At 41.8% G+C, this 60,358-nt stretch overlaps 8 protein-coding genes across 8 annotated transcripts in view; all 8 read right to left on the minus strand.

Annotated features, from left to right (window-relative positions):
• Positions 1 to 1,762: 1,762 nt before the first annotated feature.
• On the minus strand, positions 1,763 to 4,632 carry LOC146702943 (uncharacterized). Its single transcript, XM_085466011.1, has 2 exons — positions 4,495 to 4,632; positions 1,763 to 3,281 (listed from the first exon to the last, which is right to left on the minus strand). Exon 2 carries the CDS (start codon positions 3,173 to 3,175, stop codon positions 2,399 to 2,401), a length of 777 nt encoding a protein of 258 aa, XP_085322137.1. The 5' UTR covers positions 3,176 to 3,281; positions 4,495 to 4,632; the 3' UTR covers positions 1,763 to 2,398.
• Positions 4,633 to 10,116: 5,484 nt separating this feature from the next.
• On the minus strand, positions 10,117 to 12,974 carry LOC146702944 (uncharacterized). Its single transcript, XM_085466012.1, has 2 exons — positions 12,858 to 12,974; positions 10,117 to 11,644 (listed from the first exon to the last, which is right to left on the minus strand). The coding sequence occupies exon 2, from the start codon at positions 11,536 to 11,538 to the stop codon at positions 10,753 to 10,755; it is 786 nt and encodes a 261-aa protein (XP_085322138.1). The 5' UTR covers positions 11,539 to 11,644; positions 12,858 to 12,974; the 3' UTR covers positions 10,117 to 10,752.
• A 5,517-nt stretch (positions 12,975 to 18,491) lies between these two features.
• On the minus strand, positions 18,492 to 21,717 carry LOC146702945 (uncharacterized). The gene is made up of 2 exons (XM_085466013.1): positions 21,230 to 21,717; positions 18,492 to 20,016 (listed from the first exon to the last, which is right to left on the minus strand). Exon 2 carries the CDS (start codon positions 19,908 to 19,910, stop codon positions 19,128 to 19,130), a length of 783 nt encoding a protein of 260 aa, XP_085322139.1. The 5' UTR covers positions 19,911 to 20,016; positions 21,230 to 21,717; the 3' UTR covers positions 18,492 to 19,127.
• Positions 21,718 to 26,856: 5,139 nt separating this feature from the next.
• On the minus strand, positions 26,857 to 29,720 carry LOC146702946 (uncharacterized). The gene is made up of 2 exons (XM_085466015.1): positions 29,583 to 29,720; positions 26,857 to 28,369 (listed from the first exon to the last, which is right to left on the minus strand). Exon 2 carries the CDS (start codon positions 28,261 to 28,263, stop codon positions 27,493 to 27,495), a length of 771 nt encoding a protein of 256 aa, XP_085322141.1. The 5' UTR covers positions 28,264 to 28,369; positions 29,583 to 29,720; the 3' UTR covers positions 26,857 to 27,492.
• A 5,459-nt stretch (positions 29,721 to 35,179) lies between these two features.
• LOC146702947 (uncharacterized) lies at positions 35,180 to 38,055 on the minus strand. Its single transcript, XM_085466014.1, has 2 exons — positions 37,918 to 38,055; positions 35,180 to 36,704 (listed from the first exon to the last, which is right to left on the minus strand). Exon 2 carries the CDS (start codon positions 36,596 to 36,598, stop codon positions 35,816 to 35,818), a length of 783 nt encoding a protein of 260 aa, XP_085322140.1. The 5' UTR covers positions 36,599 to 36,704; positions 37,918 to 38,055; the 3' UTR covers positions 35,180 to 35,815.
• Positions 38,056 to 43,515: 5,460 nt separating this feature from the next.
• On the minus strand, positions 43,516 to 46,727 carry LOC146702948 (uncharacterized). Its single transcript, XM_085466016.1, has 2 exons — positions 46,248 to 46,727; positions 43,516 to 45,034 (listed from the first exon to the last, which is right to left on the minus strand). Exon 2 carries the CDS (start codon positions 44,926 to 44,928, stop codon positions 44,152 to 44,154), a length of 777 nt encoding a protein of 258 aa, XP_085322142.1. The 5' UTR covers positions 44,929 to 45,034; positions 46,248 to 46,727; the 3' UTR covers positions 43,516 to 44,151.
• A 5,143-nt stretch (positions 46,728 to 51,870) lies between these two features.
• LOC146702949 (uncharacterized) lies at positions 51,871 to 54,886 on the minus strand. Its single transcript, XM_085466017.1, has 2 exons — positions 54,612 to 54,886; positions 51,871 to 53,398 (listed from the first exon to the last, which is right to left on the minus strand). Exon 2 carries the CDS (start codon positions 53,290 to 53,292, stop codon positions 52,507 to 52,509), a length of 786 nt encoding a protein of 261 aa, XP_085322143.1. The 5' UTR covers positions 53,293 to 53,398; positions 54,612 to 54,886; the 3' UTR covers positions 51,871 to 52,506.
• Positions 54,887 to 60,248: 5,362 nt separating this feature from the next.
• LOC146702950 (uncharacterized) overlaps positions 60,249 to 60,358 on the minus strand; it is a 3,151-nt gene continuing 3,041 nt past the window's right edge. The window contains exon 3 of the mRNA XM_085466018.1: positions 60,249 to 60,358. This exon is cut by the window's right edge and continues 1,209 nt beyond it. The gene's annotated coding sequence lies outside the window, so the exon portion shown is untranslated.

Below are 60,358 nucleotides of genomic sequence, written 5' to 3' on the forward strand. Positions count from 1 at the left end.
TGGATTTATACATTACTTTGAATTTAAAGATGTCAAATAGCTCTTTCACACTACATATGACTATTTCACATTTGTACATGTATATTTTGGTGATCTCTTTCTCAGTATGTTTTTCTTCTTATGGAAATAAGCTAATTTTAAACCAGTTAATGTTAGGCTCCAGTGTCCTAAGAAATCACACCTTTCCCCTGATAAACAAATTGATTGGATTCTCACATTGTGTGGGAATTGATTATCAATTACAACTTCAATGAGCCACTTCAAAGAAAGTTTCACCCGCGTGGGCAGCAACAGAAAGTCCAGATGTGGAAACAGAAGGTTTCCACATTAAAATATCGATATTTGAATCATTTTGGGGTAAATTGTAGTTTTTCATTAACAGGAACACAGTGGAAAGAAACTATCATTCAGATTGTCTACATTGGAAAGAACTACTCCCTCTTCCGCCTTTTATAGTCATGTGTGAAATACGGCTGTATAAATGTGTGGCAGCCTGTGGCGTGCGCACTCACAACAATGGCTGAGCGTAACTGGAGTCATGTGCGCACGTATTTTACATCCACAAACAGCCCAGACGTGGTTTGCGATACATGTGGCAAGAAAGTGAGGTGTTGTGGCAACACCACTAACCTTGTCAAACACCTCAAAGTAAATCATATCACAGAATATGACGAGCTTATGTTGAGGCAAACTGAAGAGGAGGAGAAGGACGGGTGCTGCTAGGGTGAGACAGACGTCTCTCAGGGAGTCCTTTAGTGCTGCAGGCAGGCAAGGTGTTCACATAGTGCACAACTTCAGGTTTTTGATTTCTATATGATGAATTCTGCATTATTAAGTGATAAGAACAAGTAATCTGATGTCCTGTAATGATTATGACGCTATAATTTGAGATACAATAAAAGAGTAAAGTTTTTGTACAAAGTATCGGAGCAGTATCGTCGATACCACCCTGAATTTTACTTGGTATGGGATCGGAAAGGAAATCAGTGGTATCACACATCACTAGTGATCAAATGTCAGGCCAAGCTGGAACTGATTCCTGTCTTCTGTAACTTCTACAACACTGTCCAATAGAGACACATAAATGAACTGCAGCGTCATTAAAAACACTGATGATCTTTATTTAAAAATGTAATACATTTACATCTGAATAAACTTTTAGGCATTACGCTGACGGAGGGATGGATGGACCATGAATGCTTTCTCATCCTTCTTGTCATGCACCATGGAAGTGTCTGAGGGGCTTTTCCACTTGGAATGGGGATACTGTGTCCACACTTCAGAGGTGGAGTTTCCAGCATCTCACCTGGGCCTCATCTGCAAACAATCAGCAGGAGGGCTTCTTAAACCAGCGCTGCCTGCTACTCCTCGCCAGTTTGTTCTGCCATCTCCAGTGGTAACTAGGCTTCCCCTCTGCTCCAGTTCTGGCGTGCTCCTTCCCTGTGTTTAACCTTGTTTTCCCTGTGTTTAGGTCTCCTCTGCTAACGTACTCATCCTACCCTCAAACTCCCTTACCCGTCCAGCAACTTCTTCTCCCTCTGTTGCAGAATTCCCGTTGGATTGTTCCCATCAGGAGCCAGGTGTTCAGTCTCTCGATAGCTTTTCCTCTGGTTCCTGCTGTCTGCTGACACTCCTAGCTCGAGCCACGTTCTCCATTCCCTCTCTTTAAACAAAGTCTTATAAATAGTTTAACCATGTGCATTGAATCTGCATTTGGGTCTAAGCTTTCTATGCAGGGAAGAAATCATCACAGTGACATCTATTTAATTTTCAATTCAATTTTATTTAAAGAGCGCCAAATGACAGCAACAGTCACCTGAAGGCGCTTTATATTGTAAGATATACTTACAAAGAAAACCCCAACAATCATATGACCCCCTATGAGCAAGCACTTTGGCGACAGTGGGAAGGAAAAACTCCCTTTTAACAGGAAGAAACCTCCAGCAGAACCAGGCTCAGGGAGGGGCGGCCATCTGCTGCGACCGGTTGGGGAGGGGCAAGGAAAATAGTATAAAGACATGGAACAGAGACAGAGGTTAATAACAAGTACCATTCAGTGCAGAGAGGTCTATTAAACATAGTGGGTGAAGAAGAAACACCCAGTGCATCATGGGAATCCCCCGGCAGCCTAATGCTGGGCATACACTGTGCGATTTTTGGCCCATTTTGAGCCGATTTTTCAGTCGTGCGATCGTTTTGGGGATCGTCCCGAGTTTGGCCTTGATCAAACTTCTCACCCCTGCGAGTCAATCCTACAGTTTGATCAGGAGCCGAATAACGCGACTGAAAAATCGCAGCACAGTGTATGCCCAGCTTATTGCAGCATAGAGGATTCAGGATCACCTGAGTAGGCCATCAGATTACTGAAAGGATACTGAAAAAACCCGTCGAAGTAGTCTTAGTCTTCATTGCTGCTGGTCGACTCAATTGAACACCTCTGAAGTTTGCACACAGGCAAGTATTCCTCTTCTTGCTCAAAATCCTCTCGGGAACGCTTCCTCGAGCCTCCAGTTTCGTGTTCAAGCTCTTCGTGCGCATCTTCAAATACTTCAGAGTCATCATCGCTCCATCTCATTCTTTTGTTTGCTCCTAAATCTTCTTCATCCCTCTCTCTAGACCTCTTCCTGGAAACACCTGGCTGAGGGTCCTCTTCTGGGATGTACTGGCGAACATCCATGCGGCCTTCAAATGCCTCCTCATTTTCAATGCCACCAACATTGAAAATGATCACAACCACAGCATCCCCGTGCTGTTCATCGTTGTCACCATTGGCATTATTGTCCCTCACATGAATATTTTGAACATCGTCGTCGTCATCGTCATCGTCATCGTTGCCGTCGCCGTCGCCGCCGTCATTGTCGTCATCGTTGTCGTCATCGTCGTTGTCGTTGTCGTCGTCGTCGTCATCGTCGTTGTCGTCGTCGTCGTCGTCATCGTCGTCATCGTCGTCGTCGTCATCGTCGTCATCGTCATCGTCATCGTCTTCGTCCCCGTAAAGGTAATTGTCATATTGTGCCAGTACTGAAGCTATTAGCTCATCTAGATAGCAACAATATTCATGGAGAGCGCGATACAGTCTGTTCAGGAAGCCATTAGCAGGTTCCTGATCTCCATTTGCCAACATTCGTGGGTTAACCTGTTGGCCTGCAAGATCATTAAATCTTTTAATTAACATCCATAACTATCTGCTGAAAATCTGTTTTTCATCAATTTCAAGACTGAGTACATGTGCTTACCGTTTTGGTTATTTTGTGGTCCGTCTCCACTTGCACTCATTTTGACTACAAGGAACACAAAACAACAATGATCACTAAACCTCAACCCAGAATGTTCAGAGAATTTGCTTTTTTTGTGATGACTTTAGGCTGCGTCCAAACGTACACGGCTATGTTTGAAAACGGACAATTTTCCTTTTTCGTTTAAAAAAAAATTATCCAGTCCACATGTGCAGTTTTGAAAAAATATCTCCTTCCACATCTAAACACTAAAAACAAAGTGAAACGCTGTCAAGAACACGCCAAATCTTAACCGTGTAGAAATGTTGGCCAATCAGAAGTCTAGAAGCCTGGGTGGGAAAACCTCATAAAACCTTACGTACTTCTGAGAAGTTTTTGTCTTTTTCTGGAAAAGCAGCTAATTTTGTGTTACTTTCACGTGCCTTCATCGTTTCAAATGTTAATAACTAAAGACAGACTCACAACTTTGGAATGGACTAAATGCATACAGCATACATAAATGTCATTTTTTTAAATTACATTTCTTCCAAACCGACGTCAGGATTTGGGTTGGGAGAGCGTCTGTGTTGAATGTAGAATCCACGTCTGATGTAAGCGTGTAAAAACTGCAGATACTAAGATTAACAGACACAGTATGTTGTCTACATCTGCCATTGTAGAAATTGATCTCACGTAAACAATAACGTGGCCACAGCGTGACTTCAACAGCGGCGCACACTTTTGACATTGCCTGAGTAAATGTCCGTTTTCCTCGTCCACACCTGAACACAAAAACGTGCTTTTTAAAAATCTCACCTTTCAGTGACTCAATCTGCTGTTTAGGTGTGGACGAAAGGCCCAAATGCAGAGACAAAGCTGCGCTTTCAAAAATAGCCGTGTACATGTGCACGTAGGCTCAGTTTCTCAGAAATTCTAATAGTTTGTTTGAGAACAAAACTTACGTCTTCTCTATTTTCCTAAATGAACAAAATAATCTGAGAAATAATCGTGTTAAAAAGAGCTTCTGTCACTCTAAGATATGATTAAGAACATTTTCTAATTTATGTATCATTTGTCAAATATTACATCAGCTGACAAATAGTTAAGTCTTCATTTGTTTTCCTGAATAATAGATCCACATCATCCTCTCTATGATGGAAAATATAGTCTAGTCTTGCACAATGTAAAGTACATAAATACTGTCCTGGCAAGCAGGGAAATCAGGCTTTATATATTTAAGTAAATGATCTTGAGTTTATAAACTGAAATTTGAGCTTACTTTAGTTCTTGGTAGATTACACAGCAGTTAATCCTCAGGGAAACGTCCAAATGTCACTAAATAGTGGTCTGCTTTCATTCGGTTGCAGTGTCTCTTCAGTTTTGTGTTCATATGCTGATGTTTTCATTCAAACATGTTTAAATGCTGTGATGTCACTTTAGCAGCAAAGACTGCGGAATGTGCAGAGATTCTTTTGACATCAAGTTGTTTGCTCAGATTTTGATATCTTTTAAATGGAGACAAAACAAAACGCTATGGCAACAAAACAACAAGCTGTTTCCAGTGCTTAATATTTAACATGTCTTTGTTATAAATTTTATTTGTACAAATCTGTGATGTTGATGTGCACAACGTGGGATTTAGACCTCGGAGGGTTAATCAACAAATCACGAAAAATTAGGTTTAAATTTCTGTTCATGACGGTGCAGATTTCTGACATTTTGTGTACTTGAAGCATTTAACAATTTGATTGTTTTCTAATAAAAACTGTGTGAAACTCAAGTTAGAACTGTGTTTGTAAATGAACCGCCCCATGTTGTGTAGCTTTCTGGATTTTATACTTATTGGGCTACATATCAATTTACTATACAGGCTATACAGTAGATAAAATCTAACCTCACATGTTTTATGTAACTAAAGTGTTTAATCATGTGGGCTACAGACAGTAATCAAGTTATGGACTATATTGATATGAAAAACATGCATACTTAGTGCATTTGAATCATTTTAACCATATGTAACCACCTGCATGTCATGGTCCTGGGACTTCTACCTGGTTTTTTGTGTGTCTTGTATTGTTGTTGTTTGATGTCAGCTTTAGGGTCCCTCGGTTGTTCTGTTAAGATGTTGCTTATTTGATTTCCCCTCGTGACTTTACCCCCTGTGTGCCCCCTCTGTGTACCTGCCAGCCCCCATGCCTCGTTTCTCCTCCTTGTGTTTTATTCCATGTTTTCCCAGCCCGCTATGTCTGTGTTCTCTTCCAATCTGGTCTGCGTCTCTGTGTGCTTCCTGTTTTACTTTGATAGTCTCCCGTCAGTGTTGTGTTACTCCTGCCGTGTCTCGTTATGATTATCAGTGTCGCCTGTGTTCCCCGTGTGCTCCCACTTCCCTCGTTAACCCTCTGTGTATTTGTCTCCACGTCTCCTACATTACCTACATAATAGAGCTATAATAAATGTTTGTTTGGGGTTTTTTTAAGTACAGAAATCAGCTGCTAAAATAATTGTTTTGACTTTTTGGGAATGCTTTACGGTCTGTTCTGTAGGAACGCTGAATTAATATATTGACTGTCTGGCCCCTTCTGGCTATTTAATAGTTGCTGAAGGAGATTTTGTTCATCCCCAGCTAATCTCATCCATATTTATATAAAATCTAGCATACTCCACACCACACAAAGTCAGAAGCCAGTTAAAATCTGTATGTGGTACCTGAGGCGGTGCTGCACTGACCAGTTGTTTCTGGCTATTTGCTGGTTCAGCCTGCCTATCACTGCAACTCTTGGCTCTTATTGGTCAGGCTGGTGTGTGTGTGTGTGTGTGTGTGTGTGTGTGTGTGTGTGTGTGTGTGTGTGTGTGTGTGTGTGCGTATTGTAAAGACTTGATTCCCACAGTCCAAGTCAGGGTTTTAAAATGCGTTGCTGTCTCCATCCAGCATCAAAGCTGCATTGAAATTTCCTTCAATGAAATTTTGGCTCAAAGAAAAACAGTGTTGTTACTGTCAATCTCCAGTTAAAATAAAAGTGTAATTAAACCAAACGAAAGTAATGTACTAATGCTGGTCAAGACATTACCTGTAGCTGAGTGACATTTCCTCCAATTTCTGTTGGTGTCTGCAGTTTCCACTGGGGCTTAGTGTCTACTGCTACCCGACTGCACCACCATCCTCCACATTGCTATGCGTCCATTGGTGGTGCCAGCTGCTAGGATTTCTGAGTGTTGCAGAATTTTTAAAAAAGCAACGAGTTTTGTTTTTTTTAACCTATGCATTTGGAAACATTCAGGAATATGGTGATGGGAAAGAAAAAGGTGGTTTCCATGAAGTCTCCCTCTCGCATCCACCTTCCATACTGCCAAAGCTCCAGACTGTCAATAACAATAATAACAGTAATAGTTAACAGTTAATTTGCCTAGCACTTTCAAAACAGTTACAAAGTGTGTTAAAGAACACAATAAAATCTTAGTTAAAAACTCAAAAGAAAAGTTCAAAGAGTTAAAACATGAAACGGTTTGTTTTCTTTTTGCATTGAGCCAGGCTGCACGGACAGCTAAGAGTGTCTGATGTGCAGAATGCAGGCAGTGACTTGGTTCATAAAAAGTGACCAAATCTGAAACAAGGCTTGTACCCATGTATCGTATACCCAAAAGGTTGTGAGGAGGAGAATGATGATTTATTTCTTTGAATTTGTTATAAGTCTGGCAGCTGAGATTTAAATGAGCTGGAGGTGAAAGATGGACTTCTGGCTGAGATCCCAGTAGAAGGAATTACAATTATTCAAACACAATGAGATAAAAGGATTTAATGGGTGTGATAAATGTGGTTGCACTCACCTGTTCACGGCACCTGATGTTAATGAGCAGAAAGGTAGGGTGAGCATGAGGCGAAACCTTCTGTTGACTGCAGCTTGAGCGCAGCTTGAATCATTTTGATGCATCTTTTGGTTTATGTATACTTCTGCACTAAGTTATGCAATAGGCCAATGTTGAAATTTGGCATAGTAAATGGTGCAGTTATTTGTGCAGTCTGTGCATTTGTTTAATGGTTTGAGGCCGTGTGCCGATTTGTACAGTGGACAGTTGTATGTGGAATAAAAGTAGCAAATAGTACAGAGGTGTATCTCATGGGGCGATCGTGGCTCAAGAGTTGGGAGTTCGCCTTGTAATCGGAAGGTTGCCGGTTCGAGCCCCGGCTTGGACAGTCTCGGTCGTTGTGTCCTTGGGCAAGACACTTCACCCGTTGCCGCCTGGTGGTGGTCAGAGGGCCCGGTGGTGCCAGTGTCCGGCAGCCTCGCCTCTGTCAGTGCGCCCCAGGGTGGCTGTGGCTACATTGTAGCTTGCCATCACCAGTGTGTGAATGTGTGTGTGAATGGGTGGATGACAGGTTGTGTAAAGCGCTTTGGGGTCCTTAGGGACTAGAAAAGCGCTATACAAATACAGGCCATTTACCATTTACTGTTGCACGTCATCTGTGTCCTCATGTTTAGCCTGCCGCGGCCGTTGGTTGGAGGAGCCGCAATAGTTTGGAAAGGAAGGAAGCAGTAAGGTCAGTTTCCATTCTGGGTTTTCAGCATTAATAAAGAAACCTGCAACAAGGTGAGTAATGTTTGAGGTCCAAAAGAAATCAACACAGAGAAATTTTTACAGTGCTTTTCTACTCTACCTGAACATTCAAAGCGCTCTATACAGGTTGCCTCATTCACACCTGTTCATAGAAGCCCTTTTTCTGTGCTTTCTACCTAACATTCACACACATTCATACTCTGATGAATGCATCAGAGAGTGACTTGGGGTTAATGTCTTGCCCAAGGACAGTTAGCATGCACTCTGGAGCAGCCAGGGATCGACCCAAAAACCATCTGATTAGTAGATGACCTGCTCCACCTCCTGAGCCACAGCCACCCCTTTCAGAGGTAAAGAATGATTTAGAAAGTAAGTACAGTAATTTTTTGAGGTGATTTGATTAAAAAAAAATCATTTTTGCTTCTAATTACATAATTAAGGTGTAATTACATCTTCCAACAAATTGATACATAAACGTATCATTTATCTACTAAAAATACATAGGAGCTGGCGTCATGTTGTGGAAGCTGCCATCTTGCCCCACCATCATACACTGGCTGAGATGGGCATCGCTGCGCCGCCTTTTCATGTTTTATGTAAGTGGATTTATACATTACTTTGAATTTAAAGATGTCAAATAGCTCTTTCACACTACATATGACTATTTCACATTTGTACATGTATATTTTGGTGATCTCTTTCTCAGTATGTTTTTCTTCTTATGGAAATAAGCTAATTTTAAACCAGTTAATGTTAGGCTCCAGTGTCCTAAGAAATCACACCTTTCCCCTGATAAACAAATTGATTGGATTCTCTCATTGTGTGGGAATTGATTATCAATTACAACTTCAATGAGCCACTTCAAAGAAAGTTTCACCCGCGTGGGCAGCAACAGAAAGTCCAGATGTGGAAACAGAAGGTTTCCACATTAAAATATCGATATTTGAATCATTTTGGGGTAAATTGTAGTTTTTCATTAACAGGAACACAGTGGAAAGAAACTATCATTCAGATTGTCTACATTGGAAAGAACTACTCCCTCTTCCGCCTTTTATAGTCATGTGTGAAATACGGCTGTATAAATGTGTGGCAGCCTGTGGCGTGCGCACTCACAACAATGGCTGAGCGTAACTGGAGTCATGTTTTACATCCACAAACAGCCCAGACGTGGTTTGCGATACATGTGGCAAGAAAGTGAGGTGTTGTGGCAACACCACTAACCTTGTCAAACACCTCAAAGTAAATCATATCACAGAATATGACGAGCTTATGTTGAGGCAAACTGAAGAGGAGGAGAAGGACGGGTGCTGCTAGGGTGAGACAGACGTCTCTCAGGGAGTCCTTTAGTGCTGCAGGCAGGCAAGGTGTTCACATAGTGCACAACTTCAGGTTTTTGATTTCTATATGATGAATTCTGCATTATTAAGTGATAAGAACAAGTAATCTGATGTCCTGTAATGATTATGACGCTATAATTTGAGATACAATAAAAGAGTAAAGTTTTTGTACAAAGTATCGGAGCAGTATCGTCGATACCACCCTGAATTTTACGTGGTATGGGATCGGAAAGGAAATCAGTGGTATCACACATCACTAGTGATCAAATGTCAGGCCAAGCTGGAACTGATTCCTGTCTTCTGTAACTTCTACAACACTGTCCAATAGAGACACGTGAATGAAATGCAGCGTCATTAAAAACACTGATGATCTTTATTTAAAAATGTAATACATTTACATCTGAATAAACTTTTAGGCATTACGCTGACGGAGGGATGGATGGACCATGAATGCTTTCTCATCCTTCTTGTCATGCACCATGGAAGTGTCTGAGGGGCTTTTCCACTTGGAATGGGGATACTGTGTCCACACTTCAGAGGTGGAGTTTCCAGCATCTCACCTGGGCCTCATCTGCAAACAATCAGCAGGAGGGCTTCTTAAACCAGCGCTGCCTGCTACTCCTCGCCAGTTTGTTCTGCCATCTCCAGTGGTAACTAGGCTTCCCCTCTGCTCCAGTTCTGGCGTGCTCCTTCCCTGTGTTTAACCTTGTTTTCCCTGTGTTTAGGTCTCCTCTGCCAACGTACTCATCCTACCCTCAAACTCCCTTACCCGTCCAGCAACTTCTTCTCCCTCTGTTGCAGAATTCCCGTTGGATTGTTCCCATCAGGAGCCAGGTGTTCAGTCTCTCGATAGCTTTTCCTCTGGTTCCTGCTGTCTGCTGACACTCCTAGCTCGAGCCACGTTCTCCATTCCCTCTCTAAAGTCTCATAAATAGTTTAACCATGTGCATTGAATCTGCATTTGGGTCTAAGCTTTCTATGCAGGGAAGAAATCATCACAGTGACATCTATTTAATTTTCAATTCAATTTTATTTAAAGAGCGCCAAATGACAGCAACAGTCACCTGAAGGCGCTTTATATTGTAAGATATACTTACAAAGAAAACCCCAACAATCATATGACCCCCTATGAGCAAGCACTTTGGCGACAGTGGGAAGGAAAAACTCCCTTTTAACAGGAAGAAACCTCCAGCAGAACCAGGCTCAGGGAGGGGCGGCCATCTGCTGCGACCGGTTGGGGAGGGGCAAGGAAAATAGTATAAAGACATGGAACAGAGACAGAGGTTAATAACAAGTACCATTCAGTGCAGAGAGGTCTATTAAACATAGTGGGTGAAGAAGAAACACCCAGTGCATCATGGGAATCCCCCGGCAGCCTAATGCTGGGCATACACTGTGCGATTTTTGGCCCATTTTGAGCCGATTTTTCAGTCGTGCGATCGTTTTGGGGATCGTCCCGAGTTTGGCCTTGATCAAACTTCTCACCCCTGCGAGTCAATCCTACAGTTTGATCAGGAGCCGAATAACGCGACTGAAAAATCGCAGCACAGTGTATGCCCAGCTTATTGCAGCATAGAGGATTCAGGATCACCTGAGTAGGCCATCAGATTACTGAAAGGATACTGAAAAAACCCGTCGAAGTAGTCTTAGTCTTCATTGCTGCTGGTCGACTCAATTGAACACCTCTGAAGTTTGCACACAGGCAAGTATTCCTCTTCTTGCTCAAAATCCTCTCGGGAACGCTTCCTCGAGCCTCCAGTTTCGTGTTCAAGCTCTTCGTGCGCATCTTCAAATACTTCAGAGTCATCATCGCTCCATCTCATTCTTTTGTTTGCTCCTAAATCTTCTTCATCCCTCTCTCTAGACCTCTTCCTGGAAACACCTGGCTGAGGGTCCTCTTCTGGGATGTACTGGCGAACATCCATGCGGCCTTCAAATGCCTCCTCATTTTCAATGCCACCAACATTGAAAATGATCACAACCACAGCATCCCCGTGCTGTTCATCGTTGTCACCATTGGCATTATTGTCCCTCACATGAATATTTTGAACATCGTCGTCGTCGTCATCGTCATCGTCATCGTTGCCGTCGCCGTCGCCGCCGTCATTGTCGTCATCGTTGTCGTCATCGTCGTTGTCGTTGTCGTCGTCGTCGTCATCGTCGTTGTCGTCGTCGTCGTCGTCATCGTCGTCATCGTCGTCGTCGTTATCGTCGTCATCGTCATCGTCATCGTCATCGTCTTCGTCCCCGTAAAGGTAATTGTCATATTGTGCCAGTACTGAAGCTATTAGCTCATCTAGATAGCAACAATATTCATGGAGAGCGCGATACAGTCTGTTCAGGAAGCCATTAGCAGGTTCCTGATCTCCATTTGCCAACATTCGTGGGTTAACCTGTTGGCCTGCAAGATCATTAAATCTTTTAATTAACATCCATAACTATCTGCTGAAAATCTGTTTTTCATCAATTTCAAGACTGAGTACATGTGCTTACCGTTTTGGTTATTTTGTGGTCCGTCTCCACTTGCACTCATTTTGACTACAAGGAACACAAAACAACAATGATCACTAAACCTCAACCCAGAATGTTCAGAGAATTTGCTTTTTTTGTGATGACTTTAGGCTGCGTCCAAACGTACACGGCTATGTTTGAAAACGGACAATTTTCCTTTTTCGTTTAAAAAAAAATAATCCAGTCCACATGTGCAGTTTTGAAAAAATATCTCCTTCCACATCTAAACACTAAAAACAAAGTGAAACGCTGTCAAGAACACGCCAAATCTTAACCGTGTAGAAATGTTGGCCAATCAGAAGTCTAGAAGCCTGGGTGGGAAAACCTCATAAAACCTTACGTACTTCTGAGAAGTTTTTGTCTTTTTCTGGAAAAGCAGCTAATTTTGTGTTACTTTCACGTGCCTTCATCGTTTCAAATGTTAATAACTAAAGACAGACTCACAACTTTGGAATGGACTAAATGCATACAGCATACATAAATGTCATTTTTTTAAATTACATTTCTTCCAAACCGACGTCAGGATTTGGGTTGGGAGAGCGTCTGTGTTGAATGTAGAATCCACGTCTGATGTAAGCGTGTAAAAACTGCAGATACTAAGATTAACAGACACAGTATGTTGTCTACATCTGCCATTGTAGAAATTGATCTCACGTAAACAATAACGTGGCCACAGCGTGACTTCAACAGCGGCGCACACTTTTGACATTGCCTGAGTAAATGTCCGTTTTCCTCGTCCACACCTGAACACAAAAACGTCCTTTTTAAAAATCTCACCTTTCAGTGACTCAATCTGCTGTTTAGGTGTGGACGAAAGGCCCAAATGCAGAGACAAAGCTGCGCTTTCAAAAATAGCCGTGTACATGTGCACGTAGGCTCAGTTTCTCAGAAATTCTAATAGTTTGTTTGAGAACAAAACTTACGTCTTCTCTATTTTCCTAAATGAACAAAATAATCTGAGAAATAATCGTGTTAAAAAGAGCTTCTGTCACTCTAAGATATGATTAAGAACATTTTCTAATTTATGTATCATTTGTCAAATATTACATCAGCTGACAAATAGTTAAGTCTTCATTTGTTTTCCTGAATAATAGATCCACATCATCCTCTCTATGATGGAAAATATAGTCTAGTCTTGCACAATGTAAAGTACATAAATACTGTCCTGGCAAGCAGGGAAATCAGGCTTTATATATTTAAGTAAATGATCTTGAGTTTATAAACTGAAATTTGAGCTTACTTTAGTTCTTGGTAGATTACACAGCAGTTAATCCTCAGGGAAACGTCCAAATGTCACTAAATAGTGGTCTGCTTTCATTCGGTTGCAGTGTCTCTTCCGTTTTGTGTTCATATGCTGATGTTTTCATTCAAACATGTTTAAATGCTGTGATGTCACTTTAGCAGCAAAGACTGCGGAATGTGCAGAGATTCTTTTGACATCAAGTTGTTTGCTCAGATTTTGATATCTTTTAAATGGAGACAAAACAAAACGCTATGGCAACAAAACAACAAGCTGTTTCCAGTGCTTAATATTTAACATGTCTTTGTTATAAATTTTATTTGTACAAATCTGTGATGTTGATGTGCACAACGTGGGATTTAGACCTCGGAGGGTTAATCAACAAATCACGAAAAATTAGGTTTAAATTTCTGTTCATGACGGTGCAGATTTCTGACATTTTGTGTACTTGAAGCATTTAACAATTTGATTGTTTTCTAATAAAAACTGTGTGAAACTCAAGTTAGAACTGTGTTTGTAAATGAACCGCCCCATGTTGTGTAGCTTTCTGGATTTTATACTTATTGGGCTACATATCAATTTACTATACAGGCTATACAGTAGATAAAATCTAACCTCACATGTTTTATGTAACTAAAGTGTTTAATCATGTGGGCTACAGACAGTAATCAAGTTATGGACTATATTGATATGAAAAACATGCATACTTAGTGCATTTGAATCATTTTAACCATATGTAACCACCTGCATGTCATGGTCCTGGGACTTCTACCTGGTTTTTTGTGTGTCTTGTATTGTTGTTGTTTGATGTCAGCTTTAGGGTCCCTCGGTTGTTCTGTTAAGATGTTGCTTATTTGATTTCCCCTCGTGACTTTACCCCCTGTGTGCCCCCTCTGTGTACCTGCCAGCCCCCATGCCTCGTTTCTCCTCCTTGTGTTTTATTCCATGTTTTCCCAGCCCGCTATGTCTGTGTTCTCTTCCAATCTGGTCTGCGTCTCTGTGTGCTTCCTGTTTTACTTTGATAGTCTCCCGTCAGTGTTGTGTTACTCCTGCCGTGTCTCGTTATGATTATCAGTGTCGCCTGTGTTCCCCGTGTGCTCCCACTTCCCTCGTTAACCCTCTGTGTATTTGTGTCCACGTCTCCTACATTACCTACATAATAGAGCTATAATAAATGTTTGTTTGGGGTTTTTTTAAGTACAGAAATCAGCTGCTAAAATAATTGTTTTGACTTTTTGGGAATGCTTTACGGTCTGTTCTGTAGGAACGCTGAATTAATATATTGACTGTCTGGCCCCTTCTGGCTATTTAATAGTTGCTGAAGGAGATTTTGTTCATCCCCAGCTAATCTCATCCATATTTATATAAAATCTAGCATACTCCACACCACACAAAGTCAGAAGCCAGTTAAAATCTGTATGTGGTACCTGAGGCGGTGCTGCACTGACCAGTTGTTTCTGGCTATTTGCTGGTTCAGCCTGCCTATCACTGCAACTCTTGGCTCTTATTGGTCAGGCTGGTGTGTGTGTGTGTGTGTGTGTGTGTGTGTGTGTGTGTGTGTGTGTGTGTGTGTGTGTGCGTATTGTAAAGACTTGATTCCCACAGTCCAAGTCAGGGTTTTAAAATGCGTTGCTGTCTCCATCCAGCATCAAAGCTGCATTGAAATTTCCTTCAATGAAATTTTGGCTCAAAGAAAAACAGTGTTGTTACTGTCAATCTCCAGTTAAAATAAAAGTGTAATTAAACCAAACGAAAGTAATGTACTAATGCTGGTCAAGACATTACCTGTAGCTGAGTGACATTTCCTCCAATTTCTGTTGGTGTCTGCAGTTTCCACTGGGGCTTAGTGTCTACTGCTACCCGACTGCACCACCATCCTCCACATTGCTATGCGTCCATTGGTGGTGCCAGCTGCTAGGATTTCTGAGTGTTGCAGAATTTTTAAAAAAGCAACGAGTTTTGTTTTTTTTAACCTATGCATTTGGAAACATTCAGGAATATGGTGATGGGAAAGAAAAAGGTGGTTTCCATGAAGTCTCCCTCTCGCATCCACCTTCCATACTGCCAAAGCTCCAGACTGTCAATAACAATAATAACAGTAATAGTTAACAGTTAATTTGCCTAGCACTTTCAAAACAGTTACAAAGTGTGTTAAAGAACACAATAAAATCTTAGTTAAAAACTCAAAAGAAAAGTTCAAAGAGTTAAAACATGAAACGGTTTGTTTTCTTTTTGCATTGAGCCAGGCTGCACGGACAGCTAAGAGTGTCTGATGTGCAGAATGCAGGCAGTGACTTGGTTCATAAAAAGTGACCAAATCTGTAACAAGGCTTGTACCCATGTATCGTATACCCAAAAGGTTGTGAGGAGGAGAATGATGATTTATTTCTTTGAATTTGTTATAAGTCTGGCAGCTGAGATTTAAATGAGCTGGAGGTGAAAGATGGACTTCTGGCTGAGATCCCAGTAGAAGGAATTACAATTATTCAAACACAATGAGATAAAAGGATTTAATGGGTGTGATAAATGTGGTTGCACTCACCTGTTCACGGCACCTGATGTTAATGAGCAGAAAGGTAGGGTGAGCATGAGGCGAAACCTTCTGTTGACTGCAGCTTGAGCGCAGCTTGAATCATTTTGATGCATCTTTTGGTTTATGTATACTTCTGCACTAAGTTATGCAATAGGCCAATGTTGAAATTTGGCATAGTAAATGGTGCAGTTATTTGTGCAGTCTGTGCATTTGTTTAATGGTTTGAGGCCGTGTGCCGATTTGTACAGTGGACAGTTGTATGTGGAATAAAAGTAGCAAATAGTACAGAGGTGTATCTCATGGGGCGATCGTGGCTCAAGAGTTGGGAGTTCGCCTTGTAATCGGAAGGTTGCCGGTTCGAGCCCCGGCTTGGACAGTCTCGGTCGTTGTGTCCTTGGGCAAGACACTTCACCCGTTGCCGCCTGGTGGTGGTCAGAGGGCCCGGTGGTGCCAGTGTCCGGCAGCCTCGCCTCTGTCAGTGCGCCCCAGGGTGGCTGTGGCTACATTGTAGCTTGCCATCACCAGTGTGTGAATGTGTGTGTGAATGGGTGGATGACAGGTTGTGTAAAGCGCTTTGGGGTCCTTAGGGACTAGAAAAGCGCTATACAAATACAGGCCATTTACCATTTACTGTTGCACGTCATCTGTGTCCTCATGTTTAGCCTGCCGCGGCCGTTGGTTGGAGGAGCCGCAATAGTTTGGAAAGGAAGGAAGCAGTAAGGTCAGTTTCCATTCTGGGTTTTCAGCATTAATAAAGAAACCTGCAACAAGGTGAGTAATGTTTGAGGTCCAAAAGAAATCAACACAGAGAAATTTTTACAGTGCTTTTCTACTCTACCTGAACATTCAAAGCGCTCTATACAGGTTGCCTCATTCACACCTGTTCATAGAAGCCCTTTTTCTGTGCTTTCTACCTAACATTCACACACATTCATACTCTGATGAATGCATCAGAGAGTGACTTGGGGTTAATGTCTTGCCCAAGGACAGTTAGCATGCACTCTGGAGCAGCCAGGGATCGACCCAAAAACCATCTGATTAGTAGATGACCTGCTCCACCTCCTGAGCCACAGCCACCCCTTTCAGAGGTAAAGAATGATTTAGAAAGTAAGTACAGTAATTTTTTGAGGTGATTTGATTAAAAAAAAATCATTTTTGCTTCTAATTACATAATTAAGGTGTAATTACATCTTCCAACAAATTGATACATAAACGTATCATTTATCTACTAAAAATACATAGGAGCTGGCGTCATGTTGTGGAAGCTGCCATCTTGCCCCACCATCATACACTGGCTGAGATGGGCATCGCTGCGCCGCCTTTTCATGTTTTATGTAAGTGGATTTATACATTACTTTGAATTTAAAGATGTCAAATAGCTCTTTCACACTACATATGACTATTTCACATTTGTACATGTATATTTTGGTGATCTCTTTCTCAGTATGTTTTTCTTCTTATGGAAATAAGCTAATTTTAAACCAGTTAATGTTAGGCTCCAGTGTCCTAAGAAATCACACCTTTCCCCTGATAAACAAATTGATTGGATTCTCTCATTGTGTGGGAATTGATTATCAATTACAACTTCAATGAGCCACTTCAAAGAAAGTTTCACCCGCGTGGGCAGCAACAGAAAGTCCAGATGTGGAAACAGAAGGTTTCCACATTAAAATATCGATATTTGAATCATTTTGGGGTAAATTGTAGTTTTTCATTAACAGGAACACAGTGGAAAGAAACTATCATTCAGATTGTCTACATTGGAAAGAACTACTCCCTCTTCCGCCTTTTATAGTCATGTGTGAAATACGGCTGTATAAATGTGTGGCAGCCTGTGGCGTGCGCACTCACAACAATGGCTGAGCGTAACTGGAGTCATGTGCGCACGTATTTTACATCCACAAACAGCCCAGACGTGGTTTGCGATACATGTGGCAAGAAAGTGAGGTGTTGTGGCAACACCACTAACCTTGTCAAACACCTCAAAGTAAATCATATCACAGAATATGACGAGCTTATGTTGAGGCAAACTGAAGAGGAGGAGAAGGACGGGTGCTGCTAGGGTGAGACAGACGTCTCTCAGGGAGTCCTTTAGTGCTGCAGGCAGGCAAGGTGTTCACATAGTGCACAACTTCAGGTTTTTGATTTCTATATGATGAATTCTGCATTATTAAGTGATAAGAACAAGTAATCTGATGTCCTGTAATGATTATGACGCTATAATTTGAGATACAATAAAAGAGTAAAGTTTTTGTACAAAGTATCGGAGCAGTATCGTCGATACCACCCTGAATTTTACTTGGTATGGGATCGGAAAGGAAATCAGTGGTATCACACATCACTAGTGATCAAATGTCAGGCCAAGCTGGAACTGATTCCTGTCTTCTGTAACTTCTACAACACTGTCCAATAGAGACACATGAATGAACTGCAGCGTCATTAAAAACACTGATGATCTTTATTTAAAAATGTAATACATTTACATCTGAATAAACTTTTAGGCATTACGCTGACGGAGGGATGGATGGACCATGAATGCTTTCTCATCCTTCTTGTCATGCACCATGGAAGTGTCTGAGGGGCTTTTCCACTTGGAATGGGGATACTGTGTCCACACTTCAGAGGTGGAGTTTCCAGCATCTCACCTGGGCCTCATCTGCAAACAATCAGCAGGAGGGCTTCTTAAACCAGCGCTGCCTGCTACTCCTCGCCAGTTTGTTCTGCCATCTCCAGTGGTAACTAGGCTTCCCCTCTGCTCCAGTTCTGGCGTGCTCCTTCCCTGTGTTTAACCTTGTTTTCCCTGTGTTTAGGTCTCCTCTGCCAACGTACTCATCCTACCCTCAAACTCCCTTACCCGTCCAGCAACTTCTTCTCCCTCTGTTGCAGAATTCCCGTTGGATTGTTCCCATCAGGAGCCAGGTGTTCAGTCTCTCGATAGCTTTTCCTCTGGTTCCTGCTGTCTGCTGACACTCCTAGCTCGAGCCACGTTCTCCATTCCCTCTCTTTAAACAAAGTCTTATAAATAGTTTAACCATGTGCATTGAATCTGCATTTGGGTCTAAGCTTTCTATGCAGGGAAGAAATCATCACAGTGACATCTATTTAATTTTCAATTCAATTTTATTTAAAGAGCGCCAAATGACAGCAACAGTCACCTGAAGGCGCTTTATATTGTAAGATATACTTACAAAGAAAACCCCAACAATCATATGACCCCCTATGAGCAAGCACTTTGGCGACAGTGGGAAGGAAAAACTCCCTTTTAACAGGAAGAAACCTCCAGCAGAACCAGGCTCAGGGAGGGGCGGCCATCTGCTGCGACCGGTTGGGGAGGGGCAAGGAAAATAGTATAAAGACATGGAACAGAGACAGAGGTTAATAACAAGTACCATTCAGTGCAGAGAGGTCTATTAAACATAGTGGGTGAAGAAGAAACACCCAGTGCATCATGGGAATCCCCCGGCAGCCTAATGCTGGGCATACACTGTGCGATTTTTGGCCCATTTTGAGCCGATTTTTCAGTCGTGCGATCGTTTTGGGGATCGTCCCGAGTTTGGCCTTGATCAAACTTCTCACCCCTGCGAGTCAATCCTACAGTTTGATCAGGAGCCGAATAACGCGACTGAAAAATCGCAGCACAGTGTATGCCCAGCTTATTGCAGCATAGAGGATTCAGGATCACCTGAGTAGGCCATCAGATTACTGAAAGGATACTGAAAAAACCCGTCGAAGTAGTCTTAGTCTTCATTGCTGCTGGTCGACTCAACTGAACACCTCTGAAGTTTGCACACAGGCAAGTATTCCTCTTCTTGCTCAAAATCCTCTCGGGAACGCTTCCTCGAGCCTCCAGTTTCGTGTTCAAGCTCTTCGTGCGCATCTTCAAATACTTCAGAGTCATCATCGCTCCATCTCATTCTTTTGTTTGCTCCTAAATCTTCTTCATCCCTCTCTCTAGACCTCTTCCTGGAAACACCTGGCTGAGGGTCCTCTTCTGGGATGTACTGGCGAACATCCATGCGGCCTTCAAATGCCTCCTCATTTTCAATGCCACCAACATTGAAAATGATCACAACCACAGCATCCCCGTGCTGTTCATCGTTGTCACCATTGGCATTATTGTCCCTCACATGAATATTTTGAACATCGTCGTCGTCGTCATCGTCATCGTCATCGTTGCCGTCGCCGTCGCCGTCGCCGTCGCCGCCGTCATTGTCGTCATCGTTGTCGTCATCGTCGTTGTCGTTGTCGTCGTCGTCGTTGTCGTCGTCGTCGTCGTCATCGTCGTCATCGTCGTCGTCGTCATCGTCGTCATCGTCATCGTCATCGTCTTCGTCCCCGTAAAGGTAATTGTCATATTGTGCCAGTACTGAAGCTATTAGCTCATCTAGATAGCAACAATATTCATGGAGAGCGCGATACAGTCTGTTCAGGAAGCCATTAGCAGGTTCCTGATCTCCATTTGCCAACATTCGTGGGTTAACCTGTTGGCCTGCAAGATCATTAAATCTTTTAATTAACATCCATAACTATCTGCTGAAAATCTGTTTTTCATCAATTTCAAGACTGAGTACATGTGCTTACCGTTTTGGTTATTTTGTGGTCCGTCTCCACTTGCACTCATTTTGACTACAAGGAACACAAAACAACAATGATCACTAAACCTCAACCCAGAATGTTCAGAGAATTTGCTTTTTTTGTGATGACTTTAGGCTGCGTCCAAACGTACACGGCTATGTTTGAAAACGGACAATTTTCCTTTTTCGTTTAAAAAAAAATAATCCAGTCCACATGTGCAGTTTTGAAAAAATATCTCCTTCCACATCTAAACACTAAAAACAAAGTGAAACGCTGTCAAGAACACGCCAAATCTTAACCGTGTAGAAATGTTGGCCAATCAGAAGTCTAGAAGCCTGGGTGGGAAAACCTCATAAAACCTTACGTACTTCTGAGAAGTTTTTGTCTTTTTCTGGAAAAGCAGCTAATTTTGTGTTACTTTCACGTGCCTTCATCGTTTCAAATGTTAATAACTAAAGACAGACTCACAACTTTGGAATGGACTAAATGCATACAGCATACATAAATGTCATTTTTTTAAATTACATTTCTTCCAAACCGACGTCAGGATTTGGGTTGGGAGAGCGTCTGTGTTGAATGTAGAATCCACGTCTGATGTAAGCGTGTAAAAACTGCAGATACTAAGATTAACAGACACAGTATGTTGTCTACATCTGCCATTGTAGAAATTGATCTCACGTAAACAATAACGTGGCCACAGCGTGACTTCAACAGCGGCGCACACTTTTGACATTGCCTGAGTAAATGTCCGTTTTCCTCGTCCACACCTGAACACAAAAACGTCCTTTTTAAAAATCTCACCTTTCAGTGACTCAATCTGCTGTTTAGGTGTGGACGAAAGGCCCAAATGCAGAGACAAAGCTGCGCTTTCAAAAATAGCCGTGTACATGTGCACGTAGGCTCAGTTTCTCAGAAATTCTAATAGTTTGTTTGAGAACAAAACTTACGTCTTCTCTATTTTCCTAAATGAACAAAATAATCTGAGAAATAATCGTGTTAAAAAGAGCTTCTGTCACTCTAAGATATGATTAAGAACATTTTCTAATTTATCTATCATTTGTCAAATATTACATCAGCTGACAAATAGTTAAGTCTTCATTTGTTTTCCTGAATAATAGATCCACATCATCCTCTCTATGATGGAAAATATAGTCTAGTCTTGCACAATGTAAAGTACATAAATACTGTCCTGGCAAGCAGGGAAATCAGGCTTTATATATTTAAGTAAATGATCTTGAGTTTATAAACTGAAATTTGAGCTTACTTTAGTTCTTGGTAGATTACACAGCAGTTAATCCTCAGGGAAACGTCCAAATGTCACTAAATAGTGGTCTGCTTTCATTCGGTTGCAGTGTCTCTTCAGTTTTGTGTTCATATGCTGATGTTTTCATTCAAACATGTTTAAATGCTGTGATGTCACTTTAGCAGCAAAGACTGCGGAATGTGCAGAGATTCTTTTGACATCAAGTTGTTTGCTCAGATTTTGATATCTTTTAAATGGAGACAAAACAAAACGCTATGGCAACAAAACAACAAGCTGTTTCCAGTGCTTAATATTTAACATGTCTTTGTTATAAATTTTATTTGTACAAATCTGTGATGTTGATGTGCACAACGTGGGATTTAGACCTCGGAGGGTTAATCAACAAATCACGAAAAATTAGGTTTAAATTTCTGTTCATGACGGTGCAGATTTCTGACATTTTGTGTACTTGAAGCATTTAACAATTTGATTGTTTTCTAATAAAAACTGTGTGAAACTCAAGTTAGAACTGTGTTTGTAAATGAACCGCCCCATGTTGTGTAGCTTTCTGGATTTTATACTTATTGGGCTACATATCAATTTACTATACAGGCTATACAGTAGATAAAATCTAAACTCACATGTTTTATGTAACTAAAGTGTTTAATCATGTGGGCTACAGACAGTAATCAAGTTATGGACTATATTGATATGAAAAACATGCATACTTAGTGCATTTGAATCATTTTAACCATATGTAACCACCTGCATGTCATGGTCCTGGGACTTCTACCTGGTTTTTTGTGTGTCTTGTATTGTTGTTGTTTGATGTCAGCTTTAGGGTCCCTCGGTTGTTCTGTTAAGATGTTGCTTATTTGATTTCCCCTCGTGACTTTACCCCCTGTGTGCCCCCTCTGTGTATCTGCCAGCCCCCATGCCTCGTTTCTCCTCCTTGTGTTTTATTCCATGTTTTCCCAGCCCGCTATGTCTGTGTTCTCTTCCAATCTGGTCTGCGTCTCTGTGTGCTTCCTGTTTTACTTTGATAGTCTCCCGTCAGTGTTGTGTTACTCCTGCCGTGTCTCGTTATGATTATCAGTGTCGCCTGTGTTCCCCGTGTGCTCCCACTTCCCTCGTTAACCCTCTGTGTATTTGTGTCCACGTCTCCTACATTACCTACATAATAGAGCTATAATAAATGTTTGTTTGGGGTTTTTTTAAGTACAGAAATCAGCTGCTAAAATAATTGTTTTGACTTTTTGGGAATGCTTTACGGTCTGTTCTGTAGGAACGCTGAATTAATATATTGACTGTCTGGCCCCTTCTGGCTATTTAATAGTTGCTGAAGGAGATTTTGTTCATCCCCAGCTAATCTCATCCATATTTATATAAAATCTAGCATACTCCACACCACACAAAGTCAGAAGCCAGTTAAAATCTGTATGTGGTACCTGAGGCGGTGCTGCACTGACCAGTTGTTTCTGGCTATTTGCTGGTTCAGCCTGCCTATCACTGCAACTCTTGGCTCTTATTGGTCAGGCTGGTGTGTGTGTGTGTGTGTGTGTGTGTGTGTGTGTGTGTGTGTGTGTGTGTGTGTGTGTGTGTGTGTGCGTATTGTAAAGACTTGATTCCCACAGTCCAAGTCAGGGTTTTAAAATGCGTTGCTGTCTCCATCCAGCATCAAAGCTGCATTGAAATTTCCTTCAATGAAATTTTGGCTCAAAGAAAAACAGTGTTGTTACTGTCAATCTCCAGTTAAAATAAAAGTGTAATTAAACCAAACGAAAGTAATGTACTAATGCTGGTCAAGACATTACCTGTAGCTGAGTGACATTTCCTCCAATTTCTGTTGGTGTCTGCAGTTTCCACTGGGGCTTAGTGTCTACTGCTACCCGACTGCACCACCATCCTCCACATTGCTATGCGTCCATTGGTGGTGCCAGCTGCTAGGATTTCTGAGTGTTGCAGAATTTTTAAAAAAGCAACGAGTTTTGTTTTTTTTAACCTATGCATTTGGAAACATTCAGGAATATGGTGATGGGAAAGAAAAAGGTGGTTTCCATGAAGTCTCCCTCTCGCATCCACCTTCCATACTGCCAAAGCTCCAGACTGTCAATAACAATAATAACAGTAATAGTTAACAGTTAATTTGCCTAGCACTTTCAAAACAGTTACAAAGTGTGTTAAAGAACACAATAAAATCTTAGTTAAAAACTCAAAAGAAAAGTTCAAAGAGTTAAAACATGAAACGGTTTGTTTTCTTTTTGCATTGAGCCAGGCTGCACGGACAGCTAAGAGTGTCTGATGTGCAGAATGCAGGCAGTGACTTGGTTCATAAAAAGTGACCAAATCTGTAACAAGGCTTGTACCCATGTATCGTATACCCAAAAGGTTGTGAGGAGGAGAATGATGATTTATTTCTTTGAATTTGTTATAAGTCTGGCAGCTGAGATTTAAATGAGCTGGAGGTGAAAGATGGACTTCTGGCTGAGATCCCAGTAGAAGGAATTACAATTATTCAAACACAATGAGATAAAAGGATTTAATGGGTGTGATAAATGTGGTTGCACTCACCTGTTCACAGCACCTGATGTTAATGAGCAGAAAGGTAGGGTGAGCATGAGGCGAAACCTTCTGTTGACTGCAGCTTGAGCGCAGCTTGAATCATTTTGATGCATCTTTTGGTTTATGTATACTTCTGCACTAAGTTATGCAATAGGCCAATGTTGAAATTTGGCATAGTAAATGGTGCAGTTATTTGTGCAGTCTGTGCATTTGTTTAATGGTTTGAGGCCGTGTGCCGATTTGTACAGTGGACAGTTGTATGTGGAATAAAAGTAGCAAATAGTACAGAGGTGTATCTCATGGGGCGATCGTGGCTCAAGAGTTGGGAGTTCGCCTTGTAATCGGAAGGTTGCCGGTTCGAGCCCCGGCTTGGACAGTCTCGGTCGTTGTGTCCTTGGGCAAGACACTTCACCCGTTGCCGCCTGGTGGTGGTCAGAGGGTCCGGTGGTGCCAGTGTCCGGCAGCCTCGCCTCTGTCAGTGCGCCCCAGGGTGGCTGTGGCTACATTGTAGCTTGCCATCACCAGTGTGTGAATGTGTGTGTGAATGGGTGGATGACAGGTTGTGTAAAGCGCTTTGGGGTCCTTAGGGACTAGAAAAGCGCTATACAAATACAGGCCATTTACCATTTACTGTTGCACGTCATCTGTGTCCTCATGTTTAGCCTGCCGCGGCCGTTGGTTGGAGGAGCCGCAATAGTTTGGAAAGGAAGGAAGCAGTAAGGTCAGTTTCCATTCTGGGTTTTCAGCATTAATAAAGAAACCTGCAACAAGGTGAGTAATGTTTGAGGTCCAAAAGAAATCAACACAGAGAAATTTTTACAGTGCTTTTCTACTCTACCTGAACATTCAAAGCGCTCTATACAGGTTGCCTCATTCACACCTGTTCATAGAAGCCCTTTTTCTGTGCTTTCTACCTAACATTCACACACATTCATACTCTGATGAATGCATCAGAGAGTGACTTGGGGTTAATGTCTTGCCCAAGGACAGTTAGCATGCACTCTGGAGCAGCCAGGGATCGACCCAAAAACCATCTGATTAGTAGATGACCTGCTCCACCTCCTGAGCCACAGCCACCCCTTTCAGAGGTAAAGAATGATTTAGAAAGTAAGTACAGTAATTTTTTGAGGTGATTTGATTAAAAAAAAAATCATTTTTGCTTCTAATTACATAATTAAGGTGTAATTACATCTTCCAACAAATTGATACATAAACGTATCATTTATCTACTAAAAATACATAGGAGCTGGCGTCATGTTGTGGAAGCTGCCATCTTGCCCCACCATCATACACTGGCTGAGATGGGCATCGCTGCGCCGCCTTTTCATGTTTTATGTAAGTGGATTTATACATTACTTTGAATTTAAAGATGTCAAATAGCTCTTTCACACTACATATGACTATTTCACATTTGTACATGTATATTTTGGTGATCTCTTTCTCAGTATGTTTTTCTTCTTATGGAAATAAGCTAATTTTAAACCAGTTAATGTTAGGCTCCAGTGTCCTAAGAAATCACACCTTTCCCCTGATAAACAAATTGATTGGATTCTCTCATTGTGTGGGAATTGATTATCAATTACAACTTCAATGAGCCACTTCAAAGAAAGTTTCACCCGCGTGGGCAGCAACAGAAAGTCCAGATGTGGAAACAGAAGGTTTCCACATTAAAATATCGATATTTGAATCATTTTGGGGTAAATTGTAGTTTTTCATTAACAGGAACACAGTGGAAAGAAACTATCATTCAGATTGTCTACATTGGAAAGAACTACTCCCTCTTCCGCCTTTTATAGTCATGTGTGAAATACGGCTGTATAAATGTGTGGCAGCCTGTGGCGTGCGCACTCACAACAATGGCTGAGCGTAACTGGAGTCATGTTTTACATCCACAAACAGCCCAGACGTGGTTTGCGATACATGTGGCAAGAAAGTGAGGTGTTGTGGCAACACCACTAACCTTGTCAAACACCTCAAAGTAAATCATATCACAGAATATGACGAGCTTATGTTGAGGCAAACTGAAGAGGAGGAGAAGGACGGGTGCTGCTAGGGTGAGACAGACGTCTCTCAGGGAGTCCTTTAGTGCTGCAGGCAGGCAAGGTGTTCACATAGTGCACAACTTCAGGTTTTTGATTTCTATATGATGAATTCTGCATTATTAAGTGATAAGAACAAGTAATCTGATGTCCTGTAATGATTATGACGCTATAATTTGAGATACAATAAAAGAGTAAAGTTTTTGTACAAAGTATCGGAGCAGTATCGTCGATACCACCCTGAATTTTACTTGGTATGGGATCGGAAAGGAAATCAGTGGTATCACACATCACTAGTGATCAAATGTCAGGCCAAGCTGGAACTGATTCCTGTCTTCTGTAACTTCTACAACACTGTCCAATAGAGACACATGAATGAACTGCAGCGTCATTAAAAACACTGATGATCTTTATTTAAAAATGTAATACATTTACATCTGAATAAACTTTTAGGCATTACGCTGACGGAGGGATGGATGGACCATGAATGCTTTCTCATCCTTCTTGTCATGCACCATGGAAGTGTCTGAGGGGCTTTTCCACTTGGAATGGGGATACTGTGTCCACACTTCAGAGGTGGAGTTTCCAGCATCTCACCTGGGCCTCATCTGCAAACAATCAGCAGGAGGGCTTCTTAAACCAGCGCTGCCTGCTACTCCTCGCCAGTTTGTTCTGCCATCTCCAGTGGTAACTAGGCTTCCCCTCTGCTCCAGTTCTGGCGTGCTCCTTCCCTGTGTTTAACCTTGTTTTCCCTGTGTTTAGGTCTCCTCTGCCAACGTACTCATCCTACCCTCAAACTCCCTTACCCGTCCAGCAACTTCTTCTCCCTCTGTTGCAGAATTCCCGTTGGATTGTTCCCATCAGGAGCCAGGTGTTCAGTCTCTCGATAGCTTTTCCTCTGGTTCCTGCTGTCTGCTGACACTCCTAGCTCGAGCCACGTTCTCCATTCCCTCTCTAAAGTCTCATAAATAGTTTAACCATGTGCATTGAATCTGCATTTGGGTCTAAGCTTTCTATGCAGGGAAGAAATCATCACAGTGACATCTATTTAATTTTCAATTCAATTTTATTTAAAGAGCGCCAAATGACAGCAACAGTCACCTGAAGGCGCTTTATATTGTAAGATATACTTACAAAGAAAACCCCAACAATCATATGACCCCCTATGAGCAAGCACTTTGGCGACAGTGGGAAGGAAAAACTCCCTTTTAACAGGAAGAAACCTCCAGCAGAACCAGGCTCAGGGAGGGGCGGCCATCTGCTGCGACCGGTTGGGGAGGGGCAAGGAAAATAGTATAAAGACATGGAACAGAGACAGAGGTTAATAACAAGTACCATTCAGTGCAGAGAGGTCTATTAAACATAGTGGGTGAAGAAGAAACACCCAGTGCATCATGGGAATCCCCCGGCAGCCTAATGCTGGGCATACACTGTGCGATTTTTGGCCCATTTTGAGCCGATTTTTCAGTCGTGCGATCGTTTTGGGGATCGTCCCGAGTTTGGCCTTGATCAAACTTCTCACCCCTGCGAGTCAATCCTACAGTTTGATCAGGAGCCGAATAACGCGACTGAAAAATCGCAGCACAGTGTATGCCCAGCTTATTGCAGCATAGAGGATTCAGGATCACCTGAGTAGGCCATCAGATTACTGAAAGGATACTGAAAAAACCCGTCGAAGTAGTCTTAGTCTTCATTGCTGCTGGTCGACTCAATTGAACACCTCTGAAGTTTGCACACAGGCAAGTATTCCTCTTCTTGCTCAAAATCCTCTCGGGAACGCTTCCTCGAGCCTCCAGTTTCGTGTTCAAGCTCTTCGTGCGCATCTTCAAATACTTCAGAGTCATCATCGCTCCATCTCATTCTTTTGTTTGCTCCTAAATCTTCTTCATCCCTCTCTCTAGACCTCTTCCTGGAAACACCTGGCTGAGGGTCCTCTTCTGGGATGTACTGGCGAACATCCATGCGGCCTTCAAATGCCTCCTCATTTTCAATGCCACCAACATTGAAAATGATCACAACCACAGCATCCCCGTGCTGTTCATCGTTGTCACCATTGGCATTATTGTCCCTCACATGAATATTTTGAACATCGTCGTCGTCGTCATCGTCATCGTCATCGTCATCGTTGCCGTCGCCGTCGCCGCCGTCATTGTCGTCATCGTTGTCGTCATCGTCGTTGTCGTCGTCGTCGTCATCATCGTTGTCGTCGTCGTCGTCATCGTCGTCATCGTCGTCGTCGTCATCGTCGTCATCGTCATCGTCTTCGTCCCCGTAAAGGTAATTGTCATATTGTGCCAGTACTGAAGCTATTAGCTCATCTAGATAGCAACAATATTCATGGAGAGCGCGATACAGTCTGTTCAGGAAGCCATTAGCAGGTTCCTGATCTCCATTTGCCAACATTCGTGGGTTAACCTGTTGGCCTGCAAGATCATTAAATCTTTTAATTAACATCCATAACTATCTGCTGAAAATCTGTTTTTCATCAATTTCAAGACTGAGTACATGTGCTTACCGTTTTGGTTATTTTGTGGTCCGTCTCCACTTGCACTCATTTTGACTACAAGGAACACAAAACAACAATGATCACTAAACCTCAACCCAGAATGTTCAGAGAATTTGCTTTTTTTGTGATGACTTTAGGCTGCGTCCAAACGTACACGGCTATGTTTGAAAACGGACAATTTTCCTTTTTCGTTTAAAAAATAATAATCCAGTCCACATGTGCAGTTTTGAAAAAATATCTCCTTCCACATCTAAACACTAAAAACAAAGTGAAACGCTGTCAAGAACACACCAAATCTTAACCGTGTAGAAATGTTGGCCAATCAGAAGTCTAGAAGCCTGGGTGGGAAAACCTCATAAAACCTTACGTACTTCTGAGAAGTTTTTGTCTTTTTCTGGAAAAGCAGCTAATTTTGTGTTACTTTCACGTGCCTTCATCGTTTCAAATGTTAATAACTAAAGACAGACTCACAACTTTGGAATGGACTAAATGCATACAGCATACATAAATGTCATTTTTTTAAATTACATTTCTTCCAAACCGACGTCAGGATTTGGGTTGGGAGAGCGTCTGTGTTGAATGTAGAATCCACGTCTGATGTAAGCGTGTAAAAACTGCAGATACTAAGATTAACAGACACAGTATGTTGTCTACATCTGCCATTGTAGAAATTGATCTCATGTAAACAATAACGTGGCCACAGCGTGACTTCAACAGCGGCGCACACTTTTGACATTGCCTGAGTAAATGTCCGTTTTCCTCGTCCACACCTGAACACAAAAACGTCCTTTTTAAAAATCTCACCTTTCAGTGACTCAATCTGCTGTTTAGGTGTGGACGAAAGGCCCAAATGCAGAGACAAAGCTGCGCTTTCAAAAATAGCCGTGTACATGTGCACGTAGGCTCAGTTTCTCAGAAATTCTAATAGTTTGTTTGAGAACAAAACTTACGTCTTCTCTATTTTCCTAAATGAACAAAATAATCTGAGAAATAATCGTGTTAAAAAGAGCTTCTGTCACTCTAAGATATGATTAAGAACATTTTCTAATTTATGTATCATTTGTCAAATATTACATCAGCTGACAAATAGTTAAGTCTTCATTTGTTTTCCTGAATAATAGATCCACATCATCCTCTCTATGATGGAAAATATAGTCTAGTCTTGCACAATGTAAAGTACATAAATACTGTCCTGGCAAGCAGGGAAATCAGGCTTTATATATTTAAGTAAATGATCTTGAGTTTATAAACTGAAATTTGAGCTTACTTTAGTTCTTGGTAGATTACACAGCAGTTAATCCTCAGGGAAACGTCCAAATGTCACTAAATAGTGGTCTGCTTTCATTCGGTTGCAGTGTCTCTTCAGTTTTGTGTTCATATGCTGATGTTTTCATTCAAACATGTTTAAATGCTGTGATGTCACTTTAGCAGCAAAGACTGCGGAATGTGCAGAGATTCTTTTGACATCAAGTTGTTTGCTCAGATTTTGATATCTTTTAAATGGAGACAAAACAAAACGCTATGGCAACAAAACAACAAGCTGTTTCCAGTGCTTAATATTTAACATGTCTTTGTTATAAATTTTATTTGTACAAATCTGTGATGTTGATGTGCACAACGTGGGATTTAGACCTCGGAGGGTTAATCAACAAATCACGAAAAATTAGGTTTAAATTTCTGTTCATGACGGTGCAGATTTCTGACATTTTGTGTACTTGAAGCATTTAACAATTTGATTGTTTTCTAATAAAAACTGTGTGAAACTCAAGTTAGAACTGTGTTTGTAAATGAACCGTCCCATGTTGTGTAGCTTTCTGGATTTTATACTTATTGGGCTACATATCAATTTACTATACAGGCTATACAGTAGATAAAATCTAAACTCACATGTTTTATGTAACTAAAGTGTTTAATCATGTGGGCTACAGACAGTAATCAAGTTATGGACTATATTGATATGAAAAACATGCATACTTAGTGCATTTGAATCATTTTAACCATATGTAACCACCTGCATGTCATGGTCCTGGGACTTCTACCTGGTTTTTTGTGTGTCTTGTATTGTTGTTGTTTGATGTCAGCTTTAGGGTCCCTCGGTTGTTCTGTTAAGATGTTGCTTATTTGATTTCCCCTCGTGACTTTACCCCCTGTGTGCCCCCTCTGTGTATCTGCCAGCCCCCATGCCTCGTTTCTCCTCCTTGTGTTTTATTCCATGTTTTCCCAGCCCGCTATGTCTGTGTTCTCTTCCAATCTGGTCTGCGTCTCTGTGTGCTTCCTGTTTTACTTTGATAGTCTCCCGTCAGTGTTGTGTTACTCCTGCCGTGTCTCGTTATGATTATCAGTGTCGCCTGTGTTCCCCGTGTGCTCCCACTTCCCTCGTTAACCCTCTGTGTATTTGTGTCCACGTCTCCTACATTACCTACATAATAGAGCTATAATAAATGTTTGTTTGGGGTTTTTTTAAGTACAGAAATCAGCTGCTAAAATAATTGTTTTGACTTTTTGGGAATGCTTTACGGTCTGTTCTGTAGGAACGCTGAATTAATATATTGACTGTCTGGCCCCTTCTGGCTATTTAATAGTTGCTGAAGGAGATTTTGTTCATCCCCAGCTAATCTCATCCATATTTATATAAAATCTAGCATACTCCACACCACACAAAGTCAGAAGCCAGTTAAAATCTGTATGTGGTACCTGAGGCGGTGCTGCACTGACCAGTTGTTTCTGGCTATTTGCTGGTTCAGCCTGCCTATCACTGCAACTCTTGGCTCTTATTGGTCAGGCTGGTGTGTGTGTGTGTGTGTGTGTGTGTGTGTGTGTGCATTGTAAAGACTTGATTCCCACAGTCCAAGTCAGGGTTTTAAAATGCGTTGCTGTCTCCATCCAGCATCAAAGCTGCATTGAAATTTCCTTCAATGAAATTTTGGCTCAAAGAAAAACAGTGTTGTTACTGTCAATCTCCAGTTAAAATAAAAGTGTAATTAAACCAAACGAAAGTAATGTACTAATGCTGGTCAAGACATTACCTGTAGCTGAGTGACATTTCCTCCAATTTCTGTTGGTGTCTGCAGTTTCCACTGGGGCTTAGTGTCACCTCTACTGCTACCCGACTGCACCACCATCCTCCACATTGCTATGCGTCCATTGGTGGTGCCAGCTGCTAGGATTTCTGAGTGTTGCAGAATTTTTAAAAAAGCAACGAGTTTTGTTTTTTTTAACCTATGCATTTGGAAACATTCAGGAATATGGTGATGGGAAAGAAAAAGGTGGTTTCCATGAAGTCTCCCTCTCGCATCCACCTTCCATACTGCCAAAGCTCCAGACTGTCAATAACAATAATAACAGTAATAGTTAACAGTTAATTTGCCTAGCACTTTCAAAACAGTTACAAAGTGTGTTAAAGAACACAATAAAATCTTAGTTAAAAACTCAAAAGAAAAGTTCAAAGAGTTAAAACATGAAACGGTTTGTTTTCTTTTTGCATTGAGCCAGGCTGCACGGACAGCTAAGAGTGTCTGATGTGCAGAATGCAGGCAGTGACTTGGTTCATAAAAAGTGACCAAATCTGTAACAAGGCTTGTACCCATGTATCGTATACCCAAAAGGTTGTGAGGAGGAGAATGATGATTTATTTCTTTGAATTTGTTATAAGTCTGGCAGCTGAGATTTAAATGAGCTGGAGGTGAAAGATGGACTTCTGGCTGAGATCCCAGTAGAAGGAATTACAATTATTCAAACACAATGAGATAAAAGGATTTAATGGGTGTGATAAATGTGGTTGCACTCACCTGTTCACGGCACCTGATGTTAATGAGCAGAAAGGTAGGGTGAGCATGAGGCGAAACCTTCTGTTGACTGCAGCTTGAGCGCAGCTTGAATCATTTTGATGCATCTTTTGGTTTATGTATACTTCTGCACTAAGTTATGCAATAGGCCAATGTTGAAATTTGGCATAGTAAATGGTGCAGTTATTTGTGCAGTCTGTGCATTTGTTTAATGGTTTGAGGCCGTGTGCCGATTTGTACAGTGGACAGTTGTATGTGGAATAAAAGTAGCAAATAGTACAGAGGTGTATCTCATGGGGCGATCGTGGCTCAAGAGTTGGGAGTTCGCCTTGTAATCGGAAGGTTGCCGGTTCGAGCCCCGGCTTGGACAGTCTCGGTCGTTGTGTCCTTGGGCAAGACACTTCACCCGTTGCCGCCTGGTGGTGGTCAGAGGGCCCGGTGGTGCCAGTGTCCGGCAGCCTCGCCTCTGTCAGTGCGCCCCAGGGTGGCTGTGGCTACATTGTAGCTTGCCATCACCAGTGTGTGAATGTGTGTGTGAATGGGTGGATGACAGGTTGTGTAAAGCGCTTTGGGGTCCTTAGGGACTAGAAAAGCGCTATACAAATACAGGCCATTTACCATTTACTGTTGCACGTCATCTGTGTCCTCATGTTTAGCCTGCCGCGGCCGTTGGTTGGAGGAGCCGCAATAGTTTGGAAAGGAAGGAAGCAGTAAGGTCAGTTTCCATTCTGGGTTTTCAGCATTAATAAAGAAACCTGCAACAAGGTGAGTAATGTTTGAGGTCCAAAAGAAATCAACACAGAGAAATTTTTACAGTGCTTTTCTACTCTACCTGAACATTCAAAGCGCTCTATACAGGTTGCCTCATTCACACCTGTTCATAGAAGCCCTTTTTCTGTGCTTTCTACCTAACATTCACACACATTCATACTCTGATGAATGCATCAGAGAGTGACTTGGGGTTAATGTCTTGCCCAAGGACAGTTAGCATGCACTCTGGAGCAGCCAGGGATCGACCCAAAAACCATCTGATTAGTAGATGACCTGCTCCACCTCCTGAGCCACAGCCACCCCTTTCAGAGGTAAAGAATGATTTAGAAAGTAAGTACAGTAATTTTTTGAGGTGATTTGATTAAAAAAAAATCATTTTTGCTTCTAATTACATAATTAAGGTGTAATTACATCTTCCAACAAATTGATACATAAACGTATCATTTATCTACTAAAAATACATAGGAGCTGGCGTCATGTTGTGGAAGCTGCCATCTTGCCCCACCATCATACACTGGCTGAGATGGGCATCGCTGCGCCGCCTTTTCATGTTTTATGTAAGTGGATTTATACATTACTTTGAATTTAAAGATGTCAAATAGCTCTTTCACACTACATATGACTATTTCACATTTGTACATGTATATTTTGGTGATCTCTTTCTCAGTATGTTTTTCTTCTTATGGAAATAAGCTAATTTTAAACCAGTTAATGTTAGGCTCCAGTGTCCTAAGAAATCACACCTTTCCCCTGATAAACAAATTGATTGGATTCTCTCATTGTGTGGGAATTGATTATCAATTACAACTTCAATGAGCCACTTCAAAGAAAGTTTCACCCGCGTGGGCAGCAACAGAAAGTCCAGATGTGGAAACAGAAGGTTTCCACATTAAAATATCGATATTTGAATCATTTTGGGGTAAATTGTAGTTTTTCATTAACAGGAACACAGTGGAAAGAAACTATCATTCAGATTGTCTACATTGGAAAGAACTACTCCCTCTTCCGCCTTTTATAGTCATGTGTGAAATACGGCTGTATAAATGTGTGGCAGCCTGTGGCGTGCGCACTCACAACAATGGCTGAGCGTAACTGGAGTCATGTTTTACATCCACAAACAGCCCAGACGTGGTTTGCGATACATGTGGCAAGAAAGTGAGGTGTTGTGGCAACACCACTAACCTTGTCAAACACCTCAAAGTAAATCATATCACAGAATATGACGAGCTTATGTTGAGGCAAACTGAAGAGGAGGAGAAGGACGGGTGCTGCTAGGGTGAGACAGACGTCTCTCAGGGAGTCCTTTAGTGCTGCAGGCAGGCAAGGTGTTCACATAGTGCACAACTTCAGGTTTTTGATTTCTATATGATGAATTCTGCATTATTAAGTGATAAGAACAAGTAATCTGATGTCCTGTAATGATTATGACGCTATAATTTGAGATACAATAAAAGAGTAAAGTTTTTGTACAAAGTATCGGAGCAGTATCGTCGATACCACCCTGAATTTTACTTGGTATGGGATCGGAAAGGAAATCAGTGGTATCACACATCACTAGTGATCAAATGTCAGGCCAAGCTGGAACTGATTCCTGTCTTCTGTAACTTCTACAACACTGTCCAATAGAGACACATGAATGAACTGCAGCGTCATTAAAAACACTGATGATCTTTATTTAAAAATGTAATACATTTACATCTGAATAAACTTTTAGGCATTACGCTGACGGAGGGATGGATGGACCATGAATGCTTTCTCATCCTTCTTGTCATGCACCATGGAAGTGTCTGAGGGGCTTTTCCACTTGGAATGGGGATACTGTGTCCACACTTCAGAGGTGGAGTTTCCAGCATCTCACCTGGGCCTCATCTGCAAACAATCAGCAGGAGGGCTTCTTAAACCAGCGCTGCCTGCTACTCCTCGCCAGTTTGTTCTGCCATCTCCAGTGGTAACTAGGCTTCCCCTCTGCTCCAGTTCTGGCGTGCTCCTTCCCTGTGTTTAACCTTGTTTTCCCTGTGTTTAGGTCTCCTCTGCCAACGTACTCATCCTACCCTCAAACTCCCTTACCCGTCCAGCAACTTCTTCTCCCTCTGTTGCAGAATTCCCGTTGGATTGTTCCCATCAGGAGCCAGGTGTTCAGTCTCTCGATAGCTTTTCCTCTGGTTCCTGCTGTCTGCTGACACTCCTAGCTCGAGCCACGTTCTCCATTCCCTCTCTAAAGTCTCATAAATAGTTTAACCATGTGCATTGAATCTGCATTTGGGTCTAAGCTTTCTATGCAGGGAAGAAATCATCACAGTGACATCTATTTAATTTTCAATTCAATTTTATTTAAAGAGCGCCAAATGACAGCAACAGTCACCTGAAGGCGCTTTATATTGTAAGATATACTTACAAAGAAAACCCCAACAATCATATGACCCCCTATGAGCAAGCACTTTGGCGACAGTGGGAAGGAAAAACTCCCTTTTAACAGGAAGAAACCTCCAGCAGAACCAGGCTCAGGGAGGGGCGGCCATCTGCTGCGACCGGTTGGGGAGGGGCAAGGAAAATAGTATAAAGACATGGAACAGAGACAGAGGTTAATAACAAGTACCATTCAGTGCAGAGAGGTCTATTAAACATAGTGGGTGAAGAAGAAACACCCAGTGCATCATGGGAATCCCCCGGCAGCCTAATGCTGGGCATACACTGTGCGATTTTTGGCCCATTTTGAGCCGATTTTTCAGTCGTGCGATCGTTTTGGGGATCGTCCCGAGTTTGGCCTTGATCAAACTTCTCACCCCTGCGAGTCAATCCTACAGTTTGATCAGGAGCCGAATAACGCGACTGAAAAATCGCAGCACAGTGTATGCCCAGCTTATTGCAGCATAGAGGATTCAGGATCACCTGAGTAGGCCATCAGATTACTGAAAGGATACTGAAAAAACCCGTCGAAGTAGTCTTAGTCTTCATTGCTGCTGGTCGACTCAATTGAACACCTCTGAAGTTTGCACACAGGCAAGTATTCCTCTTCTTGCTCAAAATCCTCTCGGGAACGCTTCCTCGAGCCTCCAGTTTCGTGTTCAAGCTCTTCGTGCGCATCTTCAAATACTTCAGAGTCATCATCGCTCCATCTCATTCTTTTGTTTGCTCCTAAATCTTCTTCATCCCTCTCTCTAGACCTCTTCCTGGAAACACCTGGCTGAGGGTCCTCTTCTGGGATGTACTGGCGAACATCCATGCGGCCTTCAAATGCCTCCTCATTTTCAATGCCACCAACATTGAAAATGATCACAACCACAGCATCCCCGTGCTGTTCATCGTTGTCACCATTGGCATTATTGTCCCTCACATGAATATTTTGAACATCGTCGTCGTCGTCATCGTCATCGTCATCGTTGCCGTCGCCGTCGCCGTCGCCGTCGCCGCCGTCATTGTCGTCATCGTTGTCGTCATCGTCGTTGTCGTTGTCGTCGTCGTCGTTGTCGTCGTCGTCGTCGTCATCGTCGTCATCGTCGTCGTCGTCATCGTCGTCATCGTCATCGTCATCGTCTTCGTCCCCGTAAAGGTAATTGTCATATTGTGCCAGTACTGAAGCTATTAGCTCATCTAGATAGCAACAATATTCATGGAGAGCGCGATACAGTCTGTTCAGGAAGCCATTAGCAGGTTCCTGATCTCCATTTGCCAACATTCGTGGGTTAACCTGTTGGCCTGCAAGATCATTAAATCTTTTAATTAACATCCATAACTATCTGCTGAAAATCTGTTTTTCATCAATTTCAAGACTGAGTACATGTGCTTACCGTTTTGGTTATTTTGTGGTCCGTCTCCACTTGCACTCATTTTGACTACAAGGAACACAAAACAACAATGATCACTAAACCTCAACCCAGAATGTTCAGAGAATTTGCTTTTTTTGTGATGACTTTAGGCTGCGTCCAAACGTACACGGCTATGTTTGAAAACGGACAATTTTCCTTTTTCGTTTAAAAAAAAATAATCCAGTCCACATGTGCAGTTTTGAAAAAATATCTCCTTCCACATCTAAACACTAAAACCAAAGTGAAACGCTGTCAAGAACACGCCAAATCTTAACCGTGTAGAAATGTTGGCCAATCAGAAGTCTAGAAGCCTGGGTGGGAAAACCTCATAAAACCTTACGTACTTCTGAGAAGTTTTTGTCTTTTTCTGGAAAAGCAGCTAATTTTGTGTTACTTTCACGTGCCTTCATCGTTTCAAATGTTAATAACTAAAGACAGACTCACAACTTTGGAATGGACTAAATGCATACAGCATACATAAATGTCATTTTTTTAAATTACATTTCTTCCAAACCGACGTCAGGATTTGGGTTGGGAGAGCGTCTGTGTTGAATGTAGAATCCACGTCTGATGTAAGCGTGTAAAAACTGCAGATACTAAGATTAACAGACACAGTATGTTGTCTACATCTGCCATTGTAGAAATTGATCTCACGTAAACAATAACGTGGCCACAGCGTGACTTCAACAGCGGCGCACACTTTTGACATTGCCTGAGTAAATGTCCGTTTTCCTCGTCCACACCTGAACACAAAAACGTCCTTTTTAAAAATCTCACCTTTCAGTGACTCAATCTGCTGTTTAGGTGTGGACGAAAGGCCCAAATGCAGAGACAAAGCTGCGCTTTCAAAAATAGCCGTGTACATGTGCACGTAGGCTCAGTTTCTCAGAAATTCTAATAGTTTGTTTGAGAACAAAACTTACGTCTTCTCTATTTTCCTAAATGAACAAAATAATCTGAGAAATAATCGTGTTAAAAAGAGCTTCTGTCACTCTAAGATATGATTAAGAACATTTTCTAATTTATCTATCATTTGTCAAATATTACATCAGCTGACAAATAGTTAAGTCTTCATTTGTTTTCCTGAATAATAGATCCACATCATCCTCTCTATGATGGAAAATATAGTCTAGTCTTGCACAATGTAAAGTACATAAATACTGTCCTGGCAAGCAGGGAAATCAGGCTTTATATATTTAAGTAAATGATCTTGAGTTTATAAACTGAAATTTGAGCTTACTTTAGTTCTTGGTAGATTACACAGCAGTTAATCCTCAGGGAAACGTCCAAATGTCACTAAATAGTGGTCTGCTTTCATTCGGTTGCAGTGTCTCTTCAGTTTTGTGTTCATATGCTGATGTTTTCATTCAAACATGTTTAAATGCTGTGATGTCACTTTAGCAGCAAAGACTGCGGAATGTGCAGAGATTCTTTTGACATCAAGTTGTTTGCTCAGATTTTGATATCTTTTAAATGGAGACAAAACAAAACGCTATGGCAACAAAACAACAAGCTGTTTCCAGTGCTTAATATTTAACATGTCTTTGTTATAAATTTTATTTGTACAAATCTGTGATGTTGATGTGCACAACGTGGGATTTAGACCTCGGAGGGTTAATCAACAAATCACGAAAAATTAGGTTTAAATTTCTGTTCATGACGGTGCAGATTTCTGACATTTTGTGTACTTGAAGCATTTAACAATTTGATTGTTTTCTAATAAAAACTGTGTGAAACTCAAGTTAGAACTGTGTTTGTAAATGAACCGCCCCATGTTGTGTAGCTTTCTGGATTTTATACTTATTGGGCTACATATCAATTTACTATACAGGCTATACAGTAGATAAAATCTAAACTCACATGTTTTATGTAACTAAAGTGTTTAATCATGTGGGCTACAGACAGTAATCAAGTTATGGACTATATTGATATGAAAAACATGCATACTTAGTGCATTTGAATCATTTTAACCATATGTAACCACCTGCATGTCATGGTCCTGGGACTTCTACCTGGTTTTTTGTGTGTCTTGTATTGTTGTTGTTTGATGTCAGCTTTAGGGTCCCTCGGTTGTTCTGTTAAGATGTTGCTTATTTGATTTCCCCTCGTGACTTTACCCCCTGTGTGCCCCCTCTGTGTATCTGCCAGCCCCCATGCCTCGTTTCTCCTCCTTGTGTTTTATTCCATGTTTTCCCAGCCCGCTATGTCTGTGTTCTCTTCCAATCTGGTCTGCGTCTCTGTGTGCTTCCTGTTTTACTTTGATAGTCTCCCGTCAGTGTTGTGTTACTCCTGCCGTGTCTCGTTATGATTATCAGTGTCGCCTGTGTTCCCCGTGTGCTCCCACTTCCCTCGTTAACCCTCTGTGTATTTGTGTCCACGTCTCCTACATTACCTACATAATAGAGCTATAATAAATGTTTGTTTGGGGTTTTTTTAAGTACAGAAATCAGCTGCTAAAATAATTGTTTTGACTTTTTGGGAATGCTTTACGGTCTGTTCTGTAGGAACGCTGAATTAATATATTGACTGTCTGGCCCCTTCTGGCTATTTAATAGTTGCTGAAGGAGATTTTGTTCATCCCCAGCTAATCTCATCCATATTTATATAAAATCTAGCATACTCCACACCACACAAAGTCAGAAGCCAGTTAAAATCTGTATGTGGTACCTGAGGCGGTGCTGCACTGACCAGTTGTTTCTGGCTATTTGCTGGTTCAGCCTGCCTATCACTGCAACTCTTGGCTCTTATTGGTCAGGCTGGTGTGTGTGTGTGTGTGTGTGTGTGTGTGTGTGTGCATTGTAAAGACTTGATTCCCACAGTCCAAGTCAGGGTTTTAAAATGCGTTGCTGTCTCCATCCAGCATCAAAGCTGCATTGAAATTTCCTTCAATGAAATTTTGGCTCAAAGAAAAACAGTGTTGTTACTGTCAATCTCCAGTTAAAATAAAAGTGTAATTAAACCAAACGAAAGTAATGTACTAATGCTGGTCAAGACATTACCTGTAGCTGAGTGACATTTCCTCCAATTTCTGTTGGTGTCTGCAGTTTCCACTGGGGCTTAGTGTCACCTCTACTGCTACCCGACTGCACCACCATCCTCCACATTGCTATGCGTCCATTGGTGGTGCCAGCTGCTAGGATTTCTGAGTGTTGCAGAATTTTTAAAAAAGCAACGAGTTTTGTTTTTTTTAACCTATGCATTTGGAAACATTCAGGAATATGGTGATGGGAAAGAAAAAGGTGGTTTCCATGAAGTCTCCCTCTCGCATCCACCTTCCATACTGCCAAAGCTCCAGACTGTCAATAACAATAATAACAGTAATAGTTAACAGTTAATTTGCCTAGCACTTTCAAAACAGTTACAAAGTGTGTTAAAGAACACAATAAAATCTTAGTTAAAAACTCAAAAGAAAAGTTCAAAGAGTTAAAACATGAAACGGTTTGTTTTCTTTTTGCATTGAGCCAGGCTGCACGGACAGCTAAGAGTGTCTGATGTGCAGAATGCAGGCAGTGACTTGGTTCATAAAAAGTGACCAAATCTGTAACAAGGCTTGTACCCATGTATCGTATACCCAAAAGGTTGTGAGGAGGAGAATGATGATTTATTTCTTTGAATTTGTTATAAGTCTGGCAGCTGAGATTTAAATGAGCTGGAGGTGAAAGATGGACTTCTGGCTGAGATCCCAGTAGAAGGAATTACAATTATTCAAACACAATGAGATAAAAGGATTTAATGGGTGTGATAAATGTGGTTGCACTCACCTGTTCACGGCACCTGATGTTAATGAGCAGAAAGGTAGGGTGAGCATGAGGCGAAACCTTCTGTTGACTGCAGCTTGAGCGCAGCTTGAATCATTTTGATGCATCTTTTGGTTTATGTATACTTCTGCACTAAGTTATGCAATAGGCCAATGTTGAAATTTGGCATAGTAAATGGTGCAGTTATTTGTGCAGTCTGTGCATTTGTTTAATGGTTTGAGGCCGTGTGCCGATTTGTACAGTGGACAGTTGTATGTGGAATAAAAGTAGCAAATAGTACAGAGGTGTATCTCATGGGGCGATCGTGGCTCAAGAGTTGGGAGTTCGCCTTGTAATCGGAAGGTTGCCGGTTCGAGCCCCGGCTTGGACAGTCTCGGTCGTTGTGTCCTTGGGCAAGACACTTCACCCGTTGCCGCCTGGTGGTGGTCAGAGGGTCCGGTGGTGCCAGTGTCCGGCAGCCTCGCCTCTGTCAGTGCGCCCCAGGGTGGCTGTGGCTACATTGTAGCTTGCCATCACCAGTGTGTGAATGTGTGTGTGAATGGGTGGATGACAGGTTGTGTAAAGCGCTTTGGGGTCCTTAGGGACTAGAAAAGCGCTATACAAATACAGGCCATTTACCATTTACTGTTGCACGTCATCTGTGTCCTCATGTTTAGCCTGCCGCGGCCGTTGGTTGGAGGAGCCGCAATAGTTTGGAAAGGAAGGAAGCAGTAAGGTCAGTTTCCATTCTGGGTTTTCAGCATTAATAAAGAAACCTGCAACAAGGTGAGTAATGTTTGAGGTCCAAAAGAAATCAACACAGAGAAATTTTTACAGTGCTTTTCTACTCTACCTGAACATTCAAAGCGCTCTATACAGGTTGCCTCATTCACACCTGTTCATAGAAGCCCTTTTTCTGTGCTTTCTACCTAACATTCACACACATTCATACTCTGATGAATGCATCAGAGAGTGACTTGGGGTTAATGTCTTGCCCAAGGACAGTTAGCATGCACTCTGGAGCAGCCAGGGATCGACCCAAAAACCATCTGATTAGTAGATGACCTGCTCCACCTCCTGAGCCACAGCCACCCCTTTCAGAGGTAAAGAATGATTTAGAAAGTAAGTACAGTAATTTTTTGAGGTGATTTGATTAAAAAAAAAATCATTTTTGCTTCTAATTACATAATTAAGGTGTAATTACATCTTCCAACAAATTGATACATAAACGTATCATTTATCTACTAAAAATACATAGGAGCTGGCGTCATGTTGTGGAAGCTGCCATCTTGCCCCACCATCATACACTGGCTGAGATGGGCATCGCTGCGCCGCCTTTTCATGTTTTATGTAAGTGGATTTATACATTACTTTGAATTTAAAGATGTCAAATAGCTCTTTCACACTACATATGACTATTTCACATTTGTACATGTATATTTTGGTGATCTCTTTCTCAGTATGTTTTTCTTCTTATGGAAATAAGCTAATTTTAAACCAGTTAATGTTAGGCTCCAGTGTCCTAAGAAATCACACCTTTCCCCTGATAAACAAATTGATTGGATTCTCTCATTGTGTGGGAATTGATTATCAATTACAACTTCAATGAGCCACTTCAAAGAAAGTTTCACCCGCGTGGGCAGCAACAGAAAGTCCAGATGTGGAAACAGAAGGTTTCCACATTAAAATATCGATATTTGAATCATTTTGGGGTAAATTGTAGTTTTTCATTAACAGGAACACAGTGGAAAGAAACTATCATTCAGATTGTCTACATTGGAAAGAACTACTCCCTCTTCCGCCTTTTATAGTCATGTGTGAAATACGGCTGTATAAATGTGTGGCAGCCTGTGGCGTGCGCACTCACAACAATGGCTGAGCGTAACTGGAGTCATGTTTTACATCCACAAACAGCCCAGACGTGGTTTGCGATACATGTGGCAAGAAAGTGAGGTGTTGTGGCAACACCACTAACCTTGTCAAACACCTCAAAGTAAATCATATCACAGAATATGACGAGCTTATGTTGAGGCAAACTGAAGAGGAGGAGAAGGACGGGTGCTGCTAGGGTGAGACAGACGTCTCTCAGGGAGTCCTTTAGTGCTGCAGGCAGGCAAGGTGTTCACATAGTGCACAACTTCAGGTTTTTGATTTCTATATGATGAATTCTGCATTATTAAGTGATAAGAACAAGTAATCTGATGTCCTGTAATGATTATGACGCTATAATTTGAGATACAATAAAAGAGTAAAGTTTTTGTACAAAGTATCGGAGCAGTATCGTCGATACCACCCTGAATTTTACTTGGTATGGGATCGGAAAGGAAATCAGTGGTATCACACATCACTAGTGATCAAATGTCAGGCCAAGCTGGAACTGATTCCTGTCTTCTGTAACTTCTACAACACTGTCCAATAGAGACACATGAATGAACTGCAGCGTCATTAAAAACACTGATGATCTTTATTTAAAAATGTAATACATTTACATCTGAATAAACTTTTAGGCATTACGCTGACGGAGGGATGGATGGACCATGAATGCTTTCTCATCCTTCTTGTCATGCACCATGGAAGTGTCTGAGGGGCTTTTCCACTTGGAATGGGGATACTGTGTCCACACTTCAGAGGTGGAGTTTCCAGCATCTCACCTGGGCCTCATCTGCAAACAATCAGCAGGAGGGCTTCTTAAACCAGCGCTGCCTGCTACTCCTCGCCAGTTTGTTCTGCCATCTCCAGTGGTAACTAGGCTTCCCCTCTGCTCCAGTTCTGGCGTGCTCCTTCCCTGTGTTTAACCTTGTTTTCCCTGTGTTTAGGTCTCCTCTGCCAACGTACTCATCCTACCCTCAAACTCCCTTACCCGTCCAGCAACTTCTTCTCCCTCTGTTGCAGAATTCCCGTTGGATTGTTCCCATCAGGAGCCAGGTGTTCAGTCTCTCGATAGCTTTTCCTCTGGTTCCTGCTGTCTGCTGACACTCCTAGCTCGAGCCACGTTCTCCATTCCCTCTCTAAAGTCTCATAAATAGTTTAACCATGTGCATTGAATCTGCATTTGGGTCTAAGCTTTCTATGCAGGGAAGAAATCATCACAGTGACATCTATTTAATTTTCAATTCAATTTTATTTAAAGAGCGCCAAATGACAGCAACAGTCACCTGAAGGCGCTTTATATTGTAAGATATACTTACAAAGAAAACCCCAACAATCATATGACCCCCTATGAGCAAGCACTTTGGCGACAGTGGGAAGGAAAAACTCCCTTTTAACAGGAAGAAACCTCCAGCAGAACCAGGCTCAGGGAGGGGCGGCCATCTGCTGCGACCGGTTGGGGAGGGGCAAGGAAAATAGTATAAAGACATGGAACAGAGACAGAGGTTAATAACAAGTACCATTCAGTGCAGAGAGGTCTATTAAACATAGTGGGTGAAGAAGAAACACCCAGTGCATCATGGGAATCCCCCGGCAGCCTAATGCTGGGCATACACTGTGCGATTTTTGGCCCATTTTGAGCCGATTTTTCAGTCGTGCGATCGTTTTGGGGATCGTCCCGAGTTTGGCCTTGATCAAACTTCTCACCCCTGCGAGTCAATCCTACAGTTTGATCAGGAGCCGAATAACGCGACTGAAAAATCGCAGCACAGTGTATGCCCAGCTTATTGCAGCATAGAGGATTCAGGATCACCTGAGTAGGCCATCAGATTACTGAAAGGATACTGAAAAAACCCGTCGAAGTAGTCTTAGTCTTCATTGCTGCTGGTCGACTCAATTGAACACCTCTGAAGTTTGCACACAGGCAAGTATTCCTCTTCTTGCTCAAAATCCTCTCGGGAACGCTTCCTCGAGCCTCCAGTTTCGTGTTCAAGCTCTTCGTGCGCATCTTCAAATACTTCAGAGTCATCATCGCTCCATCTCATTCTTTTGTTTGCTCCTAAATCTTCTTCATCCCTCTCTCTAGACCTCTTCCTGGAAACACCTGGCTGAGGGTCCTCTTCTGGGATGTACTGGCGAACATCCATGCGGCCTTCAAATGCCTCCTCATTTTCAATGCCACCAACATTGAAAATGATCACAACCACATCATTGTGATCCCTGTGCTGTTCATCGTTGTCACCATTGGCATTATTGTCCCTCACATGAATATTTTGAACATCGTCGTCGTCGTCATCGTCATCGTTGCCGTCGCCGTCGCCGCCGTCATTGTCGTCATTGTTGTCGTCATCGTCGTTGTCGTTGTCGTCATCGTCGTTGTCGTCGTCGTCGTCGTCATCGTCGTCATCGTCGTCGTCGTCATCGTCATCGTCGTCATCGTCATCGTCATCGTCTTCGTCCCCGTAAAGGTAATTGTCATATTGTGCCAGTACTGAAGCTATTAGCTCATCTAGATAGCAACAGTATTCATGGAGAGCGCGATACAGTCTGTTCAGGAAGCCATTAGCAGGTTCCTGATCTCCATTTGCCAACATTCGTGGGTTAACCTGTTGGCCTGCAAGATCATTAAATCTTTTAATTAACATCCATAACTATCTGCTGAAAATCTGTTTTTCATCAATTTCAAGACTGAGTACATGTGCTTACCGTTTTGGTTATTTTGTGGTCCGTCTCCACTTGCACTCATTTTGACTACAAGGAACACAAAACAACAATGATCACTAAACCTCAACCCAGAATGTTCAGAGAATTTGCTTTTTTTGTGATGACTTTAGGCTGCGTCCAAACGTACACGGCTATGTTTGAAAACGGACAATTTTCCTTTTTCGTTTAAAAAAAAATAATCCAGTCCACATGTGCAGTTTTGAAAAAATATCTCCTTCCACATCTAAACACTAAAAACAAAGTGAAACGCTGTCAAGAACACGCCAAATCTTAACCGTGTAGAAATGTTGGCCAATCAGAAGTCTAGAAGCCTGGGTGGGAAAACCTCATAAAACCTTACGTACTTCTGAGAAGTTTTTGTCTTTTTCTGGAAAAGCAGCTAATTTTGTGTTACTTTCACGTGCCTTCATCGTTTCAAATGTTAATAACTAAAGACAGACTCACAACTTTGGAATGGACTAAATGCATACAGCATACATAAATGTCATTTTTTTAAATTACATTTCTTCCAAACCGACGTCAGGATTTGGGTTGGGAGAGCGTCTGTGTTGAATGTAGAATCCACGTCTGATGTAAGCGTGTAAAAACTGCAGATACTAAGATTAACAGACACAGTATGTTGTCTACATCTGCCATTGTAGAAATTGATCTCATGTAAACAATAACGTGGCCACAGCGTGACTTCAACAGCGGCGCACACTTTTGACATTGCCTGAGTAAATGTCCGTTTTCCTCGTCCACACCTGAACACAAAAACGTGCTTTTTAAAAATCTCACCTTTCAGTGACTCAATCTGCTGTTTAGGTGTGGACGAAAGGCCCAAATGCAGAGACAAAGCTGCGCTTTCAAAAATAGCCGTGTACATGTGCACGTAGGCTCAGTTTCTCAGAAATTCTAATAGTTTGTTTGAGAACAAAACTTACGTCTTCTCTATTTTCCTAAATGAACAAAATAATCTGAGAAATAATCGTGTTAAAAAGAGCTTCTGTCACTCTAAGATATGATTAAGAACATTTTCTAATTTATGTATCATTTGTCAAATATTACATCAGCTGACAAATAGTTAAGTCTTCATTTGTTTTCCTGAATAATAGATCCACATCATCCTCTCTATGATGGAAAATATAGTCTAGTCTTGCACAATGTAAAGTACATAAATACTGTCCTGGCAAGCAGGGAAATCAGGCTTTATATATTTAAGTAAATGATCTTGAGTTTATAAACTGAAATTTGAGCTTACTTTAGTTCTTGGTAGATTACACAGCAGTTAATCCTCAGGGAAACGTCCAAATGTCACTAAATAGTGGTCTGCTTTCATTCGGTTGCAGTGTCTCTTCAGTTTTGTGTTCATATGCTGATGTTTTCATTCAAACATGCTTAAATGCTGTGATGTCACTTTAGCAGCAAAGACTGCGGAATGTGCAGAGATTCTTTTGACATCAAGTTGTTTGCTCAGATTTTGATATCTTTTAAATGGAGACAAAACAAAACGCTATGGCAACAAAACAACAAGCTGTTTCCAGTGCTTAATATTTAACATGTCTTTGTTATAAATTTTATTTGTACAAATCTGTGATGTTGATGTGCACAACGTGGGATTTAGACCTCGGAGGGTTAATCAACAAATCACGAAAAATTAGGTTTAAATTTCTGTTCATGACGGTGCAGATTTCTGACATTTTGTGTACTTGAAGCATTTAACAATTTGATTGTTTTCTAATAAAAACTGTGTGAAACTCAAGTTAGAACTGTGTTTGTAAATGAACCGTCCCATGTTGTGTAGCTTTCTGGATTTTATACTTATTGGGCTACATATTAATTTACTATACAGGCTATACAGTAGATAAAATCTAACCTCACATGTTTTATGTAACTAAAGTGTTTAATCATGTGGGCTACAGACAGTAATCAAGTTATGGACTGTATTGATATGAAAAACATGCATACTTAGTGCATTTGAATCATTTTAACCATATGTAACCACCTGCATGTCATGGTCCTGGGACTTCTACCTGGTTTTTTGTGTGTCTTGTATTGTTGTTGTTTGATGTCAGCTTTAGGGTCCCTCGGTTGTTCTGTTAAGATGTTGCTTATTTGATTTCCCCTCGTGACTTTACCCCCTGTGTGCCCCCTCTGTGTACCTGCCAGCCCCCATGCCTCGTTTCTCCTCCTTGTGTTTTATTCCATGTTTTCCCAGCCCGCTATGTCTGTGTTCTCTTCCAATCTGGTCTGCGTCTCTGTGTGCTTCCTGTTTTACTTTGATAGTCTCCCGTCAGTGTTGTGTTACTCCTGCCGTGTCTCGTTATGATTATCAGTGTCGCCTGTGTTCCCCGTGTGCTCCCACTTCCCTCGTTAACCCTCTGTGTATTTGTGTCCACGTCTCCTACATTACCTACATAATAGAGCTATAATAAATGTTTGTTTGGGGTTTTTTTAAGTACAGAAATCAGCTGCTAAAATAATTGTTTTGACTTTTTGGGAATGCTTTACGGTCTGTTCTGTAGGAACGCTGAATTAATATATTGACTGTCTGGCCCCTTCTGGCTATTTAATAGTTGCTGAAGGAGATTTTGTTCATCCCCAGCCAATCTCATCCATATTTATATAAAATCTAGCATACTCCACACCACACAAAGTCAGAAGCCAGTTAAAATCTGTATGTGGTACCTGAGGCGGTGCTGCACTGACCAGTTGTTTCTGGCTATTTGCTGGTTCAGCCTGCCTATCACTGCAACTCTTGGCTCTTATTGGTCAGGCTGGTGTGTGTGTGTGTGTGTGTGTGTGTGTGTGTGTGTGTGTGTGTGTGTGTGTGTGTGTGTGTGTGTGCATTGTAAAGACTTGATTCCCACAGTCCAAGTCAGGGTTTTAAAATGCGTTGCTGTCTCCATCCAGCATCAAAGCTGCATTGAAATTTCCTTCAATGAAATTTTGGCTCAAAGAAAAACAGTGTTGTTACTGTCAATCTCCAGTTAAAATAAAAGTGTAATTAAACCAAACGAAAGTAATGTACTAATGCTGGTCAAGACATTACCTGTAGCTGAGTGACATTTCCTCCAATTTCTGTTGGTGTCTGCAGTTTCCACTGGGGCTTAGTGTCTACTGCTACCCGACTGCACCACCATCCTCCACATTGCTATGCGTCCATTGGTGGTGCCAGCTGCTAGGATTTCTGAGTGTTGCAGAATTTTTAAAAAAGCAACGAGTTTTGTTTTTTTTAACCTATGCATTTGGAAACATTCAGGAATATGGTGATGGGAAAGAAAAAGGTGGTTTCCATGAAGTCTCCCTCTCGCATCCACCTTCCATACTGCCAAAGCTCCAGACTGTCAATAACAATAATAACAGTAATAGTTAACAGTTAATTTGCCTAGCACTTTCAAAACAGTTACAAAGTGTGTTAAAGAACACAATAAAATCTTAGTTAAAAACTCAAAAGAAAAGTTCAAAGAGTTAAAACATGAAACGGTTTGTTTTCTTTTTGCATTGAGCCAGGCTGCACGGACAGCTAAGAGTGTCTGATGTGCAGAATGCAGGCAGTGACTTGGTTCATAAAAAGTGACCAAATCTGTAACAAGGCTTGTACCCATGTATCGTATACCCAAAAGGTTGTGAGGAGGAGAATGATGATTTATTTCTTTGAATTTGTTATAAGTCTGGCAGCTGAGATTTAAATGAGCTGGAGGTGAAAGATGGACTTCTGGCTGAGATCCCAGTAGAAGGAATTACAATTATTCAAACACAATGAGATAAAAGGATTTAATGGGTGTGATAAATGTGGTTGCACTCACCTGTTCACGGCACCTGATGTTAATGAGCAGAAAGGTAGGGTGAGCATGAGGCGAAACCTTCTGTTGACTGCAGCTTGAGCGCAGCTTGAATCATTTTGATGCATCTTTTGGTTTATGTATACTTCTGCACTAAGTTATGCAATAGGCCAATGTTGAAATTTGGCATAGTAAATGGTGCAGTTATTTGTGCAGTCTGTGCATTTGTTTAATGGTTTGAGGCCGTGTGCCGATTTGTACAGTGGACAGTTGTATGTGGAATAAAAGTAGCAAATAGTACAGAGGTGTATCTCATGGGGCGATCGTGGCTCAAGAGTTGGGAGTTCGCCTTGTAATCGGAAGGTTGCCGGTTCGAGCCCCGGCTTGGACAGTCTCGGTCGTTGTGTCCTTGGGCAAGACACTTCACCCGTTGCCGCCTGGTGGTGGTCAGAGGGTCCGGTGGTGCCAGTGTCCGGCAGCCTCGCCTCTGTCAGTGCGCCCCAGGGTGGCTGTGGCTACATTGTAGCTTGCCATCACCAGTGTGTGAATGGGTGGATGACAGGTTGTGTAAAGCGCTTTGGGGTCCTTAGGGACTAGAAAAGCGCTATACAAATACAGGCCATTTACCATTTACTGTTGCACGTCATCTGTGTCCTCATGTTTAGCCTGCCGCGGCCGTTGGTTGGAGGAGCCGCAATAGTTTGGAAAGGAAGGAAGCAGTAAGGTCAGTTTCCATTCTGGGTTTTCAGCATTAATAAAGAAACCTGCAACAAGGTGAGTAATGTTTGAGGTCCAAAAGAAATCAACACAGAGAAATTTTTACAGTGCTTTTCTACTCTACCTGAACATTCAAAGCGCTCTATACAGGTTGCCTCATTCACACCTGTTCATAGAAGCCCTTTTTCTGTGCTTTCTACCTAACATTCACACACATTCATACTCTGATGAATGCATCAGAGAGTGACTTGGGGTTAATGTCTTGCCCAAGGACAGTTAGCATGCAGTCTGGAGCAGCCAGGGATCGATCCAAAAACCATCTGATTAGTAGATGACCTGCTCCACCTCCTGAGCCACAGCCACCCCTTTCAGAGGTAAAGAATGATTTAGAAAGTAAGTACAGTAATTTTTTGAGGTGATTTGATTAAAAAAAAAATCATTTTTGCTTCTAATTACATAATTAAGGTGTAATTATATCTTCCAACAAATTGATACATAAACGTATCATTTATCTACTAAAAATACATAGGAGCTGGCGTCATGTTGTGGAAGCTGCCATCTTGCCCCACCATCATACACTGGCTGAGATGGGCATCGCTGCGCCGCCTTTTCATGTTTTATGTAAGTGGATTTATACATTACTTTGAATTTAAAGATGTCAAATAGCTCTTTCACACTACATATGACTATTTCACATTTGTACATGTATATTTTGGTGATCTCTTTCTCAGTATGTTTTTCTTCTTATGGAAATAAGCTAATTTTAAACCAGTTAATGTTAGGCTCCAGTGTCCTAAGAAATCACACCTTTCCCCTGATAAACAAATTGATTGGATTCTCTCATTGTGTGGGAATTGATTATCAATTACAACTTCAATGAGCCACTTCAAAGAAAGTTTCACCCGCGTGGGCAGCAACAGAAAGTCCAGATGTGGAAACAGAAGGTTTCCACATTAAAATATCGATATTTGAATCATTTTGGGGTAAATTGTAGTTTTTCATTAACAGGAACACAGTGGAAAGAAACTATCATTCAGATTGTCTACATTGGAAAGAACTACTCCCTCTTCCGCCTTTTATAGTCATGTGTGAAATACGGCTGTATAAATGTGTGGCAGCCTGTGGCGTGCGCACTCACAACAATGGCTGAGCGTAACTGGAGTCATGTGCGCACGTATTTTACATCCACAAACAGCCCAGACGTGGTTTGCGATACATGTGGCAAGAAAGTGAGGTGTTGTGGCAACACCACTAACCTTGTCAAACACCTCAAAGTAAATCATATCACAGAATATGACGAGCTTATGTTGAGGCAAACTGAAGAGGAGGAGAAGGACGGGTGCTGCTAGGGTGAGACAGACGTCTCTCAGGGAGTCCTTTAGTGCTGCAGGCAGGCAAGGTGTTCACATAGTGCACAACTTCAGGTTTTTGATTTCTATATGATGAATTCTGCATTATTAAGTGATAAGAACAAGTAATCTGATGTCCTGTAATGATTATGACGCTATAATTTGAGATACAATAAAAGAGTAAAGTTTTTGTACAAAGTATCGGAGCAGTATCGTCGATACCACCCTGAATTTTACGTGGTATGGGATCGGAAAGGAAATCAGTGGTATCACACATCACTAGTGATCAAATGTCAGGCCAAGCTGGAACTGATTCCTGTCTTCTGTAACTTCTACAACACTGTCCAATAGAGACACGTGAATGAACTGCAGCGTCATTAAAAACACTGATGATCTTTATTTAAAAATGTAATACATTTACATCTGAATAAACTTTTAGGCATTACGCTGACGGAGGGATGGATGGACCATGAATGCTTTCTCATCCTTCTTGTCATGCACCATGGAAGTGTCTGAGGGGCTTTTCCACTTGGAATGGGGATACTGTGTCCACACTTCAGAGGTGGAGTTTCCAGCATCTCACCTGGGCCTCATCTGCAAACAATCAGCAGGAGGGCTTCTTAAACCAGCGCTGCCTGCTACTCCTCGCCAGTTTGTTCTGCCATCTCCAGTGGTAACTAGGCTTCCCCTCTGCTCCAGTTCTGGCGTGCTCCTTCCCTGTGTTTAACCTTGTTTTCCCTGTGTTTAGGTCTCCTCTGCCAACATACTCATCCTACCCTCAAACTCCCTTACCCGTCCAGCAACTTCTTCTCCCTCTGTTGCAGAATTCCCGTTGGATTGTTCCCATCAGGAGCCAGGTGTTCAGTCTCTCGATAGCTTTTCCTCTGGTTCCTGCTGTCTGCTGACACTCCTAGCTCGAGCCACGTTCTCCATTCCCTCTCTAAAGTCTCATAAATAGTTTAACCATGTGCATTGAATCTGCATTTGGGTCTAAGCTTTCTATGCAGGGAAGAAATCATCACAGTGACATCTATTTAATTTTCAATTCAATTTTATTTAAAGAGCGCCAAATGACAGCAACAGTCACCTGAAGGCGCTTTATATTGTAAGATATACTTACAAAGAAAACCCCAACAATCATATGACCCCCTATGAGCAAGCACTTTGGCGACAGTGGGAAGGAAAAACTCCCTTTTAACAGGAAGAAACCTCCAGCAGAACCAGGCTCAGGGAGGGGCGGCCATCTGCTGCGACCGGTTGGGGAGGGGCAAGGAAAATAGTATAAAGACATGGAACAGAGACAGAGGTTAATAACAAGTACCATTCAGTGCAGAGAGGTCTATTAAACATAGTGGGTGAAGAAGAAACACCCAGTGCATCATGGGAATCCCCCCGCAGCCTAATGCTGGGCATACACTGTGCGATTTTTGGCCCATTTTGAGCCGATTTTTCAGTCGTGCGATCGTTTTGGGGATCGTCCCGAGTTTGGCCTTGATCAAACTTCTCACCCCTGCGAGTCAATCCTACAGTTTGATCAGGAGCCGAATAACGCGACTGAAAAATCGCAGCACAGTGTATGCCCAGCTTATTGCAGCATAGAGGATTCAGGATCACCTGAGTAGGCCATCAGATTACTGAAAGGATACTGAAAAAACCCGTCGAAGTAGTCTTAGTCTTCATTGCTGCTGGTCGACTCAATTGAACACCTCTGAAGTTTGCACACAGGCAAGTATTCCTCTTCTTGCTCAAAATCCTCTCGGGAACGCTTCCTCGAGCCTCCAGTTTCGTGTTCAAGCTCTTCGTGCGCATCTTCAAATACTTCAGAGTCATCATCGCTCCATCTCATTCTTTTGTTTGCTCCTAAATCTTCTTCATCCCTCTCTCTAGACCTCTTCCTGGAAACACCTGGCTGAGGGTCCTCTTCTGGGATGTACTGGCGAACATCCATGCGGCCTTCAAATGCCTCCTCATTTTCAATGCCACCAACATTGAAAATGATCACAACCACAGCATCCCCGTGCTGTTCATCGTTGTCACCATTGGCATTATTGTCCCTCACATGAATATTTTGAACATCGTCGTCGTCGTCATCGTCATCGTCATCGTTGCCGTCGCCGTCGCCGCCGTCATTGTCGTCATCGTTGTCGTCATCGTCGTTGTCGTTGTCGTCGTCGTCGTCGTCGTCATCGTCGTTGTCGTCGTCGTCGTCGTCATCGTCGTCATCATCGTCGTCGTCATCGTCGTCATCGTCATCGTCATCGTCTTCGTCCCCGTAAAGGTAATTGTCATATTGTGCCAGTACTGAAGCTATTAGCTCATCTAGATAGCAACAATATTCATGGAGAGCGCGATACAGTCTGTTCAGGAAGCCATTAGCAGGTTCCTGATCTCCATTTGCCAACATTCGTGGGTTAACCTGTTGGCCTGCAAGATCATTAAATCTTTTAATTAACATCCATAACTATCTGCTGAAAATCTGTTTTTCATCAATTTCAAGACTGAGTACATGTGCTTACCGTTTTGGTTATTTTGTGGTCCGTCTCCACTTGCACTCATTTTGACTACAAGGAACACAAAACAACAATGATCACTAAACCTCAACCCAGAATGTTCAGAGAATTTGCTTTTTTTGTGATGACTTTAGGCTGCGTCCAAACGTACACGGCTATGTTTGAAAACGGACAATTTTCCTTTTTCGTTTAAAAAAAAATAATCCAGTCCACATGTGCAGTTTTGAAAAAATATCTCCTTCCACATCTAAACACTAAAAACAAAGTGAAACGCTGTCAAGAACACGCCAAATCTTAACCGTGTAGAAATGTTGGCCAATCAGAAGTCTAGAAGCCTGGGTGGGAAAACCTCATAAAACCTTACGTACTTCTGAGAAGTTTTTGTCTTTTTCTGGAAAAGCAGCTAATTTTGTGTTACTTTCACGTGCCTTCATCGTTTCAAATGTTAATAACTAAAGACAGACTCACAACTTTGGAATGGACTAAATGCATACAGCATACATAAATGTCATTTTTTTAAATTACATTTCTTCCAAACCGACGTCGGGATTTGGGTTGGGAGAGCGTCTGTGTTGAATGTAGAATCCACGTCTGATGTAAGCGTGTAAAAACTGCAGATACTAAGATTAACAGACACAGTATGTTGTCTACATCTGCCATTGTAGAAATTGATCTCACGTAAACAATAACGTGGCCACAGCGTGACTTCAACAGCGGCGCACACTTTTGACATTGCCTGAGTAAATGTCCGTTTTCCTCGTCCACACCTGAACACAAAAACGTGCTTTTTAAAAATCTCACCTTTCAGTGACTCAATCTGCTGTTTAGGTGTGGACGAAAGGCCCAAATGCAGAGACAAAGCTGCGCTTTCAAAAATAGCCGTGTACATGTGCACGTAGGCTCAGTTTCTCAGAAATTCTAATAGTTTGTTTGAGAACAAAACTTACGTCTTCTCTATTTTCCTAAATGAACAAAATAATCTGAGAAATAATCGTGTTAAAAAGAGCTTCTGTCACTCTAAGATATGATTAAGAACATTTTCTAATTTATGTATCATTTGTCAAATATTACATCAGCTGACAAATAGTTAAGTCTTCATTTGTTTTCCTGAATAATAGATCCACATCATCCTCTCTATGATGGAAAATATAGTCTAGTCTTGCACAATGTAAAGTACATAAATACTGTCCTGGCAAGCAGGGAAATCAGGCTTTATATATTTAAGTAAATGATCTTGAGTTTATAAACTGAAATTTGAGCTTACTTTAGTTCTTGGTAGATTACACAGCAGTTAATCCTCAGGGAAACGTCCAAATGTCACTAAATAGTGGTCTGCTTTCATTCGGTTGCAGTGTCTCTTCCGTTTTGTGTTCATATGCTGATGTTTTCATTCAAACATGCTTAAATGCTGTGATGTCACTTTAGCAGCAAAGACTGCGGAATGTGCAGAGATTCTTTTGACATCAAGTTGTTTGCTCAGATTTTGATATCTTTTAAATGGAGACAAAACAAAACGCTATGGCAACAAAACAACAAGCTGTTTCCAGTGCTTAATATTTAACATGTCTTTGTTATAAATTTTATTTGTACAAATCTGTGATTTTGATGTGCACAACGTGGGATTTAGACCTCGGAGGGTTAATCAACAAATCACGAAAAATTAGGTTTAAATTTCTGTTCATGACGGTGCAGATTTCTGACATTTTGTGTACTTGAAGCATTTAACAATTTGATTGTTTTCTAATAAAAACTGTGTGAAACTCAAGTTAGAACTGTGTTTGTAAATGAACCGCCCCATGTTGTGTAGCTTTCTGGATTTTATACTTATTGGGCTACATATTAATTTACTATACAGGCTATACAGTAGATAAAATCTAACCTCACATGTTTTATGTAACTAAAGTGTTTAATCATGTGGGCTACAGACAGTAATCAAGTTATGGACTATATTGATATGAAAAACATGCATACTTAGTGCATTTGAATCATTTTAACCATATGTAACCACCTGCATGTCATGGTCCTGGGACTTCTACCTGGTTTTTTGTGTGTCTTGTATTGTTGTTGTTTGATGTCAGCTTTAGGGTCCCTCGGTTGTTCTGTTAAGATGTTGCTTATTTGATTTCCCCTCGTGACTTTACCCCCTGTGTGCCCCCTCTGTGTATCTGCCAGCCCCCATGCCTCGTTTCTCCTCCTTGTGTTTTATTCCATGTTTTCCCAGCCCGCTATGTCTGTGTTCTCTTCCAATCTGGTCTGCGTCTCTGTGTGCTTCCTGTTTTACTTTGATAGTCTCCCGTCAGTGTTGTGTTACTCCTGCCGTGTCTCGTTATGATTATCAGTGTCGCCTGTGTTCCCCGTGTGCTCCCACTTCCCTCGTTAACCCTCTGTGTATTTGTGTCCACGTCTCCTACATTACCTACATAATAGAGCTATAATAAATGTTTGTTTGGGGTTTTTTTAAGTACAGAAATCAGCTGCTAAAATAATTGTTTTGACTTTTTGGGAATGCTTTACGGTCTGTTCTGTAGGAACGCTGAATTAATATATTGACTGTCTGGCCCCTTCTGGCTATTTAATAGTTGCTGAAGGAGATTTTGTTCATCCCCAGCTAATCTCATCCATATTTATATAAAATCTAGCATACTCCACACCACACAAAGTCAGAAGCCAGTTAAAATCTGTATGTGGTACCTGAGGCGGTGCTGCACTGACCAGTTGTTTCTGGCTATTTGCTGGTTCAGCCTGCCTATCACTGCAACTCTTGGCTCTTATTGGTCAGGCTGGTGTGTGTGTGTGTGTGTGTGTGTGTGTGTGTGTGTGTGTGTGTGTGTGTGTGTGTGTGTGTGCGTATTGTAAAGACTTTATTCCCACAGTCCAAGTCAGGGTTTTAAAATGCGTTGCTGTCTCCATCCAGCATCAAAGCTGCATTGAAATTTCCTTCAATGAAATTTTGGCTCAAAGAAAAACAGTGTTGTTACTGTCAATCTCCAGTTAAAATAAAAGTGTAATTAAACCAAACGAAAGTAATGTACTAATGCTGGTCAAGACATTACCTGTAGCTGAGTGACATTTCCTCCAATTTCTGTTGGTGTCTGCAGTTTCCACTGGGGCTTAGTGTCTACTGCTACCCGACTGCACCACCATCCTCCACATTGCTATGCGTCCATTGGTGGTGCCAGCTGCTAGGATTTCTGAGTGTTGCAGAATTTTTAAAAAAGCAACGAGTTTTGTTTTTTTTAACCTATGCATTTGGAAACATTCAGGAATATGGTGATGGGAAAGAAAAAGGTGGTTTCCATGAAGTCTCCCTCTCGCATCCACCTTCCATACTGCCAAAGCTCCAGACTGTCAATAACAATAATAACAGTAATAGTTAACAGTTAATTTGCCTAGCACTTTCAAAACAGTTACAAAGTGTGTTAAAGAACACAATAAAATCTTAGTTAAAAACTCAAAAGAAAAGTTCAAAGAGTTAAAACATGAAACGGTTTGTTTTCTTTTTGCATTGAGCCAGGCTGCACGGACAGCTAAGAGTGTCTGATGTGCAGAATGCAGGCAGTGACTTGGTTCATAAAAAGTGACCAAATCTGTAACAAGGCTTGTACCCATGTATCGTATACCCAAAAGGTTGTGAGGAGGAGAATGATGATTTATTTCTTTGAATTTGTTATAAGTCTGGCAGCTGAGATTTAAATGAGCTGGAGGTGAAAGATGGACTTCTGGCTGAGATCCCAGTAGAAGGAATTACAATTATTCAAACACAATGAGATAAAAGGATTTAATGGGTGTGATAAATGTGGTTGCACTCACCTGTTCACGGCACCTGATGTTAATGAGCAGAAAGGTAGGGTGAGCATGAGGCGAAACCTTCTGTTGACTGCAGCTTGAGCGCAGCTTGAATCATTTTGATGCATCTTTTGGTTTATGTATACTTCTGCACTAAGTTATGCAATAGGCCAATGTTGAAATTTGGCATAGTAAATGGTGCAGTTATTTGTGCAGTCTGTGCATTTGTTTAATGGTTTGAGGCCGTGTGCCGATTTGTACAGTGGACAGTTGTATGTGGAATAAAAGTAGCAAATAGTACAGAGGTGTATCTCATGGGGCGATCGTGGCTCAAGAGTTGGGAGTTCGCCTTGTAATCGGAAGGTTGCCGGTTCGAGCCCCGGCTTGGACAGTCTCGGTCGTTGTGTCCTTGGGCAAGACACTTCACCCGTTGCCGCCTGGTGGTGGTCAGAGGGCCCGGTGGTGCCAGTGTCCGGCAGCCTCGCCTCTGTCAGTGCGCCCCAGGGTGGCTGTGGCTACATTGTAGCTTGCCATCACCAGTGTGTGAATGTGTGTGTGAATGGGTGGATGACAGGTTGTGTAAAGCGCTTTGGGGTCCTTAGGGACTAGAAAAGCGCTATACAAATACAGGCCATTTACCATTTACTGTTGCACGTCATCTGTGTCCTCATGTTTAGCCTGCCGCGGCCGTTGGTTGGAGGAGCCGCAATAGTTTGGAAAGGAAGGAAGCAGTAAGGTCAGTTTCCATTCTGGGTTTTCAGCATTAATAAAGAAACCTGCAACAAGGTGAGTAATGTTTGAGGTCCAAAAGAAATCAACACAGAGAAATTTTTACAGTGCTTTTCTACTCTACCTGAACATTCAAAGCGCTCTATACAGGTTGCCTCATTCACACCTGTTCATAGAAGCCCTTTTTCTGTGCTTTCTACCTAACATTCACACACATTCATACTCTGATGAATGCATCAGAGAGTGACTTGGGGTTAATGTCTTGCCCAAGGACAGTTAGCATGCAGTCTGGAGCAGCCAGGGATCGACCCAAAAACCATCTGATTAGTAGATGACCTGCTCCACCTCCTGAGCCACAGCCACCCCTTTCAGAGGTAAAGAATGATTTAGAAAGTAAGTACAGTAATTTTTTGAGGTGATTTGATTAAAAAAAATCATTTTTGCTTCTAATTACATAATTAAGGTGTAATTACATCTTCCAACAAATTGATACATAAACGTATCATTTATCTACTAAAAATACATAGGAGCTGGCGTCATGTTGTGGAAGCTGCCATCTTGCCCCACCATCATACACTGGCTGAGATGGGCATCGCTGCGCCGCCTTTTCATGTTTTATGTAAGTGGATTTATACATTACTTTGAATTTAAAGATGTCAAATAGCTCTTTCACACTACATATGACTATTTCACATTTGTACATGTATATTTTGGTGATCTCTTTCTCAGTATGTTTTTCTTCTTATGGAAATAAGCTAATTTTAAACCAGTTAATGTTAGGCTCCAGTGTCCTAAGAAATCACACCTTTCCCCTGATAAACAAATTGATTGGATTCTCTCATTGTGTGGGAATTGATTATCAATTACAACTTCAATGAGCCACTTCAAAGAAAGTTTCACCCGCGTGGGCAGCAACAGAAAGTCCAGATGTGGAAACAGAAGGTTTCCACATTAAAATATCGATATTTGAATCATTTTGGGGTAAATTGTAGTTTTTCATTAACAGGAACACAGTGGAAAGAAACTATCATTCAGATTGTCTACATTGGAAAGAACTACTCCCTCTTCCGCCTTTTATAGTCATGTGTGAAATACGGCTGTATAAATGTGTGGCAGCCTGTGGCGTGCGCACTCACAACAATGGCTGAGCGTAACTGGAGTCATGTGCGCACGTATTTTACATCCACAAACAGCCCAGACGTGGTTTGCGATACATGTGGCAAGAAAGTGAGGTGTTGTGGCAACACCACTAACCTTGTCAAACACCTCAAAGTAAATCATATCACAGAATATGACGAGCTTATGTTGAGGCAAACTGAAGAGGAGGAGAAGGACGGGTGCTGCTAGGGTGAGACAGACGTCTCTCAGGGAGTCCTTTAGTGCTGCAGGCAGGCAAGGTGTTCACATAGTGCACAACTTCAGGTTTTTGATTTCTATATGATGAATTCTGCATTATTAAGTGATAAGAACAAGTAATCTGATGTCCTGTAATGATTATGACGCTATAATTTGAGATACAATAAAAGAGTAAAGTTTTTGTACAAAGTATCGGAGCAGTATCGTCGATACCACCCTGAATTTTACTTGGTATGGGATCGGAAAGGAAATCAGTGGTATCACACATCACTAGTGATCAAATGTCAGGCCAAGCTGGAACTGATTCCTGTCTTCTGTAACTTCTACAACACTGTCCAATAGAGACACATGAATGAACTGCAGCGTCATTAAAAACACTGATGATCTTTATTTAAAAATGTAATACATTTACATCTGAATAAACTTTTAGGCATTACGCTGACGGAGGGATGGATGGACCATGAATGCTTTCTCATCCTTCTTGTCATGCACCATGGAAGTGTCTGAGGGGCTTTTCCACTTGGAATGGGGATACTGTGTCCACACTTCAGAGGTGGAGTTTCCAGCATCTCACCTGGGCCTCATCTGCAAACAATCAGCAGGAGGGCTTCTTAAACCAGCGCTGCCTGCTACTCCTCGCCAGTTTGTTCTGCCATCTCCAGTGGTAACTAGGCTTCCCCTCTGCTCCAGTTCTGGCGTGCTCCTTCCCTGTGTTTAACCTTGTTTTCCCTGTGTTTAGGTCTCCTCTGCCAACGTACTCATCCTACCCTCAAACTCCCTTACCCGTCCAGCAACTTCTTCTCCCTCTGTTGCAGAATTCCCGTTGGATTGTTCCCATCAGGAGCCAGGTGTTCAGTCTCTCGATAGCTTTTCCTCTGGTTCCTGCTGTCTGCTGACACTCCTAGCTCGAGCCACGTTCTCCATTCCCTCTCTTTAAACAAAGTCTTATAAATAGTTTAACCATGTGCATTGAATCTGCATTTGGGTCTAAGCTTTCTATGCAGGGAAGAAATCATCACAGTGACATCTATTTAATTTTCAATTCAATTTTATTTAAAGAGCGCCAAATGACAGCAACAGTCACCTGAAGGCGCTTTATATTGTAAGATATACTTACAAAGAAAACCCCAACAATCATAT

The sequence above is a fragment of the Copadichromis virginalis genome, linkage group LG8 (assembly GCF_057382275.1).
Source record: "Copadichromis virginalis isolate Kocher_CV1m ecotype Utaka linkage group LG8, C_Virginalis_male_GT1.1, whole genome shotgun sequence".
Lineage (NCBI taxonomy): Eukaryota > Metazoa > Chordata > Actinopteri > Cichliformes > Cichlidae > Copadichromis > Copadichromis virginalis.

Coding starts and splice junctions, on each gene's coding strand:
- LOC146702943 (XM_085466011.1), bottom strand. CDS start 3,175: ATGTTAATTAAAAGATTTAATGATCTTGCAGGCCAACAGGTTAACCCA.
- LOC146702944 (XM_085466012.1), bottom strand. CDS start 11,538: ATGTTAATTAAAAGATTTAATGATCTTGCAGGCCAACAGGTTAACCCA.
- LOC146702945 (XM_085466013.1), bottom strand. CDS start 19,910: ATGTTAATTAAAAGATTTAATGATCTTGCAGGCCAACAGGTTAACCCA.
- LOC146702946 (XM_085466015.1), bottom strand. CDS start 28,263: ATGTTAATTAAAAGATTTAATGATCTTGCAGGCCAACAGGTTAACCCA.
- LOC146702947 (XM_085466014.1), bottom strand. CDS start 36,598: ATGTTAATTAAAAGATTTAATGATCTTGCAGGCCAACAGGTTAACCCA.
- LOC146702948 (XM_085466016.1), bottom strand. CDS start 44,928: ATGTTAATTAAAAGATTTAATGATCTTGCAGGCCAACAGGTTAACCCA.
- LOC146702949 (XM_085466017.1), bottom strand. CDS start 53,292: ATGTTAATTAAAAGATTTAATGATCTTGCAGGCCAACAGGTTAACCCA.